The sequence below is a fragment of the Amblyomma mixtum genome, chromosome 2 (assembly GCF_055824585.1).
Source record: "Amblyomma mixtum isolate Tamu chromosome 2, ASM5582458v1, whole genome shotgun sequence".
Taxonomy (NCBI): domain Eukaryota; kingdom Metazoa; phylum Arthropoda; class Arachnida; order Ixodida; family Ixodidae; genus Amblyomma; species Amblyomma mixtum.
In genome coordinates, this window is record NC_143013.1 from 2,809,018 (window position 1) to 2,869,965 (window position 60,948).

A 60,948-nucleotide genomic window follows, 5' to 3' on the forward strand; every position below is an offset into this window, starting at 1 on the left:
GGTCCGCCCACAAGGACGTCCCCCAGTTCACCCTCGCCACTTCCTCGAAGATGCTGTCCGGCCGATCCCTCGCAGCAACGATGACAAGCCGTTAAGGTCGAGCCATTCGTCAGCCGAGACACAAGTCTGACACCTGCACTTCACAGCGAGCCGCGGGGACGGAGGGCCGGCGTCGCACTTGCGCCGAAAGGTTCCAGGAAGACCGGAAGCCGTTGCCGAAGCGCGAGCACGCCAGCAACCGCGCTGGCCACAAACAACACAGAACAGCCGCCGACACACCATGCCGTTGCGTTTCGTTTGGGTTCGGCACCGCTAATGGGAGTTGAGCCGTTCCCGTGCAGCGGATGTCCCCCCATAAACCACCAGGGGGTCCCCTTGCGGACGCCGCTCCCTGCTTTCGGGGTGCCGGGGCCGCCACGCCGACGCCTCTCCGAAGTCCTGTCTATTGACAGTTTCCAGATGTCTGGAGATTCTTTGTAGACCGGCGTAACGCGTCTTTAACACATATGGCACCAAGGGGCCGTCCCGATGCTTCGGCGCTTTAGCGGAAGGAGTCGAGCGTAACACCTCCGCACCAACTGTGTTGCATGGTTTTCCTAGCGTGCAACACAACACACCAGAATAGCTCGACAAGCCCGAGCCCCGGCGGCCGGGAGCTCCCGATGGCCTCCCGCGCCGCGTGCAAAGTCAAAGCCTTCTCCCACTTATCTCCCCATACCGCAAAAGCAAAGAGAGAGAGACAGAGAGAGAAAAAAAAAAACTTGACCCCTCGCCCGTACACACAGAGATCCCGCTGGAGATTAGCCGGCACCCACCAGCCTTGACATGACGTCGGCGTTGGCATTTTGGACCCCCCTTTTTTTTTGTTCTATTGTGAGGTTGTACTTTTGCAGAGCCGACGACCATCGAGTGAGCTTAACACTATATGGACTGCAAAGGGTGAGGTAGCGAAGAGGGTTATGGTCGGTGATCCTCGCACCTTAGTGCCGAACACCCACTCCTCGAGTTTCTCTAGTGCCCAAATGATGGCATAAGCCTCCTTTTCAATGGTGGCCCAACGGGCCTGGGCCGGACTCAGTTTCCTGCTCAGGAAGGCTACGGGGCACTCCCTACCTTCCTCGTCGAGTTGCGCTAGACACGCGCCGGCGGCGAAGTCGGACGCGTCTGTGGCGAGGACATATCCTCGCGTGCGATCTGGTGCGCGTAGCGCTGTCGCAGACTTTAGCCTAGCCTTGACCTCGTCGAATGCCCTTTGGGCCTAGCTTTGCAAGGAGCTCCTGAGTCAATTTAGCTGTGAAATTTGTGCCCTGATCGCAGCAGATCGTCTCTGGGACACCTAGTTGCGCAAATATCTGTAGTAAACCGTCGCAAGTAGCCCCCGCAGTCAAAGCCTTCAAACTTATTACTTTTAGCCACCCTGAATGGACGTCCACTGCACATAAAGCATAACGGTGTCCTCTAGCGGAAGGCGGCTCGAGCGGGCCTACAGAGTCCATGTTTACCCCTTGGAATGCGACGCCCGGTCTAGCTAAAGGTGAGGTCGGCACGCGGTCCTGTGTTCGCATAGGGGCTCTCATCTGACAATCATGGCACGTGCGGCAGTGCTGCTTCACATCGCGGGCTACCCCTGGCGCAGTCGACAGGACCTGCTTAGGCTGAGCGGAAGAACTTCACCGGGGACAAGCGACAACGACGACGAGAGTGGCGGAGGGAGCGACCGAGCTACCAAGGAGACCCACCAGACCTCCAGGCTCATCTGACCCAGCCGGGGCACCGACAGCGACGCTTCGGTAGCTAGGCGAGTACCCGTTTGGTTTCTTGTGTTTGCGTGTAATGTCAAAGCCTTGGGTTTTGAGAGTTGTGTTCCCTATCATACCCATAATTTCCATCTCTCTGCCGGCACATAGAACGAGCTGGCAGCCCTCGCGCCCGGCGACGTGCTCTCGGTGATAAAGCAACTCGTCGCGCACGAGCATGCCGTGCGTGCCTTCCTTCGCCTGTGTCCATGCTTCTCTCAGCATTTCGTCCATCCGTTGCGCCTCGCGGAACGGATGGACGAAATGCTGAGAGAAGCATGGACACAGGCGAAGGAAGGCACGCACGGCATGCTCGTGCGCGACGAGTTGCTTTATCACCGAGAGCACGTCGCCGGGCGCGAGGGCTGCCAGCTCGTTCTATGTGCCGGCAGAGAGATGGAAATTATGGGTATGATAGGGAACACAACTGCCACCCTCAAGCGTAACCCACATTCACCTCGTCATGGTGTTCCACAGCGCTGTCACTGCAAACAGGTGCCCAAGCCCGCGCAGACCATCCGAAAAAAGTGATCAAGAGGGCCGTTAGGAGAAGCGACCATTGCAGGTGTGCGGCGCGCCGTTCAGTATGTAGAGTGTTCCGCTGAAAGTAAGTTGGATAAACGCGAAAAATAGTGCAATACTTTCGCATGAGATTTCCAAGGGGACGTTCTCATTGTTCGATATAAACAATAATTCGTTATCGCCGGGTTCGGTATATCCGGGTTAGACTGTCCGGTCGATAAATTATACCTCATAAAAGAGGCGGTTAAAATATTCCGCTAGGCGACCGATGACAGCATAATTATTCTTTTTTTTCGCACACTTGCCATAAAGGAATAATTTGGGATCACTGTGTACTAATTTAAAAAAATTATTTAGGCTGTTTTCAGCCAGGAGCCGGAGAAGGCTCCTGCTCACTTGTCATAACCCAGGAGTACCTCGATGTCATGAGGATAAGGCGAAGAATGTAACCTCAGCTGAGTTGGAGAGTACAATGGCTTTCGAAACTGGATATACTACATCGTACTGCTTAAAGAAATGCCTGTAAAGTAACAATCACCATGATTGCAACTTCCCAAAACAGTGCTTAGGTTCGACTGTTGTGCAAATCTAACCTCCGCCTCTGCCTGCAGCCATGGTCATCATCATCATTATCATCAGCCTGACTACGCCCACTGCAAGGCAAAGGCCTCTCTCACGTCTCTCCAATTAACCCTGTCCGCCAGTTGCGGCCACCGTATTCCCGCAAACTTCTTAATCTCATCCGCCCACTTATCTTTCTGCCGTCCCCTGCTACGCTTGCCTTCTCTTGGAATCCACTCCGTTACCCTTAAGGACCGCTTGCCTCGCATTACATGCCCTGCCCAAGCCCACTTCTTCCTCTTGATTTCGACTAGTATGTCATTAACCCGCGTTTGTTCCCTCACCCACTCAGCCCGCTTCCGATCTCTCAATGTTACACCTATCATTTTTCTTCCCATAGCTCGCTGAGTTGTCCTTAAAGGTGCACTGAAGAGGAATTTGAACTCGTATTTTTACCGCTGGAACTCGATCTACACATTCCAAGCGTTCTTGGGAAGTTAGAATTATTGCCCTGTGCGGCCGATTTCCCTGATTTAAATCAGATTAACGTCGGGCTCCCGCCTTTTTTTTTTTTTTTTCTGAATTCCCCGCAAACGGTGGGAGAAGTCGACGAACCTTTCACCCAGTCCCGTGACGGCTTGCCGCTCTCCCGTCGGCGGAGTGCTACGCAGTGATCGGCGAAAGCAACGAGTCCAAGCGTATTTTTTTTTCCGTGGGCCTAATTTGCAGTTATGTAGTCTCTGACGACCTATTTATTCACGGGAACCTAAAAGAAACAAAACAAAAGGGAAAGCAAAGTCGCCACGCGACTGCCTGAAAGGCACTCCATGAGTTGGTCGACTCCTCCCACCGTATGCGGCGAATTTTAAAAAAAAAAAAATAGCGGGAGTCGGACGTCAATCCGATTTAATTAGATAAATCGGCCGCACAGGGCAATAAATCAAGGTTTTTAAGAATGCTGGGAACGTTTAGATGGAGTTCTCGAGGCAAAAAGACGAGTTCAGATGCCTCTTCAGTGCATCTTTAACTTAAGCTGAACCCTTTTTGTTAGCCTCCACGTTTCTGCCCCATAGGTGAGTATCGGTAAGATACAGCTGTTGTATACTTTTCTCTTGAGAGATATTGGCAAACTGCCATTCAGGATATGCGAGAACCTGGCAAATGCGCTCCACCCCATTCTTATTCTTCTAGTTATATCTTAAACTTCTCCTTCCGCTTCAGGAATACAAAGGCAAAAAGTTTTTTTTTCTTTTTTGTCAGGAAAGAAAAGACGCTCGCACCGTCGCTGGACACCTGAATCGCATTGTCAGGCGAGTGATGAAGGAAGGAGAGGAGGGGGCACTGTATATAAAGGAGGTCTCCGGATAAACTTCGACTTCCTGGGGTTCTCTAATTTGCATTGACATCGCACCGCACACTGACGCCTTGTTGCCGAACGCCAGGACCACTGAGCCCCTGCGGCAGGCACACACCTTGCAGGAGTCAGTGAGTCCACGTGTAACTAAAGTGGCCTTCATATGCGAGTGCATACAGAAAAATGGATACGAGCCGGCCCATCCGCGAAATGTGGTGGACACGAATGCTCCCGCATCTGGAGCGTGAGTGTATGAAGGCACACGTATTCGTAGAAGTGTACGCGCCCGAGTCTACGCCCTCCCATCAAAGCCTCGTTAAAGGGACGCCGCACACCGGCCGTTCCGCGAACAAACTCGGACCAGATCCGGAACAGTAGCCCGCGCTTCTGACCTCGGTTGTTGAGCCAGAGTATACAGCATAAGCGCGCAGCACGCGGCAGAAATAAGCGCGCAGCACGCGGGAAGGAATCAAGGCGATACGCCCCCGAAGCATCCAAGCGCGGAGACAGAACGCCCCAGAGATCCGCCGAGACGTCGTTAGGCGGCGTACGATCGCGACAGGAATAAGGAATACAGAAGGCAGAAGAGAGGAGAAAGAAGGCCACGGGTGTGTCTTGCGTGAGTTTTGCGAGGACGTTTTCGACCCCACGGTACGTCACAACACGGATCTCGAAGAACAACAAAAAACGTCAGAAGAAAGCTGGAAAGATGAATGGGGAGAGCTAGGCTGTTCGAAAGAGAAGTGCAGCCAGATGTAATGCGGTGAAACCAAATGGTGGAGAAAAAAAAGATCCGAAGACAGCGGTGTGGTAGAATGTGACATGTAAGAACTATACTATACTATACTATACTATACTATACTATACTATACTATACTATACTATACTATACTATACTATACTATACTATACTAGCCTGCCCTGTGCTGTGCTAGGCTATGCTGTGCTATGCCGTGCTGTGCTGTGCAGTGCTGTGCTGTGCAGTGCAGTGCAGTGCTGTGCAGTGCAGTGCAGTGCAGTGCTGTGCTGTGCAGTGCTGTGCAGTGCTTTGCAGTGCTATTCTATGCTATGCTATGCTATGCTGTGCTGCTGCTGATGGTGAATTTTTATGGCGCAAGGGCTTCTGTGGCCAAAGAGCGCCATGGAACAAGGTTTTTTATTTCTCTCAAGGTGGGGTCAAAGACCCATTTCCCAAGCATTTCACCCTGGAGAAGCCGAGCACCAGGTAAGGAGAAAGCTTGTACCCATTCTATCATCGGTGGGTACCCGATGGCACTGGGGATAGAATCCCGCACCTCCCCCTGCTAGGCGGAGGCTCAAACCACTAGGCAACCGCTGCGGTGTTGCTATGCTATACTATGCTATGCTATGTTTTGTTGCTGGTCTACGTTGTCTTCGCTGTGTTATGCTGTGTTGTGCTGTGCTGTGATGTAATGTGCTGTGCTATGCTATGCTGCGCTCTGCTCTGCTGTGCTGTGCTACGCTGTGATGTGCTACGCTGTGCTATGCTATGCTGTGCTATGCTGTGCTATGCTGTGCTATGCTGTGCTATGCTGTGCTATGCTGTGCTATGCTGGGCTGTGCTGTGGTATGTTTTGTTATGCTGCTCTACACTGTGGTATGCTATGCTGTGTTGTACTACGCTAAGCAATGCTATGCTATGCTTTGTAGTACTGCGCTGCGCTGTGCTGCGCTGTGCTATGCTATGCTATGCTATCCTTTGTTTTTGCTATGCTTTGTTATGCTTTTCTATACTTTGCTGTGCTTTGCTACCCTGTACGCTTTGCTTCGCTGTGCTATGCTGTGTTCTGTTGTACTGCTCTGTGCTACGCTGTGCTGAGCTGTGCGGTGCTATGCTATGTTTTGCTATACTTTGCTGCTGTACTTTGCTATGTTTTGCTGTGCTGCTCTACGCTATGCTTAGCTGTGCTGTGCTGTGCCGTGCCGTGCCGTGCCGTGCCGTGCCGTGCCGTGCTGTGCAGTGCTATGCTACGCTGTGCTGTGTCGTGCTATGCTATGCTCTGCCGTGCTGCGCTAAGCTGAGCTGCGTTGTGCTATGTTGTGCTGCGCTAAGCTGTACTGTGCTGGGCCGTTCTGTGCTGTGCTGTGCCGTGCCGTGCAGTGCTATGCTACGCTGTGCTGTGTCGTGCTATGCTATGCTCTGTCGTGCTGCTCTAAGCTGAGCTGCGTTGTGCTATGTTGTGCTGCGCTAAGCTGTGCTGCATTGTGCTGTGCTCTGACCGCCAGTACTGTGCTGTTCCTGCGCTATGTTTATGACATATACGCTCGATGTGATGCGCCTGTAGTTGCTGAGAATGTGCTCTTGTGAACCAAGAGCACCAAAGCCTATTGTGCTAGCTTCTTTGCACAAATCTATAATGTGTTAAATATTTCTGCTACATAGCAAGTTTCAAAGTTAGTTTCAGAATTTTGTTGGGACGGCAGTTGAGCTCCGCTGATATTGGCTGTTTCTTTCGAAAGCCAAATGATAACATGGAGTCCATGGTCCCACTATATATCATCACCATCATCAGATTGGCTTCACCCACTGCAAGGCCTCTCACATGTCTCTTGAATTAACCCTGCCTTTTGCCAGCTGCGGCCACCTTATCCCCGCAAACTTCTTAATGTCATCCGCCCACTTAACTTTCTGCCGCCCCCTGCTACGCTTGCCTTCTCTTGGAATCCACTCAGTTACCCTTAAGGACCAGCGGTTATATTGCCTTCGCATTACACGCCTTGTCCAAGCCCATTGCTTCCTCTTGATTTCGACTAGCATGTCATTAACCCACCTTTGTTCCCTTAAGTACGAGCTCTGAAATATACCAACCCCAAATGAAATTGCAAGTTGAGCTTCTATAGAGCAAAGATACAAAACAAAACATTATGCGGAGCCTCAGTTCCCTTTAAACTTATCACCTTAGCATGTGAGGCACTTTTCCCAGCTTTTGCAAAGTCCTGTTGTTCGGATCACTCGCGAGAGAAAGAAAGCGCATCGATCAGCAATTGTGTGTTAGTCGCCACTAACTACCTTGTCGTGTTTGTCCGAATCTGTTTCGAAGTTTAGGAATATTTTTTTTTTCAAATGTGATTTAAGATGCATGCGATTAGGCTTACGCGTCGCACAGCCCGCTCTCATCGGCTCCAAGGTTGTATCGCGGCGAAGCAAACTTCTGTAATTACGTTCACACTGGCTCCGTACCTTCGGAACAGACGTCGTTTGCTCTCCTCCGAGTATAATGGCCAGTGCACTCTTGTGCATAAGACCGGGCTCGCGTTAACTAGAGATAATCACAGACCAGCCTCGCAAAAACTCTTGGTTCAAGTAGTTGTCGTGACTGGTAGGCGGTCTTAACTCGGCAACCTTGATTGCATTGACCGAGGCACTAACTATTCTCGAATAGTTCTTGCACACGAACCAACAGTTTCATGCATTCGGTTCATGATTAGCGGACGTTAAGTATACAGCTTGTTCAACGTTGCATGGTTAAATGGAGATGACAGCAGCTTTCCTTTTCTTAAAGTTAGCGTGGAGTGAAGTCGAGAATAATCTGCACTTCATAAAACTCATCTCGGCATCACACTGTGCGAGTGTTTCGCACATTCCGCTTGCTTGGCTCGATTTGCGCGGGAACGTGACATTACCCGCGCTTATTGAGACAACCTTGCACGCAGGGCGGCGGGGCATATATGCTCAGGCGCCACTACGAGAGAAGCTTGAAAGCGGCTCGATAGGTTCGGGGCAAATTATATAGATATGTTCCTTTCACTCCGCGAGCAGCTCTCGCCGCCACCAAAAGATCGTGCTCGGCGCGCCACCTGTAGGGGATTGGCGTCGAACGGAAACCACGTGCCACCGGCATTCCACGGCATGAATGGATAGGTCGTGCGTGAATGAACCACGAACCACGATCTTCGTGCATGCGCCTATCTGAAAGGAAGAGGAGGAGGAGGAGGAGGGAATGTTAACCTGCCGCCGCGCGTCGTCTCTCTTGGGGCACGTGGTGGTGAGGAGGGTTTAGAGGGAGAAAAAGTGGAGTGGGGACGAGCGACGATGCACGCAACATCACCGTCACGTGACCACCCAGAAACAAATTCACTCACTCACCCACCGCTCCACTTGCCCCATCACTCAGGATCACCAGCAGGCGGACGCGAGATTCCTGAGCGCTGTAGCGGCACCCAGGTCGGAGCACCGGCAATGAGAGGCGAACAACTTCGACCGCCATCAAAGCGCTATAAGCGGGGCGCGCATGGCACTTCCCGCCCCAACGAAGCCCCGAGACACAGAGCTAGATGGGCAGCAGCCGTTCGGGGCCATGCCCTCCGCTCTGTTCCATACCTTCCCTTCCTTCGCGACTGCCACACTACCCACCGTAGTATAGCCTGCACCCCCCCCCCCCCCCCCCTTCCTCCAGCTTCGTCTCCTCTGGTAAAGATACAGAGCGCGCACATTTCGTCGTCGGTTATAAGCAGGGAGAACCACCCCCTCACATTGGCGAGACGCACGATTTCGGAGCGCGCGATGATCGTCTAGACCGGGGCCTGTCCATCCCCCTCTACCCCCCCCCCCCCCCCCCCTTTCTAAGCCGCCCCCTCGACAAATACCGAGACTCTAAATTCTACTTCCTTGCTTTCCCCCCTTCCCTCTCCGTGCTCCGCACACAGGCGGAATGGGCGCTTAACGTCACTCGCAAGAGACAATAGGTGAACTCAACACCAGTCGCGTAGAAGAACAGTTCTCATCGCAGGCAAACCTGCCTAGCATGGCATCCAGCTGGTGTGCACTCTAGAGCGGACACAGCACGCACTCAGGACCCTCGTCTACATAAAGCGAAGAGAGACCAACGTGTTTTGCCTTACTACTATACGCGAGGTTTTGCCTGGAAAACGGGCTCGGACACTATACACGTTTCTCGCTTAAAGTCTCGCTTCACGCGCGGCATAAAGCACGCGCGCTGTGTTGTTCTCCAACGGCGCGTCGCGCGTCCATTAGGCGACGACTCGCGAGCTCGGCGGCGTGTCGGGGGTGGAGAAGGAAAGGAGAGCGCATTCCATCGCCGGGGCGAGCGCCCACGTAATTGTTATCTCCGGTCTCGACCCCTGGCCGACCCCTGATCCGAGGCGAGATCTGGAGGGTGACCCCTGATACGGCGGCGGCGGCGGGAGGCGCTGCAGAATGGAATACCGCCGGCACCATCAAGCCGTTCCGGAGGTGCCGCGTTTAGGCCCAGCGTTGCTGCTGTTGCTGCTGCCGCCGCCGCTGCTGGCGTAGGCTGAGGGAACAAAGGTTGAAAGATAAAAGAATCGGGCGCTCCGGAATGGCTTGCGGTCGTGCACGCGCGGTGGCTTACGGCATGCAGCGAAGGTAGGGAACAGAGCGAGGAAAGAGAGAAGAGGTGAGGGAGAGTGAGAGAGAGGGAGAGACGAGTGCTCAGCATAGCTGTCCGCATCATCCTTGAAATGAAGAAAGATCACAAATGAAGAGAGAATTAAAAAAAAAAAAAAAACGTGCAATACCTAGCACCATGACAAAGCTAGTCTCTGCACCTTCGCAAATGCCTTTGTTTGCTCTCTTCTGGATCCGTGGATTTGATAGCTCGCTTGCGCACGGTTTCGTTTAGCGCCGAGCATTGAGGCGCGGACTGTTGACTCTGAGTCACATTGCGCATTGCGCGGATCATTGAGGGAGACCTCAGTTCACCTTACGTGGACATGAAAAGGGCTGCACCGGCCATTTCTTCAAGCGAAGAGGCAGGGGAAGGAGGAATAGGTCTTTGTCTTGAGGTCCTCAGATGGAAGACCCGAGCTGATTAAGGTCCCCTTTGTTGAGAAATGTGGACCAATGCACCGTCTCCTATTAGAACATGAAACTGAAGCTCTGAGCTCTGTAACCTGCGCTAACTTGAAGGATCTTCGTTATTACGCGGCCGAGATGAAACTCCGCCTTTTTAACGGTTGTCTGACGGAGTCTAGCTTAGACACACTTTGTATCGTTAATCACACCAGGGTTGCGCACCGTGGTGAATGGTGAAGTCCGCACGGTCATGCATGTTCGCAAGGCGTTTGCGCTACGTGTGGTCCGTAGGTCAGTCTGTAGCGTACAGTTGCGCCTGCAAAAGGTGATCGCTAGCTATAGCAAGAGAGAGAAAGGAAATTTTAATGAGGTAGAGCTGGCTAGCTATAGCAACAATCTCAACGTCGGCCTCGCGTTGGTACACGAGCATGAACCACTTACATGCTTACTGAACTAGGCCAACAAGAACACTGATAACAGCATCGATAAGGGCATCGGTAGCAGCATCGCTAGCTACAGCGGCATCGATAATGACATCGGCAGCGGCATCAGTTTTCGAAAATTTAGTGGCGAAAGACGATAGAGTTTATCAGTGCAAATGAAGAGGCCCCGGATCTAAAAACAAACAAACAAGTGGGGTTCAATACGGCATCATATGCTGCGGCATAAGGCATACAAAAAAAAAAAAAGAATCGAAACCATACGTGCGTGTGAACAGTTCGCATCTCAACACGCTTCGCGCAGGGTCTGCTCCAGAGACGTCAATATGTATTGGTTATTAACGCATCTTTCACGCAGTTCGCAATCCGCATTCCGATAGGCGGCATGACAGAAGCAACACGTAATTCAGAGGGCCTTACAATTACGACAGGTGGCAGCCCATCCGACGTTTATCCTGGGAGCAGCCACCATAACTATGCGCATCGACTCCATCGACAGGCTTAACTACAAGCACAGAGAAAATGGAAATAAATCGTTTCCGCAACTTTCAAAAGCGTTGGCCAGCCGCAAGCCGCAGAATTATTCCCTGGTGCCTCCTTTCCAGCGCATCCACGCGGTTTGACCCGAAATGCTCCGCAATTGTCTCGCCATTCTGACCGGTCTTTCAGCATTTTCCGTTTTTCCCGAAAGGCGCAAATTGCGCGGCGCACCAACCTCCTACTTCTGAGTGCATTATTTCCACCTAAAAAAAAAAAAAGAAAAGAAAAGAGCCGTTTATACCCACAGGCGTCGTCCGAGCAAAACGCGTGGTCCAGCGGCAAAATCGCGCAAGCCGAGGCCATCAGAGTAGAAAGAAATAACATAACAAAATAAACGGATCAAATGAGCGGAGGCGGCCACATGTACTTACCGCAGTTAAGAACAAGGGCCCCCTTTTTTTTTTTTTTTTTCGGGGGTTCTCTTTCTGGCGGGCACAATTTTTGGGCACACTTGCAGCCCGCATCCGTGTGACCTCCCCCTCGTCCTCAAAGCGGGCAAAAACGGGCGAAAAGGGGGAATAAGTTCGCTCAGAAACGCGCGCAATAGCCTAGCAGGAGGGGGGCGATTCCGCCCGGCATTGCACATCGGTAATAGACGCGAGTAAGTGCGCACGGACAGACACACACAACACTTATGTTCGGGCGTGTGTGTGTGTGTGCGTCTATGAGGGGTGCCTCTATACGGGGCACATAGTATATACGAACGGCGCTGCACATTCGCCTCGAGAAAGAGGCGCGACTCGGACGGAAGCAATTGCGCGAGGCGGGCGCTGTTTGGCCAAGGGAGGCGGCTCCGCGGCCAAGCCTCTCGGTCAAGCAAAACACAGGCCTCGGCCGGCGCTCGCCCCCGCCCGCAATTTTCGACCGCCAATTTGGCCGCCACAGCCCCGAACCCTGGCGCTTCTTCTCTCCACTCGAACGCCTCTCCGCCATTGTACGTATACGGAGAGTCGAGAGACGGACCCGCCGCGCGGCGCTTGGTCCTAGTGTACCATATAGTGTGCAAGTCTCTGCCATACGTGGTGCGTATACGTACTGAAACACTCTGTTCGGTGCCTGATGTCCGAGACAGACCATGAGGCGGTGCGCCCGGGGCGCACCACCACCTCGTTTATTTCGTAATTTTTCCTCTTTCCCCCCTCGCTGTCCGTGCCCAACGAACAGTAATCTGTATACGTGGAGGCTTCCGTGCCTCCCCTTTAAGACAGCCGTCCCCTCCCCTTTTCGGAGGTTTCGCAAGTTGTACGTGTGTGTTCGCTTCTGGGCTGCCCGGGCATTAAAGCGTTGCTCTCGAAGCCGGCGATGGCTTCTGACCACCGTGCGGCGCGCCGAATAGCCCTCACAATTATTCCTGGAGCCGTTAGCTGAGACTCTCTCCCATTCCACACTCCCTTATCCGTTTCTCGAGATGCGTGAGCGTACCTCAATCGACACGTCCGCGTCTAGCATTTCCGATTCACTCTCTCCACTCTCTCCCAGGAGGTCCAAGCAGAGCGCGAGCCGCTTCTTTTTCTTAATTTTTTTTTTCCTTTTCTGGCTTCTACTTCAGCCTGGCCTTTTGTTTTCGCCGCTCCGGAGTGCACTTGGCCCGCTAGCGGGGGTACTAGTTAAGTGGATCGCTTCGCAGGAACTAGCTAATTGGAATCGCGTTGCAATTAGCCGTTTCCACTTATTTCTGGTTCCGTGTTTCCACTGAGCTCTGCCCTTGGCCGCCTGTATGGAAGAGCTGGTGCCCTGTGCTTTCTGTGCTGTTTTCCGCCCGGTACACAGGTACGCGGTGGGCGGTACCGGAGAGCGGCGTGGTTCCTCCTATCGCGCTAATCGGACTCGGAGAGCCTCGGTGCCACCATCGCCATCGCGCACCGCTTCTACACCTGCTTACGGGCTTTGCGGGCGTTGAGGCAGCTTGAGTTCAGCCTTTGAGCGCAAGGTCGAAGTACCGAATGCCGAGCGCGTCTGGCTCGCATTTGGGTAGAGGTAAAATGCAAAGACGCCCGCGCGCTGTGCGATATCAGTGCACGTTAAAGAATCCCAGGTGGTCGAAATTCGCCCGGAACCCTCCTGCGTACCGCGCCTCTTTCCCTCTGCCTGCTTTCACTCTCTTCTTCACCCCTTTCCTCACCACGTGCGCCACCAGCTCCGTGTGCACATGTCCCCTTGAGTTCGGTCGCTTCGCAATATGCGAATCGAGTTTTTTCCTGTAGAGGAAGCATCGCAACATGCCACCGCCGAAGCTGATCCAATTGGGAACTCGCTCACCATTGAACAGAATGAGGACCGTCTGCGAGCGCGCACCGAAGCGCCGGACTCCACCACTGCCACTACCACTGCCGTCCGGCGTGGCGACGTACGAGGTGATGGCGATCTTGTCCTCCTCGATGCTTAGGTAGCGTTCCACTCGTGCCGGGGAAGAAGGGGTGGCCACCGGTATGGCGTGTTGCTGCTACTAATTGGTTCAGTACTGGAAATGGATGGCATCACTCTGTTCCTTTGTAGGCCCAGCCTTGGCGAATACATTTCCAATACTGGGCCAATGAGCTATGCTGCTAAGGGAGTATTATGCAGTCTTCAGAAGATTCCGCCAAGGTGAGACCCGCGGAGTCACGAATGAGTTGAAAGATGACAAGTTGGCCACAGCTCTCGAGTAGACGGAATCCGCCCGGTGGCCGGAGTATCACCTTGGTTAGGCCCTTGGGTAGGCGAGGTAGGTTCGACGCCACCGATTGTCGCGCAAGTCGCCAGCCAAGCCTTTCCGGAGAGGAGTAGGCAGAGCACCGCATGCTGCCCTGTCCCTGGGCGCGATCGGTCCCGTTGTGAGCCGCTGGGTCATCCCTTTGGCGTTCGTGACCAGATCGTTTCGATTTACAGATGGTGAACCAACCATAACAGTGAGAAACTTCTTCGGGGGCTATAGCCGTCCCCTCCACGGTGACTCATCTGTCCAAGGTTGCACCCGGCCCGGAGTTTGGCAAAAATCCCGCACAGAAGAATCGGCACAGCTTCAAACTAACGCCTATCCAAATCCCCAATTGTGTAGCTTCTATTCGGAAGGACTCTACTCAGGCAAATGCAAAAATTGTGGTAGCAAAGCCGATCTAAATCATATGATCTGGAACTGCCCGCAGTCCCCACCCGCAAGTAACTTCATTACCGACTCTGATCATTGGGAGGCTCTAATGCTCAGCCCCGACCCGGGGACACAGATAAGCTCCTCCAGCTGGCTGAAGACGCCGCCACTGCCCCAAGGGATAGCGGCCGTCGTTTAAGCGAGGGGCGGCTTCAGGTCACTCCTCTGTATCCGCTGGAAATAAAGTTTCACCACCAACATCACCTAACGAATCGAATGGTAGTGGACCAAACGTGCAATTCCCAACGCTGTTCGCGCGTCAGAGTTCTAAGCGCTGTTGAGGTCGGAGGGGCCCAGCGAGTTGGGGGGTGTCGTTCAGGGCAGCAGGTCCCGACTCGGAAGGACGATGGCGAACTCCATTTAGGAGGAAATTGTACAGAAGGTTTATTCACATATTTACAAGCGTAAGAGAAGTGAGAGACCTGAGTGAGAGACTGAAGTGGGAGACATATGTGTGCTGGCTGCTTCCGCCGCTGCTTAGCCTTCGCCGTACCTTGCTTAACGACGACCCACGTTTGGTGGTAATTTCTCCCAGACCCGCGTTCTTCGACCCTGACACCGCATCTGGCTTCCCGATGACACACGTGGGGAAGTAGTCTTTCCAGGCCCGTGTACTAGGACCTTAACAGCTCCTCCGCGGCCAGGAGAATCTCGACCGGCCAGTGGTCACAATCACTCGCCGAGGAGAGATGGGCTTGAGTGGTAGAGTGGGATGCCTCTCTTGATTTTCTCTGCACACAGCACACAGCAGAGTCCTAATCCTCGCACAAGGGAGGCATTAGTCGAAAACAACCACACAACATAGCGCCACTCCCCAGGCAGTGCAAGGAACTTCACCCGAGATCCACCAGGCTGTTCAGCAATACAAATGGGAAGCCTAAAATTGAACTCAATTTTTTTTAGTTGACAACAACAGTCGTGGCCATAAAGCGAAACTACATGTAACCTCATAACGGCCGAAGTCAAACCGCCACGTAGCACGATTTAGGCGTGATCTCTCAAAGCTTTGACCCACAACTAAAATTTCGTTCAAAACTGCAAAGCTTAAACCACCCCAATATCCTCTGTCAACTAAAAGGTTCTGTCTAAGTTCAAAATTTTGCCCAGGTCATCCTTACATGATCTTTCCGAGGAAACACTATCGAAAAGATTGCTATCTCGAAGTTGAGAGTACATTGAAGCATGCAGATATAATTCTGCGCCCTGTCATTCAAGTCATTCAAGTCACGTGCCCGTACAATAAGCTCTGCCGGCTTCTTTTCGTCAGTCTAGGCTTCTTTCCGTCAAAGTCTAGAATACTGCCGGCTAACAACTCTAAAAAAGAAACAACCTGTGCAAAATCGCACCTCAAATGCACTCGCTAGACGCAGTTTATTCTCAATTACCTGACTTGCCGTAACATCACATGCTGTCTCAGCATGACAGTTCACCATACATGTGAGAGGGATCTAAGCCTTCGGCAAACTGAACTAAGCTTACTTTTCACTGTTGTCTGTCTTTCTTCCCACAGCAAAATCGTAAACACAACTAAAAAGGAAGCTCTTCGTCCGAACAAATCGCTCTCCAGGGCCCAGCATAAACTTTCACTCTCACTGAGTCGTAGCCGGTCCTCGCATGTTCGAAACAGACAAACAACTTTTTCAAAATGCTCACAAAAAAACGAAAAGGATAAGCAAAATTTCTCGCTCCTTTGAGCTCAGGAATTAACTTTTCAGCCGCGCCCTCCGTGGTCGCGTCCGTCTAACCTTCCCTCGAGCTGCGGAAGCGTGACGAATGAAGCCACCCCTCGCGTTTCTGTCTCTGTCTCCGTGCTCCGTCAAGACACTGTGACAGCCTCGGTAGCGCGTGTAGTGCCGGACCCTACTACACAACAATGGTCTTCCGGCGAGGGGAATGCTTGTCCCCCCTTCCCACTTTGAGCCCGCTGCAGTGTGCCCCTTCTTACTCGTCTGTTGACACGGCAGACGCAAACGAGTTTTCCGCGCCCTTTTCAGTAGCTGGGCACCACAAACTTGCCGTGAAAGCTTTCGACGTCGTTTTTTTCGCCTGGGGATCGTGCCGCTCATTTTTCGGGAATCGTGTGGTCGGATATTTCTGCAGCGAAAGTTGTTTACTTTTACTTCTCTCCCTTTTCGAGAGCTGACCGCACTTGTCTTTAGACAACACGATTTTGCTTCTTTCGCACGTCGCGGCCTTTTTGTGGGCTTACTGCCACTTTCATCTTTGGATGACAACTTCCTGGCAATTTTGGGAGGGCTGTTCTCTAACCTATCCGCACGCGTCGCACGATCAGAATTTGCTTTCTGACACGCAATGCGGTTCTTTCCTTTAGGTTTTAAACCAACCCCATCTCTCTTTACGCTAGTGACAGATAGCACTGCAAGATGAGAGCCTTTCATTTCTTTCTGCTCCGGCAGTGGTGCGCTCTTTTCTCCTAGCTGCGAGCCTCCCGCGTGCCCCTCGGGATCAACAACCATTTCTTTAGGTTCCCCGCACTCACTAAGGGTACACTTCTCTCCGGGTTGTCGAGCTATCTCGCTGGCGTCGCAGCTACGCACTACCTCTACGCAATCGACCGCGGGACGTTTCACTGCCTCTGGTTTAGGCGACTCATTCCCCTGAGTATTGTCCTCTGTCGTTTGCGCGTCTTCTTCACTGCCTTTGAGCACACCAGGCTCATCTTTGTCACACACCTTGCGGTGGCACCGCTCTGCACTCTTTTGTGCACACTTTTTAAGGCTAGCCTCGATTTTACATTTAGAACCTGTAAATTCGGGCACCTCTACTTTTTCCTTCTCACGCCCGTGCCGCTTGGACGCCCAAACCAACTTCTCTCTCGTGGCGTCGCGCTTGTCCAACTCGGCCACGGTCTGGCATGCCTTTTCCTTAAGCTGTCGGGTCGGGTGTTCCCTTTTTTCAGCTTTTCCTCTTAGCCGGTCGCCCGCTTGCACTGACCCCCGTTTCATGTCAACGCGGTGACCCGGTTCGGCAACGATTTCGCGTGCCTTTTTCTTACACTCTAGTGTCAGGTTCTCCCCTTTTCCTGCACCTTCTCCCTCTATCCGAGCGTCGCCCCGATCCAGCTCGGCAACGGTCTCTCTGGCCTCTTTGGAACGTTTCTCTGGAGTTGTCGCGTTTGGTTCCCACTCGGGCCAATCACGCGTCTGTTTCGTTTTTGCAGCGTTGAGATATTTACATTCCGCGACAGTCTGATGCTTTACGGGTTTTCTCTGGACAGAAGCAGCCTCGGATCTAAATGGCTCCTTCACTCTCGCATCGGAGCGCATCCGGCCGCCTAGGTACTCTGTCCTAACTCCGAAGTGACGGAATAGAGCTGCCTTCGCTGTTTTGTAGTCATCCATCTCCTCATCGGACAGGCTCAGTACGACATAAGCAGGCTGAGTTGGCAAAAGGGACACAAGCATGTGGCTCCAAATCTCATTGTCTAATTTAGTCTTCTCACAGATGCTTTCAAATATGTCAAGAAATTTTGAAATGCTTTCGCCTGTCTTGAAAGCTCGCAGCCGAGATCGCGTCACATCCCAGTCTCCCTTGACAATGCTTTGGTCGACTTTTGCTATTATGCGCTTGTGCTCTGCCTGTTGAGCCTTTTTGCGCAGTTCATGACTACCTTCTCGTGCATGTTCTTGGCACTCTGCTTTCTCGCTCTCTGCCTTTGTCGAATTTCTGCATCCTTCATTCTTCACTGCGCCTCGTAGCATCTCAACTCTAAGCTGCAATCTTTTTAACTCCCGCTCCTGTTCCTCTATTTCCCGTTCCTGTTTCTCTATTTCCCGCTTCCGTTGCTCTGCCTTTAGCCGTTGCTCTTCGACCCTTTTCCGCTCATCCTCTGCTTTCTTCAGCTCGGGTTTGAGTAGTTCCCACGTAAACCTGATTGTTTCCTCATCGGCAGTTTCTAAAAGCGATTTACAAATATCGGCTTTTTCCATCTCTTCCTGTACAACCGCACCCAACTCCTCGCACAGCGCTAGCAAATCCGCCTCCGGCCATGTCATGAGATCCATGCTTGCTGCTCCTAGCCCCGGCTTTGCTGCTCAACTGTTGTCGTGAGGTTAACACACACGCCTCACCGAACAACTTCCCTCGATTCCCAGCAGTTCAAAGTTATAACCCAAACATTTGAAGCCTGGCAAATCTCAAGCAAAGTCCGAGCACTCACCCAAAGAAGCAGCACCACGAAGCATGGTCGATCCAACCGCTGCCAACCAGTTGTTGAGGTCGGAGGGGCCCAGCGAGTTGGGGGGTGTCGTTCAGGGCAGCAGGTCCCGACTCGGAAGGACGATGGCGAACTCCATTTAGGAGGAAATTGTACAGAAGGTTTATTCACATATTTACAAGCGTAAGAGAAGTGAGAGACCTGAGTGAGAGACTGAAGTGGGAGACATATGTGTGCTGGCTGCTTCCGCCGCTGCTTAGCCTTCGCCGTACCTTGCTTAACGACGACCCACGTTTGGTGGTAATTTCTCCCAGATCCGCGTTCTTCGACCCTGACACCGCATCTGGCTTCCCGATGACACACGTGGGGAAGTAGTCTTTCCAGGCCCGTGTACTAGGACCTTAACAGCGCCTTACTGGTTCTGCTCTGCGCCTGAATAGCATGATCCTCGAAGTGGCATGGCCGAGCCATTCTCGAACCTTCATTATGTGCGAGGTGCTGTCTAAAAACTCTGGAGAAGTACATCAGTTTATTTCCTCTCTCTTGCGGTAGCGTTGTGTTGTCATTTCGCACATGGTCCTCGGGGCTCCGTTCGGGCGCGACGCGTTGCAAAGTGGAGGCTTAGACGTTGTTCTTGGCCCAAAGTACAGCTCGGTTTATTAGCGGATTATTCACAACTTCTTACACATCGACCAACGCGCTCAAAATTGTGTCGAACGATGGGGAGCGTCAGGCCAGAGCTTGCCTCTGCGAAACCTTGTCAGCCTGGCTGACCTATAACTCACGCTACGCCTCGCCGCTACATGTGGTTCGAAACGTGGCCTGCGCCAAGCTTGACCCTAGCAGCTTTCCTCTGACCCGCCACCAGGAGCTGAGTCGAGCCTTTATACTCGTAATGCGCCAGAACATTTCCTTAAATCACTTTGCCCAGCATTCTGGGGACCATTTTAGTGTCCAGACAGAGCTGACCTTCTCGGAGCCAATAATAGGATTTCGTTTTAAAATGAAAGGATAAGTGGCACGCCGGTGCCCGTGAGGCTGTTTTTCTCGCGAGCACCGCATGCGTTCCAAGACGCCGTCAAGCACTACCGCACAAGGTTACAGCACACAACGCAAATACATACACAAAAAAAAATATCAACAACCGAAACAATACGAACACGCAGCCAGGGCCGCGCGCACAGATGTAGCTACGGTATCCATTCCAGACCGTCTTAGACGCCGCTGTCTTTCGTTGCGTGGGGGAGCCGTCGAACTTTTCCACAATTCATGCCCTTCTCCAAAGTACCCGAAAATGGTCCGGATGTCGGCAACAACGCGACATTGCAGTGTTGGTTTCGGCTAATTGTTAACTGCGCCTACCACGTAGCATTTGTAGTATTTGTTTGATAGTTGCCGGCCGACCGGCGCCAGGGGCCGACGCAGCGACTAGTACTTTCCAAAAAAACTAAACAAAGCCAAGTTAAATGCGCTGATGGACCCCATCGTGCTAAGAAAGGAGCTCGGGCTCCAGCCTCCGGGTATGTTCCGCTCGGTGGACCTCTACGCCACGGCCCGCAAACTTTTCCAACTTTTTCAATCTTTCAAAGAGAAGTTGTTAATGAACGCGTCGTTTTTCGGATATCGCACATTTTCTCCATAACAATCAATATATCCGCATATCCCTCCTCTGAACACTTGGAGTTTTCTGCAAATTTTTGTCAAAAGCGTACTCCCCCCCCCCCCCTTCCCCCCCTCCGGCAAAAGTATGCGGCCCAAGGGGTTTGCTTGTGAGGTCTGCTGTATACCTCGTTATGCCTCCTCAGTGACCGTAATTTCTCGAAGGAGCAATGGTTTAGCGTCCTCAATCCTCCCAAGTTTCGGACTGCTAGATGTTCTAGGGAGTCCCGCTAGGCAACACAGGCAAGCCTCTTGGAGTGTATACTTTTGACGGGGACTGTACCTCGTTGGTTTTTCGATGAATAATTTGCTGCGCATCGGAAAATTAGACCATTCCCATCAATATGTTACTAACAGTGCCTTTCAACATTTGACAGTTGCCTCCCGATCAAAAGTAATGTCAAAAAAAAAAAAGTACTAATTGTTAGGCTCCCGATCACGGCCCACATGAGCTTTTGCCTCCACTGCAATAGAAATACATTCTGGGGCCGAGTATATAGTATATGCGTGTTGTATGTCTCTCTCGCTCGTGCGCGCGCGTACGCACACAAGCACGCACGCTCGCACGCACTCCCGCACTCAGAAGAACTGGTAGCGTTGTATTAGGCATGCAAAACCAGGGGCAGAACTCTCAAATGTGTTTGCAAAGAGAAGATATTCGTAAATGGCTCGAAGCTTATACCTTGGCAATGCCCTAGGCCATCCAAGCCAGGTGTTTGCCTCGGAAACGCGCCAACTGTTTGTTCCGTGCGCAATTGGGCAGGGGGGCTTTCCCGCGCGTCTCAAGATTCACCACTATAAGAAGGCCACGATCGGATTTCCTGGAGGAGTACAAAGTGGAAAGCCCCAAGGAATGCATGGCGTGAGGGAATTCCCTCTCATCGAACGTGGGACGCTACTGCATAGTCGCTCACTACCTGGCTCGAGCCACAACCCGGTAGCAGTAGTGGCGCGCCTTTGCTGTGCAGCGAAGCCCACTTCCTGAAGGGAGCATTGCTACGTTGTGCACTACGCGAAAAGCCCTATGGTGGAATGAGTGGTCATGCGTGGCATTCGGCTTCTGAGCACAACATCACGGGATCGAATCGTGGCCAAGTCGGCTGTGTTTTCATGGAGGCGAAATGCAAAAACGCCCATGCACTTTGCGGTGTGAGAGCGCGTTAAAGACTCCAGAGGGTGGAATAATTGGTGGATTTTGCCGAGTTCATATCGTCCCTGCAGTCACTGGTGCATTCATTCGCAAGCATAGCGAGAAATAGCCAGTTTTTGCTTCTTTACTTCCGTACAAGGCCTCACATCCAACGAAAATACGGCACTGAACGCCTAACTTTACATTAGTGAAAAAAATGGCAGTGGCTTAGCTCAGCTAGACCAGGATATACTTAGCGAAAGTAGTTTCGTCTAATGACATTTCGGTAGCGACGAGGCAAGCGGTGTGACGTCATACCAAACAGCGGCGACGGCTCCGGCCGCGGTGAGGCGCGCAGTGTGACGTCATGCCAGATGGCGCGGCGAGGGCGCGGCGTCCGCCAGCTGCGGCGGTTGCTACGCAACGGCTCAAGGTCGGTCTCTGTGCCTCCTCGGAGCACCGCCACAGCGAAATCGCAAGTTCGTGGCCAATGTAGCTTTCGCTACAAAAATGTACCAGCGTAGTAAGGAGCACGAAGTCATGATACTTTTTCACCTTCGGAACAAGGAGGTACAAGAATATGCGCTGCCCTCTTTGGGCACGCCTGTCGCATTTGAAGCTTCATTCGCTCGCGCAGTGCACTCTCAGTGGAAAGGCGCCTGCATGTGTTAACTTACGGAAGTCCCCCTATTCCCATACCGTACAGTTCCTTCCTCTTATCTCCCAATGCACTTCCAAGAGACCTTATCAATGGCAGGAACTGAAATCGCCTTCAGTAGATACCGGTTATACATGGGCGTTTCAGAGCGAAAGCACTACATCACGGGGTCAAACACAACCAAGGATCTTGTGACATGACCTTGAGGGCACAGCAATAAAAAAATTCGTTGGAGGCACTTGGATATCTCTTAAGTGCGGGAAGGCGAAGGCCCTTTGCGACTCAGTGCACTGATTTGAATTTGACGCGCTTGAATTCATTTCACGACAGAAAGGAGCAGAGCGTGGCGAGAGGAAGTGGTGACGTCACGCTGCGCATGCGCAGCGTATCGGCAGTTGTTGCTTGGCGGCGCATCACACTGCTTCGACGTCCTTTTGTCTGATGTGACGTCATCATCCATTTTTCCTCGTTTTGAGATATTTTTACCCAAATTTTTAATCTTTCGATTATCTTAAGTACTAATTACGCTAAATTACACATTTCTCAATCTAATTTGACGCAAATACGGCGTTTTTCCGCCCATTCTGTGATAATTTTCATTATGCTGTGACGACTTCCGGTGGATGTGATGCCACACTGTTTCCGTCGCTATATCGACGTCTGCGCTATATCGACGCATTTCGTTGTTTTCTTTGTTTTTTCGCAATAATTGGCTATAATTAATTAAGTAATCACTCTACAGTCACCAAACATGGCGTCAGGGCTACATTTTGTCACATCTATCTGTTGCTGCATTCGTTTTCTCCTATCCTGATTAGTTGCCGCGTTATTCGTGGAATACAGCGTTGCACCGGACGTGACCTTGGCCGCGAGTATAAGCTATAAAAGGCTTTCGCCTTAATAAACATTGCCGCGGCTGGGTTCCGAACCCATGTCGGCGCGAAGAGGTCAGTGTCGCTGGCTACCGAGCGAGAGAACTATGCTATCGCCGCAGCCGACCACGCCTAGCGTTAAACTGCTACACACTCTGGCGCTGTGCATTGCCAACTAGGAAAAACGCATGCTTTCGCACACATACTTCATTTAACTACATTAAAACACTACCACTTTTTGGGGGGTCCAGTTCCCCCTAAAACATTCAAAGAGCAAACAGACGTTTCCCTTAAGGGTTGTGCTAGTTAACGTACGTGGTAATGTGCTACCTAGTACTCCGCTCACAGGTGTTTCCCTCCCCACAGCCGTGGTGTTTTTATAAGTGTCCCTCTTTATACCAAACATTTAAAGGTGCAGTGAAGAGGTGAACTCGTCTTTTTGCCGCCGGAACTCAATCCACACGTTCCGAGCAATCTTAGAAACGTCGATTTATTGCCCTGTGTGGCCGGTTTCTCTAATTAAATCGAATTAACCTCCGGCTCCCGCATTTTTTTTTTTAATTCTCCCCGTACGATAGGAGGAGTCGACCAACGCATGGAGTGCCTTTCACCCAGTCCCGTGGCTGCTTGCCGCTCTGCCATCGGCGGAGTAATACGCAGTAATCCGTAGAAGCAAACAGTCCGCGCGCATTTTTATTTCTTCGGGCTTATTTTGCGGCTATATTATCTGCGAATGAAACTATTTATTCATGGAGACCTAGAAAACAAAATAAAGCGAAAGCAAAGCCTCCACGGAGCTGGCTGAAAGGCACTCCACGCGTTGGTCGACTCCGCCCACCGTGCGGGGAGAATTCAAAAAATAAAGGCGGGAGCCGGACGTTAATTCTGTTTAATTAGGGAAATCGGCCACAGAGGGCAATAAGTGGAAGTTTCTAAGAATGCTCGGAACGTGTAGATCGAGTTCCCGCGGCAAAAAGACGAGTTCAGATTCCTCTTCAGTGCACCTTTAAGTCAAGACTTTTCGTAATTTTCGAAAATAGCGTTTTAAAGGTAAAAATAGGGTTTTTCTCGCGTAGTATTACCAGTGTTCGAGGACACCAGCAAACCGGTGAACCGCCTTTAGCCGTGAGCTGGTTTTCAACTGTCAACTTTTTATTTATTAGTGTTGAGCGTCTGGTTGAAATTACAGATTTGTAGCCGGTCGTTAGTAATAGCCATATTTAGAATTTCAGAAACGCGATTATCCTTGCAACTGTGATTCGACAAAATTTGGCTTTTTCGACTTAGTGCTCTAGATGCTTTTCCCGGCATGCTTTTCGAAAGCCCATGTATTTTGGCACGATGCAGCCAAAACTTGTTCGGCCGTGAAAAATCATCTTGTAGAAGTTCTAAAGGCTTATAAGGCTATTAAATTACCGGCTACAAATATCTAACTGCAACCAGTTGCCTAATTGTGATAGTAAAAAGTTAATTATCAGAAATTAATTGACCAGCCTCATACTTAGGATGATTCACCGGTTTTTTGTTCCGCCACCAGTAGTAATACTACGGCGCAAAAGCCACATTTTTACCTGAAAAACCTTATTTTTGAAAATGACTTAAAGCCTTCCCTGCTGAAACACCTGTATATAATACTACGTTGTTTTATCGCAACAGCAGAACACAACCGCCAACGAAAACACCCAAGCTATATTTCGCGCTTCCGTGCTTAGTGCATGACAACACGTAATCGAGCCCATCCAACAAGCAACGAATGACATTAATTCCTTGTTTGCCTTATTCCTGCTATTGAGCTCGAGTACATGTGGCAAGAGTCCAATAAGATCCCCACGCAGTGGCTCACCTAGACGCGGCGTTATTCTAGGAAGACAAACTGTGCGTTGCGATGAATACTGCTTGCAATCGTCCATATACAGGCAGGTACCGCAGGTAAGCTAGGAATAGGGGGGAAAAAAATCCCCCAACAGTGGCTGTCGATAGTGCGTAATTAACGTCAAAAAATTTTAAGCGCACCTATATGATTACGGAGCCCGCTTATTGCCGCCAGCGCTGTTGCGGTTGGTGGGCGTTCGTGATGAAACTCGTCAAGTGCTGCATGACGCGCTAATAGCGGAGCCGGCTGGCGAAATCCGGTAGCGCGTATTCGTGTAATTACAGAAACACGAGCCCGCAGCGATGTGCAAACAAGAGGAGTCCTGTATACGCTGTCTCACGATATCCGTGTTTAGCCAGTACCTGCTGGAAAGCCTCAGAGAGACGCGGTGAGCAAACTTTCCTCCTGAAAAAAAAAAAAATAAAAAGTGGGAAAAAGAAGCGGGCCTTCTTTTCATTTGCACGGCATGTCGGGCGTGATCACAGCTGCCAGGATCTTCTCTTTCGTTAGTGTACGTAGCATACGTAGAGGGCTGCAGGCCTGGCTTTCAGCCAGAGATTACCTGGTATCTGCCTTGATTTGATGTTTTCTTTTTGTAATCGATGTTGTTCTCACCAGACACATATACATCCTGCGGGGCTTTGTCTGTTAAGGATGGTGGCGGTGAAAAACTTTTTTAATACTCAAACAGAGTTTAGGGGTCAGAAGACCCCGCTACATGGTCGGTATCTTTAGTCCGGGACACCGCACGACGAGGCCCCGTCTCGCGCCCGCTTTACTAGAGCCCTTTGGGACTCCAGTGTGGAGCAGTTGAGGAGGGCAGTCTCCCATGCCTCTCGGGTGGGGGTGGAGGAAGGGGGAAGGGGAGGATTCTGAGTACATGCCCACACTGTGTGAAAGATATTGCAGATCTCTCCACAGTGCGGGGATCAAAGTGTTTGGCGATGGCAGGATAGCGAAGAGTTCCTTTCTGCAGGCGCCGCAGAGTTCGCTCCTCAGCCTTAAGCAGGGGACACATGTCCGGCAACGCGTCCGGCGCGCCGCTCCGGTCGCCGCTTCCGAACTGCCGCACCACAGCAAGCAGGGACACACAGGGAGCGGTGAGCATCGCTGCGCCGCTCAGCCCAAGCTCCGCCCACAACCGGCGTCGCACTTCGCCGCCGCGCAGCAGTGCCTGAGTGCTGCTTGGCTTGGTGTACAAATATTGCAAGAAAAGACGGCATCGCCTTGTTATCAGAAAGACTGCCAGCTATACTCGAGCGGCGATAAAGCAAGCCTGCTTATGTTGCGAGCTTTCAGCAACGGCACCGCTCGCGGGCGCTCCGGGTGACGAGCTCTGCTGCTGCCTGTCTGCCGTGGTCGTCGCTAGGCCTATAGCCTGGATCGAAGCGGCAGGGACCGGCGCTCCGGAAGTCGCCTGCGCTATAATTGAAGGCCTATTCTTCACTCCGCTTTGCTGTCAACAGCATCATCTCACAATAAAATAATAGTGTGGTCAGTTTCCGTAGCGCCTTCAGCAGCGGCTAGCGGGCGCCAGTCGAGCCGGACCCCAGCGTCGGGCCAGCTAGCGGCAGCAGCTGCGAGGCGGTTCTCGCAACTAATTCGCTCGTACCACAGTGTTACTTTTACCAGCAACTCGGTATTGGCCAATGAACCAGAAAAATGATATAATTTTCTCATTTCCCTATCCCAGGGTTTATTATTTACGTCAAGAACACTCATTAGCTCGTTTTTATGACGCCGGCAGACGGGATCCAGGCTGGCCGGCCGGCAGGCTCGGCTTACTTCACGTTCGCACAAGAAAATACAGAACAGCCATGCTACCAGAAAGGATGCTTCCTAGATTCGAACAACGACAGCATGCCTGCGCTAGAGTGGAGCTTTCGGCAACGACATCGCCTGCGGCAACGCCGGGCGACGAACTGCGCGCTAGTCCCCGACTGCCCTAGTCGTAGCTAGGCCTAGTGGTTTCGTATCGACGCCGCAGCCTAGGGCTCTTCGGGACTGGCCAGCGCTCAAAAAAGGTGCTACACTCGGCCCCCCTTGTTCGTTCTTACTTACCGGACTTAGCACCAGGGCTTACTTCAGTTACTACGGGTACTGAGACCATGCCTGACATTACGATTAGTAGGTCTGGTATCTTTAATCTTCTGCGAAAGCTAAAACACAATTCTGCTCCTGGCCCTGATGGAATACCGAACTTTGTTCTTAAATCTTGTGCAGACATTATATCTTATTATTTATCCATATTGTTCACAAAATCTCTGGCCACAACTGAACTCCCCCATGAATGGAAAATAGGGAATGTAGTTCCAATTCATAAGAAAGGACTGAGGGACTGCGTCTCAAATTACAGACCAATTTCCTTAACTAGCGTTTCCTGTAAGACACTTGAACACATAATTTACACTAATATTTGTTCCCATCTTGATAATAACAATTTCTTTGTAGATTATCAGCATGGGTTTAGATCAGGGAGGTCGTGTGTTACCCAACTAATTGAATTTTCTGAAGACATATTTAGCTCATTCGATAATGGTTTCCAAACTGACTGCATTCTCCTTGATTTTCAGAAAGCATTCGACAAAGTTTGTCACGCTCTTCTCTTTTGCAAACTATCTGCTCTCGGTTTACCTCAGCATATTCTTTTCTGGCTGCAAAATTACCTAACTGGCCGGTCGCAGAAAGTAATCGTAAATGGAGCTGAATCTGCTACCGCTTCTGTGACATCCGGGGTACCACAGGGCTCTGTATTAGGGCCTCTTCTTTTTTTAATTTACGTTAATGACATTGGTACTGGAATAACTTCAAAAATCAGGCTCTACGCTGATGATTGTGTTTTATACAGGGAAATTAAACATGATTCAGATCGATTAGCTTTACAGTCCGACCTCCATAGAATATCCCATTGGTGTCAAAACTGGCTTATGTCTCTAAACGTTTCCAAGTGCTCTTATATCCGTTTCACCAGAAAGCGTAATTTCATGCAGTCAAATTATTACATCGATGGTCAGCCCCTCGCGTCAGTTAACGAAGCTAAATACCTAGGTGTCACATTTTCTTCAGACTTAACATGGAATCATCACGTTCAATGTATAACCCAGAAGGCAGGTCGCGTTCTGAACTTTATTAAAAGAAACTTCAAACAAGCCCCACAAAACGTTAGGGAAACACTTTACGTTACCAATGTCCGCCCTATTCTTGAATATGCCTGTATTGTGTGGGACCCTCCCACACAGCATCTTATTAACAGTATAGAAGCCATTCAGAATCGTGCCGCTCGCTTTGTAACTAGTTGTTACCAATTTCCCAGCAGCATCTCCGGTATAAAACGTCAGATTAACTGGGAGGACCTTTCCCTGCGCCGTGAACGATTTCGCCTTTTATTCTTGCGGGACGTTCTGTACAACGAAACACCGTTAGCTAAAAGTAGATATTTACAGACACCGAGTTATGTATCTGAGCGGCGAGATCACAGCCTAAAGATTAAAGAAATTTTTGCCCGCACATCTGTTTATAAGAAGTCGTTTTTTCCGTGCACTATCAGTAAATGGAACCAGCTGCGTTCTGACATTGTTGAAACTGCTGATCGTGCAAAGTTTGTCGATGCACTTAGTCATTACGCGTAACTTTCTTCATCTTTCCCCTTTGTGTCTACTGATTGATTACCCGTGTATGTTGCGTGTGTTTATTTATTACTTTGGAGCAATTATTGATTGCCCGCGTTTGTTTTTTGTATTTGTTATCACTCTGATGCTTTGAAATGGGTTTCTATCGTTCCTCAATTCTGCAATGCCCATCAGGACAATGTATTTGATGCCTGTACTGTTTACACTTTAGAACTTTGGCGCTGACAAGTGTTCCAGTTTTCTGCCTCGTCCCCCCTACTGTAATGCCCACCAGGGCGATATGTAGGTACTTGAATAAATAAATAAATAAATAAATCCGGGACTCTTTGAACGAAGACATGGTGTTCGGTGAAAACAGCGCTGTCAAACTAACCCTACAATTCAGCAGCCGACACACCGCTCACCACTGTACCTCTGTCAGATGAGCTCGAAGGGGACGTGGCGTCTCTTTCGCAGTCTAATCGACCCCTCTCAAACGAGAGGGGAGACGCAAAAGCAGCTCCGGCGGGCTCTGCAAGGGTATCAAGGTACGACGGCGCAACTTGCGGACACTCTGTGCGACAGATATCTGTCGTACGGAGGACCCGCCTGAGCCTGAGTACATGTACTCTGGCAGGCCTAATGAAACACTTGATGCCCCTTTTGAGTTGCACGACCTTAAGGCCGCCTTAGAAAAAAATGCGCCGGGGTACGGCTCCGGGACGGGATCACATAACAGTGAACCTGTTGGCGAACCTACCGGACTCAGCCTACCTCCATTTATTAGAATACATCAACCAGATCTGGGACGGGCGTCCACTCCCTCCCGAGTGGAAAACGTCACTTGTGACGTTTATCCCTAAAACAGGTAAGGCCGTGAATACGGACAACCTGAGGCCCATATCACTGACCTCATGTGCGGGCAAGCTTATGGAGACGATGGTTCGGGATCGCCTCTCTCCATACCTGGAGAGTAAGGGCTTCTTTGCAGTCACCATGTTCGGGTTTCGCCCCCACATGTCTGCACAGGATGTCCTTCTCCAGCTGCACAGGGATGTAATACGACCCACAACTATGCAACACAATGACAAAGCCATCCTCGCCCTTGATCTGAAAGGGGCTTTCGACAATGTTAAACACGGAAGCATCCTGGCCAACTTGAGTTCTACCGATTGTGGGGCTAGGGCCTACGCGTATGTAAGAGATTTCTTGACTAATCGCCAGGCCTTTCTTCGGATTGAGGGCGAGGAATACGGCCCTTACATGATGGGAACACGGGGTACCCCTCAGGGAGCGGTGTTATCACCACTCCTGTTCAACATAGCTATGATGCGCCTCCCAAGCCAACTGGCCCGGGTGGAAGGCATTCAACACGCGTTATATGCAGACGACATTACAATTTGGACCACTGAGGGGAGCCTTGGGGACATGGAGGCCCGCCTTCAGCAGGCCGCTTCCATAGTCGATGCGTATGCTATTGACTGTGGGCTCCAATGTGCTCCAGCGAAATCAGAGCTTTTGCATGTCAGAGCGAACCCAAAGGATAGGACAGCAATTCACATCTCTCTGTCAGGAGGTCCTATTAGAGAGGTGGAGGAGCTCCGTATTCTGGGCCTTTTCATTCACCACAGACTCAGACCGGACTCCACCATTCTGAAACTCAAGAGAGTAGGCGAACAGGTACACTCTAAAAAAAAGGTAGTTGAGGTTACTACATTTTAGGGTAGTAACGACTGTCACATATATGACTACCTAGGTAGTAACTGTACGTAGTGTTGTGTTTCTACCCCCCCCCCCCCCCCTTTAACTCCCTTTGTGTTATTTATTCACAAAGGAAAATTGGGTCACTGACCAAGTCAAGAAATGAAAAATGACGGTTCTCTTTGTGTGTTCCCGTCACACCTGTGTCCACTTCGGACCACGTGGGCCCGATCAAGCCGCTACCGTGAACAATCGCCAAGGTCGACAACCTCGCGACGACCATGGGAAGTGAGAAGCTTGGAATGCCCCTCCGAGCCTCAGCGGATTAGTGTGGCAGGGATGTCAAGGGCCATTGTCAGCCAAAACCCCAGCGAAATTCCTTGAACGGAGTGCAGCGGCGACGAAGGCAGGCGAGGCCCAGGAGCTATTGTCCGAGCAACCACCGTGAATGCGGAGGCGACCTGGCGGCGCCGTCACGCTGGCGGATAATTGAAGAATTCTGTGTCCCCGACTCGCGTTCTGGGAAATCGGCGGGGAGGCAAGTTCATTCCCCTGCTGAAAGACTTCAGGAGATTCCTTTCCCCGCGGGGCTGGATGAGTCAGCAATCTTCCCCTCTCTTCGACCCAGCTGCGACAGAGTGGACAAGCTCGCACCTGCCCAGCCGTGGGCGGTAACAAGGAGGTCCCCTTCGGTCCATCCGATTGGACAGTGCTCGTCGACCATTATTCCCCAGCCAGGGATCTGGGGAAACCGGACGATATTTAACTCGGCCGTGAGTGTGGCCGAGGAGCCTGCTAGCTCCAGTCGACTACGGTTGACGAAGACGTTGCCCTTCCACTGAGAGCCATTCTCAGCCCCGCTCTATGTAAATAATGTAAATATGTGAATACAGTTGTTTTCCTTCACTTCCCCTACTCCCCGTCTCCGGCCCACGTTTCCTTCCTCCTTCGGCATTGCGGCGGTGCTCCTGGACCCGATGCCTGGTGGGACGCGCTTCTAGCATCGGCAAAATATATCAACTGGTTGGCAGCGGCGGGATCTTCCACGCTTGGTCCTGGCTTCAGCAGTGGTGAGCGCTTGACTTTCTTTAAGAATCTGCCAGGCTTGATAACTCTGGAAATTTATCACTTCCTGTAGATTGTTTTTCTGCACGTGCTCGCTTATGCATTTCACGTAGCAGCTTGTATTGAAAGTCCTCGTTCGGGAATTGCCATGGATTTGAGCAAGCTAAAGAAGCCAGAGTTGATGTTGCTGTGTGAAAAGCTGGGTATTGAGGCCAGGAAGAGTCACAGAAAGCCGCAGCTGATTGAGGCTATTAAGGAATGTGGTGCTAAGGAGGAGGGTGACAAAATTTGGGAGACCTGGGAAGTCATTCAGGAGGGAATCAGGAACGCTAAGGAGGAGGCCGACAGGGTTGAAAAGGAACGCAAGGAGGAGGCCGACAGGATTGAAAAAGAACGCCTTTACCGCAAGGAAGCCGCTAAGAAGGAGGCTGACAGGATTGAAAAAGAGCGCAAGGAGAAGGCCGACAGGGTTGAAATAGAATGGCAGGAGCAATGCCGTAAGAGACGCGCTGAGCTCGAGGAACTACGTAAACGAGAGCAGCAGGAGCTCATACGTACGACTCAATTTCTCAGACGGAAAAGGGCCCGAGATCGGTTGCGGACTTTTCAGAGAGGCGAGAGCTTCAGAACGTTCCTCGCGAGTTTTGAACAGATATGTGCGGAAGAAGAACTAGATCAGGGCGAATGGTCAATGATGTTGCTGGCCATCCTTCCTTGCGATGTCAGCGCCGTATTAGCGCGACTGTCCGATGAGGATGCCAGAAACTACGACAAAGCGAAAAGTGCCCTCTTCCGACACTTCAGAATTCGTGTACAGACCGAGTCTAAAATCCGAAGTGATAGCAGCGAGCAGCGCCCCCATCAGTGCGTCAGCGACCAGCCAAAGAGCCCCGCTTGGTCAGCTACGCACATTGTAGTTGCTCAGAAGAACAGTGACAGTCGGGAAATTGATGTGATAATCTGCGGCACAGAGCGTCGTTGTCTGCCACCTGACAGCGACTGTGGCGCTCCAAGCCAGAGCGCGGCGTTAGATGAAAAGCGCGATGCCGCGCAGATTTTCCTTGCAACCCAGATAGGCGTAGGCGCAGCGCAAAAAGGCAGTCCTCCAGAAAGCAGTCGCGCGCTGAAAGTGGCAAGTGCAAGTTCTATTGTAAGCGAGGAATGCGCCTCAGCGCTGCCTCGAAACAATGATCAGTTCAACGATCAGGGAACGACAGCCGCTCGCGACCAAACACCCGAAAATGAGTTATGCTCCACTGAAACCAGCGTGTCTTTGCCCATTGCCAGCGTCGCGATCGAGAGCCCGCTCGAGGTGCGTCTGACCGGTGCAGCCGTCTCCCAAAACCTGCCTAAGCAGCATCCCTCGATTTTCTCTAATCGCTTGGATATGCTGCCCCAAGAAAAAGGCCTTTGTTTTGGAGATAACGCTACGAAGGTCCTTGCCATTTCGAAGGCTCGTGAGGTCGCGGCGCCAGCAGAGCACGTGGTTGAAGAGGGCAAACCTCAACCTGTAAGCCCGAAGCCTGTAAATTCTCGCGGTGATGAGCCAGAGCAAGCTCTAGTAAAGACTGACGATGAGACGAACGCCGGCGACTTAGGCCGTGACGGCTCCGCGTTACCTAATGACGAGCCAGCCCAGGACTTACTCACTTGTAGCACAGGGGTAAAGAGTACCGACAGTAGTGCAGGCTATAGTGAGTCTTCCGAAGCAGGCGCAAGTGATGAGCTGGGGCTAGGTGAGAAACTGAAAACGAATCAAATGTTGCCCCACTCAGATGGCTTTCTCGAACTCCTTCGTGTGGACAGAGAAACGTTCACCGCTGAGCAAGAGAAAGACCAGACTCTACATTACTTGAGTCACCAAAGTGACATAGGTATGTCACGGAAGAACATACCTTTCCAGCTCCGTCCTGGCCTGCTGTACCGCCAGTATAAGGATAGGAAAGGTATCCAACACGACCAACTTACTGCCCGCGTCGCGATCGAGAGCCCGCTCGAGCTGCGTCTGACCGAGGCAGCCGTCTCCCAAGACCTGCCTATGCAGCATCCCTCGATTTTCCCAAATCGCTTGGATAGGCTGCCCAAAGAAAAGGGCCTTAGTCTTGGAGATAACGCTGCGCAGGTCCTCACCAGTTCGAAGGCTCCAGAATTCGCAGCGCCAGCAGAGCACGCGGGTGAAGAGGGCAAACGTGACCCTGTAACCCTCATAAACTCTCACGGTAGTGAGCCAGAGCAGGCTGGATCACAAACTGACAATGAGGCGAACGCCGACGACTTAACATGTGACGGTTCCGCGATGGCTAGTGACGCGCCCCGCAAACCAACAGCGAGGGTTTCCACGGAGCGGAAGCGTATAGAGGTGGCCAAACGGGAAGAGTTAATCAAGGGGAAAGTGCGGCTCTTGTTGACTGCTCGACTGAAATCCGAACCGCGTGGCCGCCCCAATTTGGCACCTCGGTGCTCAAGAGTTCGCACCCGCCCCGTGGGAACACAAGCCAAGAGAACGCAACGCGCGAACCCGATCCGAGAGAGACGGATACGCTGGCACGGCATTCGCACTCGTCCGTTCCCTTCTCGCATTCTGCTTTCTGAGCGTCAGCCAAACTTCAGAACCGCGAGACTTGGACGAGGAACAGTTAAGGGTCCCAAGCTGAAATTCCTAGCCTTGTGTCCTGTTGCACCTGCTAGAGCAGCAATCCGACCGCGGCCGCGCAGGGGGCGGCTGAAGAATAGGAACCAGTAAATTCCTTGAGTCGCAACGCTGTTTGTAGACTGATTCGAGGAATAATCCTATTCAGTTTATTGCTTGTTTTTTTTTTTGTTCATTTAACTCTGATACAAAAATGAGAGCGAAATTTTGGAGCTTGGCATTGCGGGACTCAGTTTACATACGTTGCCGAAAATTGCGAGGTAATGGCAACGCTGATGGCCTCAGCCGAAGCTTTCCCGTGTAATGCCCTTTCCTGACTCTCCGGACGTTAATCCGCTATGCAAATTTGTATTTTGTTTTTTTGCTTTAGCGGGAATCATTTTTGTCTGTTTTGTATGTGTGTTCAGCAGCTCCACCTTCCCTTCGTGCTCTCACGGGCGGTGGCTTTCTGTGACATAAACCGTGCTACGGCACCCCCCCAAAATTTTAGAAAATTTTCCTCCCTTTTGGCTAAACAAGCTCTGTGTATTCTGGTTTGGTCAAACATGTCAACTTTCGGAGGAGGACGTAAATTTCACGCTACAGCTCATTTTCTCTAAAGAGATTTTGTTGACCGAAAACAGCTTGGCGGTTCTTGAAGTCAGTTTGGCGCTTTCTGCTGGTTGGGCTGTGTACCTTGCTGGTTGAGCTCGTTACAGCTGTCAACGAAGCAGGAAGAACCTTTGGGCCCAGCTGTGACCAAAAGCCGAACGGACACAACTCCAGGTCTCTGCGCGCAGCAGCGTTGGCTGCAACCACTACGAGACCTCTTCGGGCGGCGGACGTGCTGTTGTAACCGTACTTCGGACCACGTGGGCCCGATCAAGCCGCTACCGTGAACATTCATCGAGGCCTGCTGTTGTAACCGTAATTCGGACCACGTGGGCCCGATCAAGCCGCTATCGTGAACATTCATCGAGGCCTGCTGTTGTAGCCGTACTTCGGACCACGTGGCCCGATCAAACAGCTACCGTGAACAATCACCAAGGTCGACAACCCCGCGACGACCATGGGAAGTGGGATGTTTGGAATGCCCCTCCGAGCCTCAGCGGATTAGTGTAGCAAGAATGTCGAGGGCCATTGTCAGCAGAAACCCCAGCGACCACAGCGGAGATGACCACTATAGCGGCGACGAAGGCAGGCGAGGCCCAGGAGCTTTTGTCCGAGCAACCACCGTGAATGCGGAGGCGACTTGGCGGCGCCGGTCACGCTGGCGGATAATTGAAGAATTCTGTGTCCCCGACTCGCGTTCTGGGAAATCGGCGGGGAGGCAAGTTCATTCCCCTGCTGGAAGACTTCGGGAGGTTCCTTTCCCGCTGGGCTGGTTGAGTCAGCATTCTCCCCCTCTCATCGACCCAGCTGCGTTAGAGTGGAAAAACCCGCACCTGCCCAGCCGTGGGTGGTGACAAGAACGTCCCCTTCGGTCCATCGGATTGGACAGTGCTCGTCGACCATTATTCCCCAGCCAGGGATCTGGGGAAACCGGACGATATTTAACTCGGCCGTGAGTGTGGCCGAGGAGCCTGCTAGCTCCAGTCGACTACGGTTGACGAAGACGTTGCCCTTCCACTGAGAGCCATTCTCAGCCCCGCTCTATGTAAATAATGTAAATATGTGAATACAGTTGTTTTCCTTCACTTCCCCTACTCCCCGTCTCCGGCCCACGTTTCCTTCCTCCTTCGGCATTGCGGCGGTGCTCCTGGACCCGATGCCTGGTGGGACGCGCTTCTAGCATCGGCAAAATATATCAGTAGTAACTGCAAGGTAGTAACGTTTACTACCTCTCAGTAACTGTACGTAGTAACTGCGAGGTAGTAACATTTACTACCTCTCGAGAGAAAACACCTTAAGAAATAATCTAATGACTTTTGACATTAGAATCGTATGCATATAAGATAGTAATAGTGCAAAATAAAAGCAAAAAAAAACTAGAGCAAAAACAAAAAAGAAAGAAATTCCTGCTTTCAGGAGGATTCGAACCGCGGACCTTCGACTTGCTATGCTATGTTGAAGTTGTTTCTATACTTTCTATCCTACCACGCTAACCACTACGCCACGCCACTTTTTTTTTTTTTTTTTTATTTATTGCCTGACTTCGGCAAGAACCACAGTACACAAATACACTTACAGAGCGCAATGAGCAATAATTAACAACACATCATATTAAAACTCCTTAAGCGTCACCAAAGGCTCGACTCTTTCGAGCCACTCGGGAGCTTCAGGAGCAAGTTTCTGAACTTCAATATACTTATGCATGCACTCCCGAAAATAGATCCGTGCAGGCCTTGCATCAGGATCGCAATGATATCCTGCCATTCTGGAGCGCCAAATACAATGGAGGCCCATTAGCATAATGAGGTCGAATGGTGTCCCATCCTCACTCTCCACAGGCAAGTACCGAATACCATGAGCGTCGAGCGGAAATTCCTTTTTTAAAGTCCGTTGCAAAATGTCCCAAAAGTATACCCCCTCCCAACAGTGCAAAAAAACGTGGTCTATTGTTTCTGGTTGTTTACAAATTAAACAATGTGATCCCCAAGGTAGAAATAACTGCTTCCTTTCCAAGAATTCCTTTACTGGTAGTGTTCCGGTATGTAATTTAAAGAAAAAAGTTTTTGCACTTGGCGGCACCTGCATCGCCTTCACACGCTTAAGTACGTCGCGTCCCTGGCCTCCATTGTATAAGGCCCTGTACATAGGTTGTGGAAGAACTACATCGCACAAATCTTTATACAACTTCTTCCTGCTAACAGAAGATAAATATTCATACGAAAATCGAACAGACAGGAATCGAACACTCACGACAACCTCTCTAAAGTAACCAAAAATACGTCCCGAGAACCTTTCGGTTGTGACAACAAAGTCCGGCAGTGCATTTCCGAGCCTTAATTGGCACACAGTGCGCAAAAACGGATCGCTTACATCGCGCACAAAACAAAATCTGCTTACAATCTGCCGCAGAAATAAGTGACCCAGACTCAGGCCGCCATTCTTCACCCGCCTAAACAAATTGGTCCGGCTACAGCGTTCCCAGTCCGCAGCCCACACAAAAACGGCAAAGATCCGGTGCAGTCTCTGTACGTGCATCCTTGCACAATGCAACACTTGCATCACGTACCACAGCCTAGACATAAAAAACAGATTGCACACTGTGGCCCTTGCGAAAATTGAAAGGTGTCGCCCTTTCCACCTTTCCACCTTTTCACGCGTGGCTTGCGTCTGTGCTTTCCAGTACGAATCGCTATCGCGATAACCATCCAGTGGAACGCCTAAGTACTTTACTGGGGTCGTCACCCAGGACACGTTTGCAAAATTGCCGGGCTTCGTTGGCCATTCTCCGTGCCAAAGCCCCAGGGACTTTGACCAATTCACTTTACTACCGGTGATATTGGTGAATTCTTTTACGCATGCCACGGCCTCGGTTATACCTTCCCGGTTCACTGTGAACACCGCGACATCATCCGCATAAGCCAGCAGCTTAACTTCTGCTGCCTGTAGCTGGAATCCTCGAATTTTTTCACTTTCCATGATATTCAAACACAACGCTTCAATGTAAATGCAGAATAGAAGAGGGCTGAGGGGACAACCCTGGCGCACCGAACGCTGCAGGCTAATGGGGGCCCCCAAATTCTTATTTACAATTAATCTTGTCGTGCAGCTCCGGTACGCCAAGGCCACTCCCTCACAAATAATGGACCCTAAATTCACATGGTCGAGTATGCAGAACAGGATATCGTGCGAAACACAATCGAATGCCTTCTCAAGATCTAGCTGGAGGATGGCTACACAGCTATTTGTGTAATCACAACATTCCAGCACACACCTCGCTTTATGAATATTGGAAACAATAGAGCGTCCCTTGATCCCACACGTCTGGTGGGGACCGACTATATCCTGAATTACTGACTGTAGTCTACAGGCTAAAATCTTCATGAAAACTTTATAATCCACGTTTGTGAGGGCGATAGGACGATATGCTGTGACCTGCTTTAACTTTTCTGCGTCATCGGATTTAGGGATTAGCACTGTATGGGATTTACCATAAGACGGGGGCAATTCATTTTCTTTATAGGCTTCGTTAAAAACTGCTGTCAGTACTGGCACTATTTCGCGTTTATATGCTTTGTAAAAAGCGGCGCTTAACCCATCAGGTCCAGGAGATTTTCCCAGGTTCAAATTTTCTATCGCTTGCTCGACCTCCGACGCAGTTATCGACAGCTGCAGCCTTTCTTTCTGTTCGTCATCTAATCGCGGCAAAGCGCCAAGAAACTTTTCCTTGAATGCGCTCACATCCACTTCTTGCTTTGCAAACAGCGCCTGATAATATTCAAGAAATGCCTGCTGGATATGCCCGCTTTCTCCAGATAACGCCCCGCCCCATTCAATCTGTTCAATGTGGTTTCGTTGAGCATGCGTTTTTTCCATTCCTAGCGCTCGTTTTGAAGGTGTCTCCCCATCAGCTATATCTTGCGCCCTAGCCCGCACCAGTGCGCCACGATAGCGTTCTTCTTCAAAGAGTTCAATCTTATTTTTTATTTTCCTAATGTCATCCATCCATTTGCCAGGCTCTTCGCTTTCTCTTTCGAGAAGTCTAGCTAGTAAAGATCTTAAATTGTCCTCCTCACGCTTCTCCTCTTGTCGTATGCAGCTTGACCTTTCGATTGCTGCTATTTTTATTTGTTGTTTGCAAAGTTCCCACTGCTGCCATACTTTCAGTTCCCCGCTCGGCTTTAATTTACTGATTTCTTCGTTTACTTTCCTGCTAAAGATGTCGTCTGTAATGAGCTTATTATTTAATTTCCACATTTCCCAAGAAAACTGATTTCCTCGTTTCTTTGTCCCTATCCCACACTTCACTAAACAATGATCCGAAAATGATACCGGTACTACATTGTAGCTATTGCATTTTGAAATAACGTTCGGTGACACATAAATGCGATCTAGCCGTGCATGGCTTGACCGCTGAAAATGAGTGAGTCTCACACAACGCTCGCCTTCTAAACATTCGGCCACATCATCGAGGTTGCACGTGTCTATAATTTCTGAGAGTACTTCAGTGCTTCTGTCCCTAAATGCCCTTGCACTGGTTTTGTCACAACCCCTCAGGACGCAATTGAAGTCACCCATTACGATCAGGCATTTCTCGCAACTGAAGTGCTTTTGTACGCTTTGAAAAAACGCTGTCCTCTCATCCACCGCATTTGGGGCGTACACACAAATGATGCGCCAATATGTTTTGTCGTACAGGAGGTCAACCAAAACAAATCGACCCGAAGGACACGCCGTATATGCCTGAACCTCAAGTCCCGGTACATTCTTTACAAAGATGACACAACCCGCAGACGTTCCTACAGCGTGGGCGACAACTGCAAAAAACCTAGACGTGAAACGTCTCACCATGCTCCCGGTCTCCTCTTCCCCGTCAATTTTCGTTTCCTGCACTGCTAGGACGTCAATGTCGTGCTCAGTTAAAAGGCGGTACACCTGGCTCTGCTTCTTCTTACTTGCCAGTCCCCTGACATTAAGTGTACCGACTTTCATGGGGAACGCAGGAGCCATTTTAAAGCAGAAGAAAGAGGCCGGGAACATGGTGCTTACCCTTCACGTCTAGCGCTTGGCTAGACGACATCGTTGACACCGGAGCCATCCGGTGCTGGTGCCAGGCCTGGCAGCGGGGGCGGCTTGTCAAGGGCTCTCCTCTCCGTCGACACAGTTGATCGTGTCCGGATGGACGACCGCCGTCCTTGGGTCGTTTTTGCCGGCGGCTCTTCGACGCTGGGGGCTTCCGCCTTGTCGTCTTCGGTTCCGGTCTGGGCGTGTGGCCGCTTCGCTGGGGCAGGGACGCCGGTCGTGCGGGCGCCGCTCTGGTCAAGGTTCTCCTCGGTCAGAGACGCTGGCTCGGTTTCTTGGAACGCTGGCACGCTTACTTCACCGCTCGACGCCTCCGTCTCCTTTCTAGTAGGTTCTGCCCCCTCAGGCTTGCGTCCGGCATCGCTGCGTCCGGCAGCGGCTTGCTGCGTCCGGCATCGGCTGGCGTCCGGCATCGAAGAGCCCGTCGATCCTGTTTGCGTTTCAGGTTCCTCTATGCCTTTCGCAGATTCTTCAGCCTCTACTACATCCATCAGGAGTTCCGCAGAGTCGTCTTTCGACGCCCCGCCCGTAGCCACCGCATAAGTGCGGACACACTCATTATCCGCGTGGCCGTACCGCCGGCATTTCGTACAGCGGGGAACCTTGCATTCACGCCGCACGTGGCCTGTACCATGGCAGCGCAAGCACTGCATTGGACGCCCAGGCGCTACGACAAGAGCCAACTCTCCGGCGACACGTACCTGGTGTGGCAGGTCATCCACTTTCAAGCCAGGCTTCAACTTCAGTAGGACCGTTCTTGTCGTTGAGCTCTTGTCATTGACGCCTTGTATCCGCCACCGCTCACGCGTAACGTCGGTCACTTTGCCAAACGCCGCGAATGCCGTCCGAATGTCGTCGTCGGCCACACCGTGAAGCATCCAGTGTAGCCGCAGCTTTACCTGCTGGTCTTCCGGGTCGATAATGAGGCAGCGGCGTTTCTTAACTTGCAGCTCGTTGAAGGCGAGCAACTTCTTTGCTGCCTCCGTGTTCCGCAGGGTAACCGCCCACACGTGGTTGATTTGGTACGCCCCCAACGCGACCACGTCGGGGAGCATACCGGTCTCGGCCAGGGCGTCTCGGAAATCCTCGACCCGGAACGGCCTCGCTCGCACGTCGCCGTGAAGAAAAACGGTGTTGAAAACAACACGTCCTGTTGGCAGTGTCGGCAAAATAATCTGATAATCCTTATCACCGCAGTCATCGATCCTGTTTCCGCGGCCGTCAAAGGCCGCTATCGCTGCTCCGCTGGAGCCCATGACCCTGCGATCCGTTCAGCTCGGCTGCCGGAAGCAGCCACGCCACGCCACCAGACGTTAACTTGTCAACTTATGTGCCGTGATATCTGCAGCCACAGTTGTTTCTTGTTCTTTTCATTGCGTGTAAATGTAGCAGCAGCATCTACATTCTCGCACGGGACAACAATGTTGTTGAGAAGGGCCTTTCAGTGGCTGATGGCCAATGACATAAGGAAATCTTCTGTGTTAACGAAAAAGACGCTCTGCTGAGTTTTTATTGTCGAAAGACATGAATACCTGACTTCGTGGTGACTTTCTAATGTGTCACAAGGAGTGCATGAACATGACATCAGAAATTCAACGCCCATTTTTGTGCATCTTGTAGTAAACCAGAAGGAAAAATGAGCACAAGTCAGGCACAATAGCTTGGGGTTGGTGAAAAAGTGCAATTAAGAAATCAAACTAAAGAGTGGAACACATACGCGCTGCGTATATTGTATTGAAAACAAAAAACAGCACTGGCAATTTTGTTAGATTTGCTGCCAATTAGGAAACCCTTTTCATTATATAAAAACATGGGGCATTGAGTAGCAATGTCACCGGGAATGTTAGTATACGTACATGTGCATATTCCGATCATCCATTTCCAGATCAAGGTAGTAATGGATACTACCAGGGTTATAATGAGGTAGTACAAGTGTAGTAACTGCCAAAAAAACGTAGTAACAGCAGAAGTTACTACCTTGTTACTACTTAATTTTCTTTCCAGTAGTAACAAGGTCGTAGCAACATAGTACATAGGCAGTAGGGGTTAAAAAAAGGTTGTAACAGCAGCCGTTACTACGTTTTCACTACCTTTTTTTCTAAGAGTGTAGGGCGCATGATCCGCCGCGTTTCCAACAAGCGGGGCGGTCTGCGGGTCAGGGACGCGCTTCGGCTCGTCTATGCCTTCGTGACTAGCCGGATCCTCTACGCCGTGCCATATCTCCGCACTACTAAGCAAGACGAGGCGCGAATAGACGCCGTCATCCGCAAGGCAACTAAGCGAGCCCTGGATCTCCCGGTGGCTACCTCTAATGCCAAACTCAAGGCATTGGGGGTGCTAAACTCCTACCAGGAGCTGCGGGAGGCCCACCTCGTGAACCAATACACGCGGCTCATGCAGACGGCCCCTGGGCGCCGCCTGCTAAACCGCTTACACATCCAACACGACTGCACTCCAGAGGAGGCGGAGCGTATCCCAGTACTGTGGCGCCATATGCTCTGGGTCTCCCCGCTCCCCCGTAACATGGACACCGACATGCACGTAAACAGGCGACAAGCGCGGGCTCGGGCTCTTGAGAGACAACACGGCTCCCGACCTGGTGTATATTATGTAGACGTAGCAGGCCCATCGCCCACGGGATTTTACACGGCCGCTGTCGTTCACCAGGAAATGCACGTTGATGGACTCTCCTTTCGAGCCCCGAATTCAATGCGAGCCGAGGAAGTAGCGATAGCGCTTGCTGCCGCCCACGCCAATTCGAGAATCATCATTACGGACTCCCGAAAAGCATGTGATCATTACTTGGCAGGGGAGATCTCCCCCTTAGCTGCTTGTATTCTAAGACGGACTGCCACTGATCCAACACCCAAAAGAATCATTTGGGCTCCTGGCCACCAGGGCTTACGAGGTAATGAGGCCGCTGACGCGGCTGCCCGAGCGCTTACTCACCGGGCTCCTCATCCCAGCTCTTCTGGCTCGGAGACTAACCAGCCGCTGCTGCGATTCAAGGAAATTATAACGCATTATAGCGACATCCACCGCCTTTTCCCGGCCCCTGCAAAGGGGCTGAGTAAGACGGAGGAGCGAACTTTAAGGCGCCTGCAGACAGGTACTATACTCTGTCCTGCAATCTTAAAGCATTACGATCCTAACACGGATGGGCGATGCCCACACTGTGGGGAGACCTGTGATATCTTCCACATGGTGTGGGCATGTACTCAAAATCCCCACCTCCCCCCTTCCCCTACCCCTTCCAGAGAGGCATGGGAGACTGCCCTTCTCAACTGCTCCTCGCTTGAGTCCCAAAGGGCTCTGGTGAAACGGGCTAGAGACGGGGCATTGTCATGCGGTGTCCCGGACTAGGGACGCCGACCATGTAGCGGGGCCACTCTGTGGCTCCCAAACTCTATTTCAGTAATTAAAAGTTTTCACCACCACCACCTGTCGTGCTCACCTGTGACGTCGCGAACTCGACGTCATCGTGACGTTGGCGCTCTGCGCGCTCGCATTGGCTGCCACTGCCCGCCGGAGCGGCGTGCCGGACATTCGCCGGACGCGGTGCACCGGACATATCTACGCGGTTTGACGCGTCCGGCGGTCGCCGGCTGGCCGGAGCGGCGCCGCCGGACGCGGCGAGCCGGACCGGATTCGGAGCGCCCGCCTGACATGTGTCCCCGCCTTTACTCAGCCCCTTGGCAGGTTCCGGGTAGAGGCGGTGGCTGTCGCAGTAATGAGTTAAGATTTCGCGGAACCGCAGAAGCGGTTTATGAGCTTCTGAGCCAGGAGAGCTAGGATGAGGAGCCCGGTGTGTGAGCGCCCGGGCAGACGCATCAGCGGCCTCATTGCCTCGTAGACCCTGGTGGCCAGGAGCCCAGACTACGTTTGTGCAAGGATGTGCCTTAGGAACATCAATGTTCGATGCATAAAAGCCCTTTTCTAGCGAACTCCTTTTGGCGCGGTTCAGGTGTCCACCGGGATATGTGAGACAGTTACTGCGTCATTTCCTTTCCTCAAAAGCAAAAAAAAAAAACCTTTTGGCTACAAAATTTAATTTTCAAACTTCATTTTAGTAAGTATAGTTTACAAATGCGTACTAAACGCATCTCTTCTGATGCTAGGACGAGCTCTACGCCTTTGTACGATGGTTCGATTCCTGGCAGCGGCGGCTTATATTGATGGAGGCGAAAGGCGAAAAGGCTTGGCACTGGCAGGGGCGCTTCCGGGACCCCGACCTACGTCGACAGTCGAACGCTAATGGTCACACACTAAAGCTTTTGCCTTCAAATTGTGTAAGCATTCTTAAGTGCTCGAAGCCTCACTATGTGGCTAGTGTGTACTCGCAACACTCTGGCGCAGACTACAGACACACACTCTCCCCTCACCCCTTAACCTAGGCCACTATCATCCCTCCTTCCCCACTCCTGCTCGCGCCCTATGCTCAGAACCCTTCGCTTCTTCCCTGCACATCCTTTCCCTCTGCCCGGTGGACCCTCCCCCGCGGGGCCTAGAGAACCTCAAGACCTGGGAGATCATGCTGCGTTCGGAGGACCCGGTCGCGCAGACCACCGTCCGGGCTGCCAGCGTTATGGACCTTAGGAACATAAACACTTGAGTGCAGTGCGGTCGTGCGGGGGACCCAGGGGAGTGCCCCGAATTCCATAATAAAGTTTTTTTCTCTCCCTCCCTCTCGCAGATGGCACAAAAAATCCCAGCGATGCCAAGAAAAATAGGTTGACGTCATCAAGCGGCCGTCATCAAGAGCCAATGAGCAGCGAAATTTGACAGTCATGCAGATTTGGTTCCTTTTATAGATATCCACCACTGGCTGATGTCAATGCGGCGCAAGTATTCACGATAGCATTCATAAGAAAACTGAGCAATCGTTTCCCATACAGCGTTCCCTGCGGTGCAGCTTTGCATATAGCTTACATGTGCTAGTCAAGTTGGAAGCCAGCTTGCGGAACGGATTCGACCCGATGACATAGGCATCTTCAGTTGTCTGCCTTCCCTTAAGGCGCAGTTGAGGTGTCCACCGAGATGTGAGAGACTGCGCCATTTCCTTGGTGGTGGTGATGGTTACAACTTTACTGCCACAAAATGGAAGGGATTAGTTGGGGCTGGGGCGAGTCCAGGCTGACCTCCAGTCGGGGGCGACCTCTTGAGCTCGCGTGATGAAGGCCGCCGAGGCGCCTCGCTCGTACACGGAGATTACAAACTTTTATCGCGAGCAAAGATGCACGTATCCCGCCCCTCACCCAGACCTGAACAGGGCGCAAGACACTTGGACGCCTTCAAACAAAGGCAATTCTTAGCCCCTACCTATTATGTCTAATCGCAAACGATGAAATGACCATGCATGCCCGCACTGCGGTGGCGGGACGCACGCCACCCAAGACCATATTGTTGCGAAAACAGCACTATGCTAGTCGCCGAGCCATTTCGCGGAGCTCTGGAAAGGCCAAGCTGCGCATGCGCGAGGAGCGGGTGACGTCACACGGCTCACAGCTGGCGAGCCTGCGTGCCAGGGGCGGGGAGTAGGGGGCCTCCTACATCGGTTGAAAATAAAGTTCTTCTACTACTACTACTACTACTACTACTACTACTACTACTACTACTACTACTACTACTACTACTACTACTACTACTACTACTACTACTACTACTATTCCGCGGTGGCTCAGCGGCTAAGGTGCTCGGCTGCTGACCCAAAAGACGCGGGTTCGATCCCGGCCGCGGCGGCTAGAATTTCTTTGGAGGAGAAATTCTAGAGGCCCGTGTACTGTGCGATGTCAGTGCACGTTAAAGAACCCCAGGTGGTCGAAATTTCCGGAGCCCTCCACTACGGCGTCTCTCATAGCCTTAGTCGCTTTGGGACGTTAAACCCCATAAACCAAACCAAACCAAACCAAACCAAACTACTACTACTACTACTGCTACTACTACTACTACTACTACTACTGCTACTGCTACTGCTACTGCTACTGCTACTACTACTGCTACTACTACTACTACTACTACTACTACTACTGCTACTGCTACTGCTACTACTGCTACTACTGCTACTACTGCTACTACTGCTACTACTGCTACTGCTACTGCTACTGCTACTGCTACTGCTACTGCTACTACTACTACTACTACTGGCGTGCCGGGGCCGCCCGCTGGAGCCTACACCTGGCAGCCCCGGTGCCTCATAACCCTCATCTGGACGCCAGCGCATGCTGGCCTCCCTGGCAACGAGGAGGCTGATTCCCTAGCCCGAGGTCTGACATTCCGGGCAGGAGTCGAGCCCCCTCTACGAGCCTCGGATCGCCTGCTCTCCTTCCATGATATGCTCTCGTACTACCGAGACAAACGAAGGGAATACGCACCCCCAGCTCCATACCTCACCATAGCGCAGGCTGCACATTGGCGACAACTACAAACCCGAACTGCTCCATACTCAATACTGCTGCATGCCCGATACCCAGACCAATTCCCGTCAACATGCAAGCTTTGCGGCAAACCAGGAGACTTCTTACACACCCTCCTCACATGCCCCACCTCCCCTAATCCCCCATCACCAACCGCGGCGGAGTCTTACTGGGAGTCTCTCCTGATCAGCTCGTCCGCTCAAGACCAGCGCCGGATCATCTCCAGCGCTCACAGAAGGATTGCGCTCCAGGGGCTATCCTTCGCGTTGTAAGGGTGCCTCCTCCTCACATTGAGGAGGCATCCAAGTGCCATGTAGGGGGCTTCGCCCCCACGATTTACATCATTGGCAATAAACGTTTCCACCACCACCACCGCTGCCGCACACACTCTATCGCCTCACCGACAGTCTCTCTCCCTCTCTGATGCACAGTAGCGATAGCGCATCGCCATCTGCGTAGTTTGTGGTGTATATAAAATTGGCACTGGCTTAGCACTGCTGTGCTAGGGTGCTAGGATATACGTAGCGGGAGGTGAGGGCGAGGTGTCTACATCTCGGTGGACACCTGAACCAGAGGGAAGGCGCATAACTGCTCTCTTCGAACAGTGGACACCTCGACCATGCTTTAAGCTAAATGGCGGTAGTGAACGGTGTGCGCTGCATGCGTTGGCATGGACAACGTGTGCTAGAAACGCGGCGCTATAGCCATATAGGCCGTCGGCGTTCGTTGTGTTCATTGGCGTTGACCAGGTTTTACACAACGATCATATTAAGGAAAGGAAGTGACCATAATGGCTCCCCGGGTCAGTGGACGCCTGAATCGTGCATATAGGTACGTGGGGTGAGAGAGAGATTCGAGCTGCAAGCACTCCGATCATTTTAAGGAAAGGAAGGCGAGCGCGCGCGGCGAGGCACGCCAGCTGTGCGTAGCGACGTCACTTGCTCCTCGCGCATGCGCAGTATGGTCGTGCAAGAGCACGCGAAACGGCGAGACTGTGGGCAATGTAGCTCACGCAACAATATATGGCTACGCGCAGATGTTGCTTTCGCAATCCTCCAGGTTTAAACGCAGCTAAACCACAGGCAATTTTTTATGGGAATGCGCTAGCAAACGCCCTCCGACGACGCACTTGCCAGCTCCCTCGGCGGAGGAATGCGACAGGCTCTTGCCCAGTTCAAGAAACACAACCCACTGGCCCTCACCGCGCCATTTCCTTAAAAATTGTTTTTGACGAAAGGAAATGATGCAGTAATTATCTCCCATCTCGGTGTACACCTCAAACGCGCCGCAAGGGCAGGGAGGACGATGGAAGTGAAAGTAGACAAAGAAAAAGATGTGCCGTAGTCGAGGTCTCCGGAATAACTTCGACCACCTGGGGAATGAATGAATGAATGAAAAACTTTATTGTTACAAGTGTTCTCTCAGCTTAGGTGGAGCCCTCAGTCCAATGCCCCAGTGGCTTTTGCAGTCTTGCGAGCCGTGTCGATCAGCTTGAGCTGCTCTTCAGGCTTCGAGCTGGACAGCGCAGCCTCCCACTGCCCCGGTGTTGGTGTGTTGTTTATCGGTGCTGCCTGCATTTTCGAACAGGCCCATGTAACGTGGTAAAGCGTTGGGTGTTCACCGCATAGCGGGCATTTGTTATATGTGGAAGGATAGATTTTTCTTAGTAAACTCAGATTGGGGTATGATATTTAACGTGCGCTGACATCGCACAGCCCTAGGGCCCCATTTGCGTTTCGCCTCCATCGAAAGAACGCTCCTTGCGTTTGCTCAGCCCTTTCGCAGGAGGATGAAAGCGGCTATGCTGGGTTTTCATATAATTGAATAATGTCTCAGTACGTTCCCGTCCCCGTCGCGGTGGCTCAGTGGTTACGGCGCTCGGCTGCTGACCCGAAAGACGCGGGTTCGAGCCCGGCCGCGGCGGCTGAATTTCGATGAAGGTGAAATTCTAGAGGCCCGTGTACTGTGCGATGTCAGTTCACGTTAGAGAACCCCAGGTGGTCGAAATTTCCGGAGCCCTTCACTACAGCGTCCCTCATAGCCTGAGTTGCCTTGGGACGTTAAACCCCAATAAACCAACCAAGCAAGTATCTTCTGAGGCGCGTCTTCGTTTCATTTCTCAGTGCGCAACCTACGTCGAGATCGAACGCTCACGATGACACACTAATGCTTTTACCTTCACAGCACGCAAGCAGTCTGAAGTGCCCTCTGAATTTCGTTGCCGCTAATACTGGCATTCTTCAAGGTCTCCTTAGTATGAAACACAAGGTTTCAAGCGGGTGGTACGATTGGTACACAGATGTCATTCAAGCGGGGGGTACGATTGGTACACAGATTGCGGACCGCCTAATTGGCGTAGAACTTTCAGAGCGTATCAAACAACTCAGCGCGTTAAAAGCACAGGACGCTACAAATACCAATCGACAATCTTTGGTTCCCCAAACCGCCACTTCTTGAACTAATTGATATAAGACATTCAACGAGGTCAATGTGGTGTAAGTATTCCCGAATGCATTGATAACAAAAGTGAGCAATCGTTTGCCACACAGCGTTTCTTGCGTGTCGTACAATTTCTCTCTGCATATAGCTTACATGTGCTAGTCAAGTTGGAAGCTAGCATGCGAAAGGATTCGAACCGACGACATATGTACCTTCAATTGTATGCCTTCCAAGACTCTCTGCCCTTGGGTCCACCTAGGGTCCTTTAACGTGGACTGAGATCGCACAGTGCGCAGGCCTCTAGAGTTGGCATCAAAAAAGTAGATATCCGGATATGACGAAAAATTTGTATCGGACATAGCTAAGATGGCTAATGACGTAATATTCGTTCGATGTTGTTAACGCTCGATACTCATACGCTGCCTCAGTGTTTTGCACTTTTCATTGCGAAAGCAACATTACGCTCATCAACGACCTTTCGCGAAGCGGCGGCCGGTAGCCACGTTTGACCTTTAGAATGACCTCTGACGTCATACCAGGGTGAGAGATGGGCTAACAAGTCGACTCGTCGCGCAGCGGCGGCCGGTAGCCACGCGTGACATTTAGAACGACCTCTGACGTCATGCCATGCCTAGTGACGTCATAGCGTGACGTCATATCAGGGTGAGAGGTGGGCTAACAAGTCGAGTCGTCGCGCAGCGGCGGCCGGTAGCCACGCGTGACCTTTAGACGCGGCGCGCCGCGTTCCTTCCGTTAGAGGCACTGCGCTCACTTTCGCAACCTACCAGGCTTAACCAAAGCTAAGCCCCCGCCAATTTATTTATTTTTAAGTAGGATGGCTCAGTGGCCTACTCAATGGAAGACAAAGTTGAGAGGGAGGTCACATGCGGCGTTCAAAGAGACGCGCGTGGAGCGCCGACGACGGCTGCAGCAAAAGGCACAGGCAGAGTCGTAACAAGCGCTTTCTCGTCACAAGCAGACGTTTTAAGGCCTCTCCCCAAAAGATTAATTTATAGTTCCTCGCCGCATGAAGAAAAGAATGTCATTTGTTTCAATCAAAAGATTTTGCTTAAAACAGCGCAATCATGCTAACATCAACTTTGCGCCCTTTTGGTGTGCTTACGCAGGTTTTGTAGGGTAACAGAGAGAAAATATGGTATTTGATAATTAGCACAACTGGCAGTGGCATCCATTCCTGGTGACGGCACATTTATTTTGAGGGCACTCTTACGAAAGTATACCTCTGATCTTAATTTTTTTTTTGTGACTCATAAAGTGAAGTGTAGCATTTCGTCATTTATCGTCATATGTGCCCTTCGGCATTCAGGTTGACATACTACACCATTTCGTCGATTCCGGTTACGTCACACTACGAATACGAAAATCGGTTTTTGAGGTAAGAAAAGCGGCAGTAGTTCTCGCATTTCGACACCTCGGTGCACACCTCAACCGCGCCTTAAGGGAAAAGGTAAAATGTCAGAAAGCAAGCAATTCCAGGCGCATACGTCATCGGCCCGAACCCCTGTCGCAAGCTAGCCTCCAACTTGATTTTTTTAAAAAATTGGAGGACGCTTAAGCTTATAGTGTTTAAGAGTGGAACGCAACAGCGTGTTGCAGCGTTGCCGAGGAGTCAACGGAACGCCATCGCCCGTTCGGCGCGACGCCTTGCACGAAGGAAAGGAAACGACGTCTGTCTCACATATCTCGTTGGACACCCGAACCGCGCTGTAAGGGAAGGAAAATGAAACGACGATCTCTCATACCTTGATGGACAGCCGAACCCGCCATATAGCCGCCGCGGTGGCTCAGTGGTTACGGTGCTCAGCTGCTGACCCAAAAGGCGCGGGTTCGATCCCGGCCGCAGCGGCGGAATTTCTTTGGAGGAGAAATTCTAAAGGTATGTGTATTGTGCGATGTCAGTGCACGTTAAAGAACCCCAGGTGGTCGAAATACAATCCAATATGCTAATATGGTACCTACTGGCCTCGCTACGCGACGGGTTGAAAGTGCAACTAGTATTGCTTTTGCAATAAAAGAAAAGACGCGCGTCGCAGCAACAACCGCGTCCGCCGAAGCAGACGCTGGCTGAAAAAACAGATAAACGGCAGAAGCCGCGCTCGCTTCCGACGCACGGGCTGGAGCTCTGTTAGAGTGTACATTCTAGTACACTCTAGCTCTGTTTATACAACTGGTATGACGTCACTCCGACCGCAGCGCTCCTAGCGGGAGAAGCGAGAGGCTCACCGCCCGCCGTGTCTACCGCCGCTCTCCGCCGACGGCACGAGTTGGGGCAGGTTGGGGCCCTCCTCTTTCACAGATGGTGTGACGTCACTCCTACCGCAGCGCCTCTAGTGGGAGAAAGCCCCGCCGCGGTGGCTCAGTGGTTACGGCGCTCGGCTGCTGACCTGAAAGACGTGGGTTCGATCCCGGCCGCGCGGCTGAATTTCGATGAAGGCGAAATTCTAGAGGCCCGTTTGCTGTGCGATGTCAGTGCACCCCAGGTGGTCGAAATTTCCGGTGCCCTTCACTACGGCGTCCCTCATAGCCTGAGTTGCTTTGGGACGTTAAACACCAATAAACCAAACCAATCTAGTGGGAGAAGCGAGAGGCTCACCGCCCGCCGTGTCTACCGCCGCTCTACGCTGACGAGCGGAGCCGGGGCCCTTTTCTTCCACAGATGGTGTGACATCACTCCTACCGCAGCGCCTCTAGTGGGAGAAGCGAGAGGCTCACCGCCCGCCGTGTCTACCGCCGCTCTACGCTGACGAGCGGAGCCGGGGCCCTTTTCTTCCACAGATGGTGTGACATCACTCCTACCGCAGCGCCTCTAGTGGGAGAAGCGAGAGGCTCACCGCCCGCCGTGTCTACCGCCGCTCTACGCTGACGAGCGGAGCCGGGGCCCTTTTCTTCCACAGATGGTGTGACATCACTCCTACCGCAGCGCCTCTAGTGGGAGAAGCGAGAGGCTCACCGCCCGCCGTGTCTACCGCCGCTCTACGGTGACGAGCGGAGCCGGGGCCCTTTTCTTCCACAGATGGTGTGACATCACTCCTACCGCAGCGCCTCTAGTGGGAGAAGCGAGAGGCTCACCGCCCGCCGTGTCTACCGCCGCTCTACGCTGACGAGCGGAGCCGGGGCCCTTTTCTTCCACAGATGGTGTGACATCACTCCTACCGCAGCGCCTCTAGTGGGAGAAGCGAGAGGCTCACCGCCCGCCGTGTCTACCGCCGCTCTACGCTGACGAGCGGAGCCGGGGCCCTTTTCTTCCACAGATGGTGTGACATCACTCCTACCGCAGCGCCTCTAGTGGGAGAAGCGAGAGGCTCACCGCCCGCCGTGTCTACCGCCGCTCTACGCTGACGAGCGGAGCCGGGGCCCTTTTCTTCCACAGATGGTGTGACATCACTCCTACCGCAGCGCCTCTAGTGGGAGAAGCGAGAGGCTCACCGCCCGCCGTGTCTACCGCCGCTCTACGCTGACGAGCGGAGCCGGGGCCCTTTTCTTCCACAGATGGTGTGACATCACTCCTACCGCAGCGCCTCTAGTGGGAGAAGCGAGAGGCTCACCGCCCGCCGTGTCTACCGCCGCTCTACGCTGACGAGCGGAGCCGGGGCCCTTTTCTTCCACAGATGGTGTGACATCACTCCTACCGCAGCGCCTCTAGTGGGAGAAGCGAGAGGCTCACCGCCCGCCGTGTCTACCGCCGCTCTACGCTGACGAGCGGAGCCGGGGCCCTTTTCTTCCACAGATGGTGTGACATCACTCCTACCGCAGCGCCTCTAGTGGGAGAAGCGAGAGGCTCACCGCCCGCCGTGTCTACCGCCGCTCTACGCTGACGAGCGGAGCCGGGGCCCTTTTCTTCCACAGATGGTGTGACATCACTCCTACCGCAGCGCCTCTAGTGGGAGAAGCGAGAGGCTCACCGCCCGCCGTGTCTACCGCCGCTCTACGGTGACGAGCGGAGCCGGGGCCCTTTTCTTCCACAGATGGTGTGACATCACTCCTACCGCAGCGCCTCTAGTGGGAGAAGCGAGAGGCTCACCGCCCGCCGTGTCTACCGCCGCTCTACACTGACGAGCCGAGCTGGGGCCCTGGTTTTTCGCAGCTAGTATGACGTCACGTCTAAGGTCACGCTAAAAGTCAAACGTGTCCAACGCCGTGCTACGCTGAAGGGCTCAAACTGTGAGCAGTCTTGCTTTCGCAATAAAACGACCCCTGTCTCTCATCTCGGTGTACACCCGAAAGGAATGGACACCACAGTACATGTCTGTAAAGCACCCTTCGAAGACACCATATTCACTAGACGCGCCTTTGTTCATTCCAAAGCATCGAGCTGGCGTGGCGGTCTGGTTACCGTGCTCGTCTCGCACTCCGGAGGCCATAGTTCGATCCCCCAAATCGACCAATTTCATATATTTTATTTATTAATGTATCTGGGATTTTGCGCTCACGGCCAACGCCGCCGACGACGACACCGGCTTTTATGCGACACGGGGCCTTTAACGGTGTCGCGTTAAAATTGGCAGTGGCTTAGCTCTGCTATGCCAGGATAGCGTGAGGTGAGGGCGAGGTGTCCACATGTCGGTGGAGACCTGAACCAGAGGCGCATAATTGCCCTTTTGGAACAGTGTGCACCTCAACCGTGCTTTAAGCTAAGTGGCGATAGTGACAGGTGTGCGCTGCATGCGTTGGCATTGACAACGTTGCGCCAGAAACGCGGCGGTGAAACCATAGGCCGTCGGCGTTCGTTGTGTTCATTGGCGTTAGCATCGACAACGTTTTTAGTCAAAGAACGTGCGTTCGCTGATTGCCTTGATTTTCATTATCTGCATCAGTCAGTCTCTGCAGGGCTTGAACCAGAAAATGCGAGGCAGTGACAAGCTCAATGTTCCCCTTTACTCCGATCATTTTAAGGAAAGGAAGTGAGCATAATGGCTCCCTAGGTCAGTGGACGCCTGAATCGTGCTTATAGGTATACGTGTGGTGATGAGAGAGATGTCGGCTGCAGGCATTGACAAGACTGTGCTAGAAACGCGGCGCTGAAGCCATAGGCCGTCGGTGTTCATTGTGTTCATTGGGGGTTGGCGTTGTCAACGTTGTTGTTGTTGTTGTGACTAAGAGAAGGATGAAAAGGAAATTGCACGGGCCTGCCTACTGGCTTGAGCCAAGTCATCACCGCTGCCACGTGCAGATAGATTGATTGATTGATTGATTGATTGAAAACATCTTTATTTATTCAGTATTTTCAGAACATGTGGGTGGGCCGCCTAGTCCGGTAGTCCATTGGCTGCTGCTGCTGCGGTGGCCCTCCCCACCAGCCAGTGCTGACGGTCAGGATCATCGCTGAGCAGAATAGCCTCCCACTGCTCCTCCGAGGGGTTGGGAATGGGGTCAAGTAAGGGATTAAATTGGCATGCCCACACCATATGGTAGAGGTTAGCTACCTCTCCACAGTGTGGGCACTGCGGAGAGTATAGTGTAGGGTACCACAGGTGTAATTTAGCTGGTGTTGGGTATGTGTTGGTTTGTAGTCTCCTAAGGGTGTTCTCTTCTAACTTATTGAGGGATTTGTGTGGTGTTGGGTACTCCTTTCTGGCTGTTCTGTACGGCGCGAGATTGTCAGTATACACTGCTAAACCTATCAGGTCACGGCACCCTTCATGGTGATCAGGGGGAGACGCCCGGTATAGAAGAGCTCGGGCATGCCTGTGAGCGGCTTCGTTTCCTCCTGGTAGTTCCAGGTGACCGGGAAACCAGATGATTGAGGCTTGGTTGGGTGGATGCTTAGTCAGCAATGACAACCCTGACTTATGAATTAATCCGGAATTGTAGTTGCGACAGGCGTTCTGGGAATCAGTGAGCACAACGGCGTTGGGGTTATATGCTACAGCTAATGCAATAGCTGCCTCCTCTGCGTGAGTGGGGTTAGATGTTTTCACCGAGGCGCAGTTCACCATCGACCCTGAAGGCGTTGAGACTACAATAGTCATGACTCCATTCTGTGGTCCTGCTGCGTCCACGTAAAGGGTGTTAGTCTGCTTGTCCCATTTCTTCTGCAGGGCTTCCCCTCTTGCCTTCCTCCTCTCGATGTTATATGCGGGATGCATATTCCGCGGAATGGGGTGCACGTTGATGCGTCTTCTTACATCGCGTGGGACCTCTTCCCTTTGGTCAATTGTATACGGCTGATTAACATGGATCTTCTCGAGCAGTTCTCTGCCGGGTGTTGTGATTGCGAGCCTATTGAGTTGTGAGAGCCATTGTGCTTCCCACATCTCTTTGAGGGTATTATGTATTCCTAGAGCCATGAGCTTGGCCGTTGGCGTGGAGTTCGGTAGCCCCAGTGCCGTCTTGTAGGCTTTCCTGATGAGTGTCTCCAACTTTTCAATTTCCGACCTGGAGAGGTTAAGGAATGCCGTCCCGTACATTATCCGCGAGATCACGAAAGCTTGCACTAAGCGGATGGTGTCCCTTTTCTTAATGCCATGGTGTTTATTTCTGATACGATGTATCATCCGGAGGATTTGCTCGGTGGATGTTGTAAGCTTCTTCATTGTGGTGGTGTTCTGTCGCCCCTGCGGGATATACTGCCCTAGGATCTTGATCTCCGTGGGTTTCTGTACTGGGTGGCCCTCTATATACACCGAGATGTTCTGCGCTAGGGGTGTCCTCGGGTTCTTCAGAATTAGCAACTCGGACTTTTCCGGCGCACACTGGAGGCCTCTCTCTCTGGCGTACCGGGCCACCGTGTCCGCTGCTGCTTGAAGACGCTCCTCGATCTCGGCGTCACTCCCCGAGTTGCACCAGACAGTGATATCATCCGCATACAATGTGTGTTTGATGCCGGGAATTTCGGAAAGAAGGCCTGGTAGATCTTTCATAGCCAAGTTGAACAAGAGGGGTGACAGTACCGCCCCTTGCGGAGTTCCCCTCGGGCCTAGAGTGATGGGATCTGATTTTATTCCACCGAAGTTTATAGTGGCTTGCCTGGCTGATAAGAAGTTTTTGATATAGTTGTAGGTTCTTGCGCCACAGTTGGTATCGGCGAGGCTTTGCAGGATATTTTTATGTAGAACGTTATCGAACGCTCCTTTCAAATCTAGTGCCAGGATGGCCCTTGTCTGTGACTTGGGAGGTGTCTCAAGGAGGGCTTTGTACAAATACAATAGGGCGTCCTGTGTTGATAGGTGAGGGCGAAAGCCGAATTGAGTGTTAGGTAGGAGGTTGTTATCTTCTAAGTATCTACTCAGTCTCGTGTTGATGACCCTCTCTATGAGTTTCCCCAAACACGAGGTCAGCGATATCGGCCTTAGATTATCCAGTTTAAGGGGTTTGTTCGGCTTCGGAATGAACCGAACCTCGGCTGTCTTCCAGGATATTGGTAACGTTCCAGTAGCCCAATGCTGCTCGTTGAAGCATTCCACCAGCGAGGTGATGGTGTCATCGCTGAGGTTAAATAAGAGCTTCGCTGTTATCTGATCTGGACCTGGAGCTGCATTTTTTCTCATGGCCGCGATTTCTGCTTTGATTTCTTCTTTCGTGAGTGGGATGTCCAGCTCGGGATTCGGCAGCCCAGAATACTCCGGCTGTTCCACGACTTGGTCCGTGCACAGATACCTGGTCTTGAGCTTTTCCATCAACTCTGTGTCCGTACCAGGGGTGGCGTGTACGATCTTCGTGAGCCTGTCTTTAGTGGCCGACTTGCTGCTGCTGGGGTCGATTAGGACACGTAGGAGCTTCCAAGTCTTTGACACCCCTAACTTCCCCTGAATACCATCACAGAGCGAATTCCAGTTCTGTCTGGTTAAGGATATGGCATAGGCTTCTGCCTTTTTGTTTATCTCCTCTATTTTTTTCTTGAGTTTGCGGTTAAGCCGTTGTCTGCGCCATCTCTTTGTCAATGAGTGCCTCGCTTCCCATAAATGTAGAAGGTGCGGATCGACCGCTGGGCAGTCCTCTGTCGTGCAGACCTCTTTTGTAAAGGCTTTCAAAGTGTGCACCTCATCTTTAACCCATTCCTCTAGGTCGGTAATAGTTTTTGCAGTAGATGTGTGGGCCTTTCTCCACCTGTCCCAGTTCGTAACTCTTGCGATGCCTATTTTGCGCTTGCACGCATTTGTGCTTATCTCCAGAGAGAGTATGAAGTGATCGCTTCCCAGGTGCTGTTCGGTATTCTTCCAAATGGCGCTTTGTATGTTCTTGGTGAACGTCAGGTCAGGACACGTATCTCTACTGACACTGTTTCCCAGCCTCGTAGGGTAAGTGGGATCGGTGAGGGTCGATAACCCTTCTTGCGTCACTACTTCTTCCAGTTTTCTGCCTTTTGGTGTCGCTGCCGGGTAGCCCCATGAAGGGTGTGGTGCGTTGAAGTCGCCCCCAATCACGCAGGGGGAATGGCCCGCTAAGGTCAGAAATTTCTTTATGAGGGAACCCAATTTTGCGTGCCTGTCTTTAGGAGGGCTGTATACGTTCAATACGTGCGTGCTTGCCGCTCCTCTTTGGAGAGGAAGAATAGTTATATAGCAGTGCGCAATATCCGGCTCGAAAGGGTCGTGCAATATGGCAGTGTATAATTTGTGCACTAACGTGGCAGTTAACTGGTCGTGCTGGTAAGTCACATAGTCCTGGAGTTTAATAGGTATTTGGTGGGGTTCTTGAATTAGGATAGCTGCCGGTGGGTCAGATTCCTGAGATATAAGGAGATTTAGAGCAGCCTGCTTTCTCCTGTATCCCCGGCAGTTCCACTGCCAGATATTTACTCTAGGTTTGGCTGGCATGTTGAATCCGTATCGGATGGCTCGTCCACTTGCATTGTACGAGCGAATTTCGACTTATGTCTTTTATACGCATGTTCCTTCCGAAGTGCAGAAATTGCAGTCTCCGTGTATCGTCGGTTGTTTGCAAGCTGCTCTCGAATTTCTTGGAATTGGGCGTTCACGTAAATTGGAAAAGCTTGGAACTCCTCCTTGAAGGACCTCAGTTCTTGGATAATTTGTTGATAGACCTCGCCTAAGGCGGGCTGGGAGCTAGGTATTACCTGCTGTTTTTGGTTTTGAGGAGTCGGCTGAGTTACCGGCGTTATTGCGTTAGTAGTTGCTCGCTTAAGCTCTTGGTTTTGGATGGTTAAAGCACTGACTTGTTTTTTCAGACTTTCTATCTCTTTTTTGAGTGCTGCCAACTCCGTGTTATTCTGAGGGGAGGACGAGGGGAGGGGAGGCCACTCTGCAAAGCTCACCTTCGAATCTGAAGGCTGGCCCGAGGACGTCTTCTTCAGCGCCCCGGTGGTCTTGATGAGGTTCTCCTTCCCTTGTTCTTTACCCGCCTCCACGTGACTGGCGTTCTGGGTGGAGCCTGTTGCCCGGCGTCTTGAGCTGGAACGGCCGCGGGAGGCGGAACGAGAGCGGGAGACTGATGACGACGCTCCTCTGTGTCGCTGTGCAGGCTGCCTCTTCTGCCTTGACCTGCTCCTACCTTCGTCATCTTCAAGTTGCGTTGTTGATGCCACGTCTGATGACGCGGTACTAGCGTTCTTGTTCAGCGGTCTCTGGAATTTCTCCTTGCAGTCTCTTGCATAAGTCTTGTGCGGGCCCTTGCACAGCGCGCAAACGGGTGTGCACTCGTGCGTCTCATCTGGACTCGGCGTTCCACAGGTTTGGCAAGCAGCCCCCTTGGGTTTCGGGCAGACGTCTGCTCGGTGACCTGGCGTTCCACAGTTGATACAAGCAGCCCTCGTTTTACGGTAGATGTAGCAGCGGCGCTCTGACCACCCGTAGTTGACCGTGAAGGGAACCTTCTGCCCGGCGAAGACGATGACTGCCGACGTAGTCTTGCCCAGTCGGCGCGCTCCCAGGATAGTATGGCTGGGTGAGGAGACGTCTTGGAAGATAGAGTCATCACTCACTTCAGGCTTGATATTATGTATGACACCCCTGCAAACATCCTCTGGCAAGGCAACATAGGCGGTGACCGTTATACTCTTGCCGTCGAGGTGCAGACAATTAAGCTTGGCGAGGCGGAACGCGTCTTCCTCACAGTGAGTACACACCATTATAATGTTCTGCTGGCTAACAACGCGCAGCGTTGGCTTTTCCTGTAGAGGGGTGTTGAGGGCAGCTTGGATCCCTAATTCGAGATCGTAGGAGCGTGGAGCCACAGATTGCAGATCCACCGTGGTTTTAGGTCGAATGATGACTTTGTATGGAAAATTCCTGAGACTCGGTAGACGCGGAGGTCTTGGTGCAGGAGGCTCTCGGCGTTCTTTCTTCTCCGGCTCTTCCTTGGGAGGCGTGGATTTAGCTTGCGCCGCTCTGTCGTTGTTGCGCCGGGACCATATGTTCCAGCCATGGCTGTTGTCTTCCTTCGGGAGATCCTGCGGGGGCATCAGCTGCTGCTGGGATGTTGGTACATGACTGAAGTCCATCTCCGTCGGGTCGTAGCCTCTTAGAGAATTCATCGTGGTCGTGGTAGTGATGAATGAAGCGGGAGCACTCACTGGCGAGCGTCGTTAGACCCGCGTTGCGCGAACGCTATGCCGCGCATCCACGGGCGCACCGGCGTCTCCGCGGCGGTAAGGCACCCCAACCCCTTGGCCGTTAGGGTTAGCGCTCTTCTCGGGGTGACGAGAAGTCAGACAGGCTTTAGCACCGAAAATGTGGCACTCACAGGCTCACTGGTCGTACCAGGCGATGTCAGGCGTTGAAGGCAACCCGTGGATGGTAAATATACGGTGATCCAATATTCTAATCCGCCGGAGAGTTAAGAGATCAGAGGAGATTACACTCCGATCATTTTAAGGAAATGAAGGCGAGCGCGCGCGGCGAGGCAGGCCAGCTGTGCGTAGTGGCGTCACTTGCTCCTCGCGCATGCGCAGTGTGGTCATGCAAGAGAGCACGCGAAACGGCGCGACTGTGGGCAATGTAGCTCACGCTGTATACAATCTGTAAGCCATATGCAAAGAGATGCTATGACACCACCCAGAACGCTGTACGACGAGCTGTTGCTCAAAATTTTAGTGCGAATGTAGTCGGCAGTGCTACCACTGCACTGACGTCAGCCAGTGATGCCATCGCTGGGATTTCATCTACGCTTAGAACCTCACTGAGTCAATTAAATGTCTCTGTGATGTGTGACCTCTACATGTCGACGTATTTTTTTGTGGGCACTCTCTGCGGACAACTTAGGTGACGGCATTTTCGTTCGCATCTGCGGTATAATGCTTTCGCATTAAAAATTTTCACGTGCGTTTGGTACGGAACTTGGTAATTATAATACTGTGTGACCACTCGCACTGTCGCAATGTTCAAGATGTTAGATATCTTTTATAAAGCGTTCAAACCCCCGTGTAAGTATCAGGCCCAGCAACTTTTATATAGTTCCCTGATTTTCAGTGCTCCACCTGTTTCGCTTTACAATCTTCCCGCTTCTCTCAGCGCACCAACAACAAGCGCGGCGAATTCTGCCGCCGGAACGTGACGTTCTTGCCGTATAACCGGAAAAAAGTGGAAAAGAAACGGCACTGTTCAATGGGCGGAGGTGGGCAGTGTCGGCACAACGCGTCACGACATGGGCGAGACTCCCAAACTGCCCGGCAGCATTGTATGCATCAAGTACATACTGCATAGCATAGCCGAGAACTTTCCCCTTGAAGCCCTGCCCACACTCTCCCTTCACCGCCCTTACGGCATAGGCACTACACGAAGGCAACATCGGAGCACGGCCAAGGCGGACTCCGTGTAGTTCATACCTTCGCTTCGGGCTTTCATTCCTTACGCCTTGACATTGTTCCTTGAAACTCTCTATAGTTTTTTGGTCTTGTTTAGGCAGGGAACGCGCATCAAGAAAACATAGGCGGGCAGATCATGCCAGAAACAGGGCGATCTCGAACAAGCGGCGGTGTCGAGGTAGGCGGAAAGGTGGGAGAAAGTGAAGCGCGTACGGCTGAGCCCAGGGGCCTCCGGGGCCGCCCACTCGAAACTCGCACGATACTGAGCATGGTGAGGCGGCGACGGCGTCTACGCGGCGACAACGAACAGCGCGGGGAGAAAAAAAAGCATAAAAGAAACAAAGACCTATACAGGGGAGGGCGAGAGAGAAAGAGCGTGCGAATAACTCACAGTGGCACTAATTGCGGGGTCCGGACGCGCGCGGCACCGGGGCTTACGGGCGGCGCCGCGGGCCCCCCGGGGGGGTCACGCCGACGGGCTGACCCCGCGACCCCGAGGGGTCAGGCGGCACGGCGCCACCGCGACGCGGGAAGAAAGCCTCCAGCTACAGGCCTGGAGCCTCCACTCGCTTCTTCTCCCAGGGTTCGGCGGTAAAGCCCACTGCGCGGAGTCGAAACGGGCGCGCGCGCGCGCGCGCTCAGCGCATGCCGGCTTGTTCTTCATTAGCGCAGGCGCCACAAAATGCTTCCCCTCCCGCAACTCCTTTTCCGCTCGCTGTCTCCGCCGCTGTGGAATAGATGGCGCGGGGAAGGGCGGCGCAGTTTGAAAAGCGCGCGGCGGTGTGCAGTGAGTGGCCCCGACCTGTAGCGGGAAAAACACGCCAGCCACGCGTGCCCAGTGCAGGCTGTGTGTAGTACGTAGCAGAATACACACAAGACCGCCGGCGCCGTCGGCAGCAGTGTTAACTTTGCTGGATACTCACGCGAAACGCCGACCGTAGATGAGCGGAGATCACGAAGTGCCCCGGGCAAGAAGAGCATGCAGCGCGCCACTGCTTCTTCCGAAATTGCGCGCAACGGGTTCGAGGAAATGCCAGCAGCGAGATGGGAGGAAAGCGGCCCGGAAAGATAGTGCTGTCACTGAGTTGAGAGGGATGAATGAGAATGAAAGGAATTAAGTGCTGCGCATGCACTAACGAGGCATTTGTCTTCCAAGACGAGTGGAAAGCGTGTGC

General features: G+C 52.0%; 1 protein-coding gene across 1 annotated transcript; it reads right to left on the reverse strand.

Annotated features, from left to right (window-relative positions):
* Window positions 1-39,018: 39,018 nt before the first annotated feature.
* LOC149358242 (uncharacterized) lies at window positions 39,019-40,499 on the reverse strand. The gene is made up of 2 exons (XM_089570296.1): window positions 39,167-40,499; window positions 39,019-39,083 (listed from the first exon to the last, which is right to left on the reverse strand). The coding sequence occupies exon 1, from the start codon at window positions 40,453-40,455 to the stop codon at window positions 39,187-39,189; it is 1,269 nt and encodes a 422-aa protein (XP_089426422.1). The 5' UTR covers window positions 40,456-40,499; the 3' UTR covers window positions 39,019-39,083; window positions 39,167-39,186.
* Between the last annotated feature and the right edge of the window lie 20,449 nt (window positions 40,500-60,948).

What these genes read in the sequence shown, in the direction of transcription:
- LOC149358242 (XM_089570296.1), bottom strand. Translation starts at nt 40,455, where the DNA reads ATGGGCTCCAGCGGAGCAGCGATAGCGGCCTTTGACGGCCGCGGAAAC.